The sequence below is a fragment of the Nicotiana tomentosiformis genome, chromosome 4 (assembly GCF_000390325.3).
Source record: "Nicotiana tomentosiformis chromosome 4, ASM39032v3, whole genome shotgun sequence".
Taxonomy (NCBI): Eukaryota; Viridiplantae; Streptophyta; class Magnoliopsida; order Solanales; family Solanaceae; genus Nicotiana; species Nicotiana tomentosiformis.
The window spans coordinates 20,576,927-20,649,015 of record NC_090815.1 but is presented as its reverse complement, the minus strand read 5'-3'; the positions used below and the strand labels follow the sequence as shown (position 1 = coordinate 20,649,015).

General features: G+C 38.8%; 4 protein-coding genes and 1 long non-coding RNA gene across 15 annotated transcripts; 3 read left to right on the top strand and 2 right to left on the bottom strand.

Moving 5' to 3' along the window:
* Nucleotides 1-17,682: 17,682 nt before the first annotated feature.
* Nucleotides 17,683-18,462, top strand: LOC104094297 (uncharacterized). Its single transcript, XM_009600210.2, has one exon. It carries the CDS (start codon nucleotides 17,683-17,685, stop codon nucleotides 18,460-18,462), a length of 780 nt encoding a protein of 259 aa, XP_009598505.2.
* An 8,943-nt stretch (nucleotides 18,463-27,405) lies between these two features.
* Nucleotides 27,406-42,557, top strand: LOC104094295 (protein SHORT ROOT IN SALT MEDIUM 1). Its single transcript, XM_009600208.4, has 21 exons — nucleotides 27,406-27,664; nucleotides 29,057-29,257; nucleotides 30,131-30,460; nucleotides 31,061-31,161; nucleotides 31,411-32,115; nucleotides 32,218-32,257; nucleotides 32,820-32,912; nucleotides 32,985-33,040; nucleotides 33,347-33,464; nucleotides 34,338-34,549; nucleotides 34,624-34,687; nucleotides 37,131-37,304; nucleotides 38,890-38,917; nucleotides 39,024-40,117; nucleotides 40,219-40,293; nucleotides 40,457-40,531; nucleotides 40,623-40,970; nucleotides 41,754-41,918; nucleotides 42,006-42,047; nucleotides 42,147-42,209; nucleotides 42,288-42,557. The coding sequence occupies exons 1-21, from the start codon at nucleotides 27,593-27,595 to the stop codon at nucleotides 42,372-42,374; spliced, it is 4,143 nt and encodes a 1,380-aa protein (XP_009598503.1). The 5' UTR covers nucleotides 27,406-27,592; the 3' UTR covers nucleotides 42,375-42,557.
* Nucleotides 42,558-45,451: 2,894 nt separating this feature from the next.
* Nucleotides 45,452-58,408, bottom strand: LOC104094294 (uncharacterized). 11 transcript variants are annotated; one of them, XM_070199635.1, is made up of 9 exons: nucleotides 58,059-58,293; nucleotides 57,519-57,952; nucleotides 57,304-57,403; nucleotides 57,126-57,182; nucleotides 55,252-55,354; nucleotides 48,376-48,455; nucleotides 47,423-47,484; nucleotides 47,235-47,331; nucleotides 45,452-46,793 (listed from the first exon to the last, which is right to left on the bottom strand). In XM_070199635.1, exons 2-9 carry the CDS (start codon nucleotides 57,872-57,874, stop codon nucleotides 46,737-46,739), a joined length of 912 nt encoding a protein of 303 aa, XP_070055736.1. In that variant the 5' UTR covers nucleotides 57,875-57,952; nucleotides 58,059-58,293; the 3' UTR covers nucleotides 45,452-46,736. The 11 variants fall into 11 exon arrangements, 8 of the variants coding, with proteins under 8 accessions (XP_070055736.1, XP_070055733.1, XP_070055734.1 ...); XM_070199629.1 differs by lacking the exon at nucleotides 45,452-46,793 and adding exons at nucleotides 46,916-47,055; nucleotides 58,300-58,408 and having other exon boundaries at nucleotides 48,376-48,458; nucleotides 57,519-58,219; XM_070199630.1 differs by lacking the exon at nucleotides 45,452-46,793 and adding an exon at nucleotides 46,916-47,055 and having other exon boundaries at nucleotides 48,376-48,458.
* Nucleotides 45,588-45,905, bottom strand: LOC104094292 (protein PELPK2-like). Its single transcript, XM_009600202.4, has one exon. It carries the CDS (start codon nucleotides 45,903-45,905, stop codon nucleotides 45,588-45,590), a length of 318 nt encoding a protein of 105 aa, XP_009598497.1.
* Nucleotides 46,512-47,437, top strand: LOC117276286 (uncharacterized). The gene is made up of 2 exons (XR_004506539.2): nucleotides 46,512-46,647; nucleotides 47,141-47,437. It is a non-coding gene; the product is annotated as an uncharacterized lncRNA (long non-coding RNA).
* Nucleotides 58,409-72,089: the final 13,681 nt, after the last annotated feature.

Genomic DNA, 72,089 nt, shown 5'->3' with positions numbered 1-72,089 from the left:
GGACGAGGACGTCCCAGGACTGTTCCAGTTATGCTGCCAGTGGGTCCAGCAGAGAATTCCATTATTGAGGAACAAGGTGAGGTGCCTGTGGCAAAGCCAGCTCCGGTGAATTTCACATTTGCACCGGGATTCCAGAATGTCATGGGTCATATATTGCGGTTCATGGACACTATGACTCAGGCCGATTTATTTTCAGTAGACCCAGCCACATCTCAGGCGAGCGGGGGAGCACAAACTCCGACCGCACAAGCTCATGGACAGACATTTGTTATATATCAAACCCAGGGTGCACTACCCATGGGGTGGAGCCCAGCCAGTGACAGCAGCTACATCTGAGCTCAGGCCAGTTGCAGCCGCTGATCCGCAGAAACTATTGGACAAATGGACTAGACTACATCCTCCTGTCTTTGGGGGTGAGTGACATGAGGATCCCCAATACTTCATTGATCGGTGCAGGGACAGACTGCATAACATAAGGATATTAGAGTCTCACGGGATTGACTTTGCTACTTTTTAGCTAAAGGGCAGGGCCCGTAAAGTCTTATATTCTAGGCAGACCAGCAGATTCTTCCCCCATGACTTGGGATAGGTTCACCCGTATCTTCCTGGACATGTATATTCCACCCTCCCAGAGGGAAGAGTTACGGTTTCAGTTTGAGTAGCTTCAGCAAGGTCAAATGTCATTGACCGATTATGAGGCGAGGTTCTCTGAGTTATCTCGCCATGCACTTATGATACTCCCTACTGAGGCAGAGAGAGTACGGAGGTTTGTTGCAGGTTTACATACTGGCAATCGGTTCACTATGGCTCGAGAGGTTGAGATAGGTACTTCTTATGAGCTAGTCGTGGAGATATCCCGGAGGATTGAGGGTGTGCGTCAGTGTAGCCAAGAGAAGGTTACTAGAGATAAACAGTTTAGGTATTCTGGAGAGTTCAGAGGTGCTCCATCTAGAGGCAGAGGTCAGTTCGTGAGAGGGCAGTCCAGCAGGCCCCCATATCCAGCACCACCGCCTCCTCGGGGTCCTCCAGTGTGACCTTATTTCATTGCTATACCAGAGAGTTCTTATCGCTCACCAGCTATTCAGGGTTCTTCCAGTGGGTATTCAGGTCACCAGGGCCAGATTTTTAGTCAGTAGCCCATTGTACCAAAGAGTTGTTACGAGTGCAGGGATCCCAGTCACATACGGAGATTCTGCCCCAGGTTTTGGGGTAGGCCAGTGCAGCAGGGTCAACAGCCTATGATTACTGCACCAGTTGCTCCCCCAGTAGTCCGACCACCAAGAGGTGGAGGACAGGTGGGTAGGGGCCGTCCTAGAGGTAGAGGTCAACCAGTTGGCGCTCCAGCTCGGTTCTATGCTTTTCCGGCCAGACCGGATGCAGAGGTCTCAGATGCCGTGATTACAGGTATTATTTCTGTTTGCAGCAAAGATGCCTCTGTATTATTTGATCCAGGATCTACATATTCATACGTGTCCTCTATATTTTCTCAATTTTTGGGTGCTTCTCGTGAGTCCTTGAGTACTCCCATTTATGTGTCCACTCCTGTGGGTGATTCTGTTGTTGTGAATCGGATCTACCGGTCCTGTATTATTACATTCTGTGGTTATGAAACTAGAGCAGATCTCCTATTGCTTGAGATGACCGGTTTTGAAATTATTCTAGGCATGGACTGGTTATCTCCATATCATGCTATTCTAGATTGTCATGCTAAGATTGTTACCTTGGCTATTCTAGCATTGCCTAGGCTGGAGTGGAAGGGTTCGTCTGTTAGTGCATTTAATCGGGTTATTTCTTTAATGAAGGCTCAACACATGGTTGAGAAAGGTTGTTTAGCTTATCTAGCCTATGTGCGGGATACTACTGCAGAGACTCCGACTATTGATTCAGTGCCTGTAGCTCGGGAGTTCTCCGATGTATTTCCTTCAGATATTCCAGTTATGCCACCTGATCGTGATATTGATTTTTTTATTGATTTGGCTCCAGATACCCATCCTATATCTATCCCACCATATCGCATGGCTCCAAAAGAATTGAAAGAATTGAAAGAATAGCTTGAGGAGTTACTAACCAAAGGGTTCGTCAGACCAAGTGTATCGCCTTGGGGTGCACCGATATTATTTGTGAAGAAGAAGGATGGTATTATGCGGATGTGTATCGATTATCGACAATTGAACAAAGTCACTATTAAGAACAAGTACCCGTTATCGCGTATTGATGATCTATTTGACCAGTTGCAAGGTGCTAGGGTGTTCTCTAAGATTAACTTGAGGTCGGGGTATCATTAGTTGAAGATTCGGGATTCGGATGTTCCGAAGACTGCTTTTCGGACTAGATATGGTCATTATGAACTTCTGGTGATGTCCTTCGGTTTAACTAATATCCCGGCAGCGTTTATGGATTTGATGAACATGATATTCAGGACATATATTGATTCATTTGTCATTGTCTTCATTGATGACATCTTGATTTACTCGCGCAACAAGGAGGAGCACGAGCAGTATAGGAGAGTGGTGCTTCAGATGCTGCGGGAACAGAAGCTATAAGCTAAGTTCTCTAAATGTGAGTTTTGACTATAGTCTATAGCATTTTTAGGGCATATTGTATCGGGCGAGGGAATTAAGGTTGATCCCAAAAAGATTGAGGCAGTTCATAATTGGCATCGTCCCACTTCGGCGACTGAGATCAGGAGTTTCCTAGGTTTAGCAGGTTATTATCATCGGTTCATGGAAGATTTTTCATCTATTGCAGCACCTTTGACCAAATTAACCCAGAAGGGTGCTCCGTTCCGATGGTCCGATGATTGTGAGGTGAGCTTTCAGAAGCTCAAAACAACAATGACTACAACACCAGTGTTAGTGTTACCTTCCGGTTCGGGGATGTATACAGTGTGTTGTGACGCTTCACGCGTTGGCTTGGGTTGTGTATTAATGCAGGAAGGGCGAGTTATTGCATATGCTTCACGACAGCTGAAGCCCCACGAGAAGAATTATCTGGTGCATAATTTGGAGTTAGCTGCGATTGTTCACGTTCTTAAGATTTGGAGGCATTATCTTTATGGGGTGTCTTGTGAAGTTTATACTAATCATCGCATTTTGCAGCATTTGTTCAAGCAAAGGGACCTAAATTTGAGGCAGTGCGGATGGCTGGAGTTACTGAAAGATTATGATATTACTATCCTATATCATCCGGGCAAAGCAAATGTGGTTGCAGATGCCTTGAGTAGAAAGGCGGAGAGTATGGGTAGTTTGGCTTTCATTTCAGCAGAGGAGAGGCCATTAGCTTTGGATATCCAGTCCTTGGCCAACAGACTTGTGCGGCTGGATATTTCAGAGCCCAACCGAGTTCTTGCATGTGTTGTAGCTTAGTCTTCACTATTTGAACAGATCAAGACTCGCCAGTATAATGATCCACACTTAATGGTTCTTCGAGAAACGATACTACGGAGTGGTGCCAAGGAAGTTACTATTGGAGCGGATGGTGTTTAGCGACTCCAGGATCGTCTATGTGTTCCTAATGTGGATGGACTGAGGGAAAAAATCCTAGAGGACGCACACAGTTCTCGGTATTCTATTTATCCAGGTGCTACGAAGATGTATCGCGACTTGAGGCAGCATTATTGGTGGAGACGAATGAAAAAGAACATAGTTGAGTACGTAGCTAGGTGTCTAAATTGCTAGCAAGTTAAATATGAGCACCAGAGGCCTGGTGGCCTACTTCAACAGATGACTATACCGGAGTGGAAATGGGAACGCATCACTATGGACTTTGTAGTTGGGTTACCACGGACCTTGCGGAAGTTTGATGCAGTTTGGGTCATTGTTGACAGGTTGACCAAGTCGGCACACTTTATTCCGGTTGTGACTACATATACTTCAAAGAGGTTGGCCCAAATTTATATTCAGGAGATAGTTCGGTTGCACGGTATGCCAATTTCAATCATATCAGATAGAGGCCCTAAGTCTACTTCACATTTATGGAGAGCAGTACATAGTGAATTAGGGACCCGTGTAGAGCTCAGCACAACCTTCCATCCGCAGACCGACGGGCAGTCAGAGCGGAAAATTCAGATTTTGGAGGACATGCTCAGGGCATGTGTGATTGACTTTGGAGGCTAGTGGGATCGTTTCTTGACTTTGGCCAAGTTTACTTATATTAACAGTTACCAATCCAGCATCGAGATAGCTCCATTTGAGGCTTTATATGGTCGGTGATGTCGTTCGCCCATCGGATGGTTTGAGCCCGGTGAGGCTAAGTTATATGGTACTGATTTGGTGAAGGATGCTTTGGAAAAGGTAAAGTTGATTCATGAGCAACTTCGTACAGCACAATCCAAACAGAAGAGTTACACGGATTAGAAAGCGCGTGACTTATCTTTTATGGTAGGTGAAAAAGTTCTCTTGAAAGTTTCGCCGATGAAATGAATCATGAGATTTTGGAAAAGGGCAAGTTGAGCCCAAGGTTTATAAGCCATTTGAAGTGTTGAGACGAGTAAGGGAGGTTGCTTATGAGCTTGTCTTGCCTCCCATTTTATCAGGAGTTCATCCGGTTTTCCATGTATCTATGCTCCAGAAGTATCATGCCGACCTATCACATGTGTTAGACTTCAGCACAATTCAACTAGATAATAGTTTGGGCTACGAAGAAGAATCAAATGCCATTGTTGATAAGCAGGTTCGCCAATTGAGGTCCAAGAGGATTTCTGCAGTAAAAGTCCAGTTGAGGAGCCAACCAGTTGAGGAAGCGACTTGGGAGGCCGAGGAAAATATGCGGAGCAGATATCCACACTTATTCAGCACTCCAGGTACAATTATAAACCCGTTCGAGGACGAACGTTTGTTTAAGAGGTGGAGAATGTAATGACCCAATCGGTCATTTTGACTTTTAGAACCTCGTCCCCCTAAATAAAACTCCTCGTATATGCTTTTATTAATTTATGACTTGCGTGGATGGTTGGTTCGGGATTTGGAAGTGTTCGGGTCAAAATCGGAACACTTGGTTCCTTAAGTTGGCCTTAAAATGCTAAGTTTGACTTCGGTCAATATTTTGAGAAAACGACCCCGGAATCGGGATTTGACGGTTCCAATAACTATGTATGATGATTTTGGACTTAGTAGTGTGTTCAGAATTTTATTTGGAAGTTCGTAGTTAAATTAGGCTTGAAATGGCTAAAACAATAATTTAAATTTGGAAGATTAACCAGTGAGTTGACTTTTTGATATCGGGGTCGGAATCCAGTTTTGAAAATTTTCATAGCTCTGTTATGTCATTTATGACTTGTGTGCAAAATTTGAGGTCAATCGGACTTGATTTGATGGGTTTCGGTATCGAATGTAGAAGTTAGAAATCTTAAGTTTCATTAAGCTTGAATTGGAGGATGATTCGTGGTTTTAGCATTGTTTGGTGTGATTTGAGGGTTCGACTAAGTTCGTATGATATTTTGGGACTTGTTAGTATATTTGGTTGAGGTGCCGAGGGGCTCGGGTGAGTTTCGGACGGCTAGCAGATTATTTTTGGTCTTTGAGAGATAATTGATAGCTGCTGGTATTTTCTTCTGATTTTCCTTGTACGTGATCGCGTAAGTTCGTCTGCGATCGCGTAGAGTAATTTGGGCAGTGGCGACTTTGTTCTACGAGATCGCGTGAATGGGGTTGCGATCGCGTAGGCTTAATTGGGCAACATAAAAATTTATTCTATGCGATCGCGTGGGCAAGTCCGCGATCACGTAGGCTGGGCCAGTCTGTGCATCGTGATCACGTGGCATTGTTTGCGATCGCGTAGGGGAAACTGGAGAGGAAGTTGGGTCACGCATTTACTCTATGCGATCGTGTGAAGAGGGATGCAATCGCGTAGAGTTGGAACCTTGTGCATCGCGATCGCATGGCATTGTTTGCGATCGCGTAGGGTTATTTTTTGGGAAGTAAAAATTTGTGCTACGCGATCGCGTGAGGAAGTTCGCGATTGCGTAGGAGAAATTACTGGGCAGAGAGTTTAAGTTCTAAAAATTCCATTTTCCATTTTTACCGATTTGGAGCTCGAATTGAGGCGATTTTTGGGAGATTTTTAAAGAAAATAATGGGGTAAGTGTTTTTAACTCAATATTGGTTAAATTACTCGAATTCATCACTGTTTTTATCATGTAATTAGTGAATTAAGTTGGAAAAATTTGAAAACCCTTTTGGTTAGATTTGAGGATTTGAGGGCTGAATTATTATCGGAATTTAGTAATTTTGGTATGGGTAGACTCGTGGTTGAGTGGGCGTTCATATTTCATAACTTTCGCCGGATTCTGAGACGTGTGTCCCACAGACGATTTTTGAATTAATTTCGGATTTTTATTGAAAAATATAGTATTTTCTTATGAAATTGATTCATATAATTTTTATTGATTGTATCGAATTCTTTTGGCTAGATTCGAGCCAGACATAATTGGATAATCGTGAAAAGGCCTTCTATTGGATTAAATTGGAGCAAATTGAGGTAAGTCTCTTGTCTAATCTTGTGAGGGGGAAAATTATCCCATAGGTAATTTAATTAATAATTGTTGCTAATTGTGGGGGGCTACGTACGCACGAGGTGGCGAGAGTCCGTGCGTAGCAACTATTAATTCTAAAGTCCGGGTAATTTATGACTCAAAGCATGAATTACTTGTGTAAATTATATTCGTTATTTAATTAAATTATTTGGTAGATATATTGTGAATTGTTAGGGAAAGATAGTAAGATATGGAAATCTCATATGCTTAATTTTCTATTTAAATTAATTAATTTCATCCTCTCGAATTTATCTTATAATAAATATACTCTCATTCCAGATATACATAAGAAAATGTCCTCATTTCTTGTGGAGCGGGCCGAATGCCTCGGCAGTATATATGCATCTATGGATCGTGCCGCACGTCCCTCGGCAGTGTACACGACACTCTGGATCGGGCCGTACGACCTCGGCAGAAATCGTGCATAATAATAATAATGATATGATACTGCAGTTTGTGAATTTAATTAATAGTTTGAAAATTATTGCATTTGAAGGAATTTAATTATTTATGCTGATTAAATAAATTATTATTAATCTGTGAATCATGTTGATTTAGATATTTTAGTTTTATTTCAATTATTATTATTGACCCGTAGTGAGTGTCAAAGTCGGCCATCTCGTCTTTACCTCTTCGAGATTAGGCTTGATACTTACTGGGTACACGTTGTTTACGTACTCATGCTACACTTGCTGCACTTTTTGTGCAGGATCTGAGGCAGGCACTAGTGGAAGCCCTATCATCGCACACCCGCGTTATCCTGAGGCCTAGTGGCGAGCTTCCTTTCTGAGTCGTTCTGTAGCTACCAGTGCTTCTTCTTGTATTTGCATTCTGTCTATTTTATTTCAGACAATATTTAGAGTTTTGTATAATCTTCTAGATGCTCATACACTTGTGACATCATATCTTGATACACACATTGGTAGAATTGGGAGTTGATTTTTTTTCTTGGATTTAAATTAATTGGTATCTTTTCTATTTTCTTTAATATTGCTAGTAAAATAATAAAATTACTTAAAAATTTATTCTGAAAATAATTGATGTATGTTTAAATTACTAGTTGGCTTGCCTAGCTGTAGTGTCGGACGTCATCACGACTTATATGTGAAATTGGGTCGTGACATATGCCATTTTGTGAATTGAAACTCTTCGTTCTCCTTCCTCTACTGGAACGGTTTTTAAGCAAGTCTATTAACTTACCTTTTGTGTAAATGTTTGATTTCTTTTCATCTGGGCTTCATCTTAGAGATTGGTATATATGAGTTATACATGTATTTTTTTTCTTCCGTTGAAACCTTTCTAAATAATAAACTCAAACTCTAAAATTGTGATTTTCTCGACGGGGTGAAGAATTCTGTGAGATTTGTAGCTAAAAACCTACTTAATATCAGTCCATAAATGAAAAATAGCGCCGTTGGGATATCGTTGCCTCAAATATTCTACATTTCCTAGAAATTTGAAATTAACTTCAAGTAAAAGTTCTCCATATAGACACTAGTGCCACACCTCTTATGATCTCTATCAATCAAATACATTATATATGTTAGATTCTTGAAACAAATATGGTTATACATATACACATATATGTTAGTGAATTTGTTGATGTCTTGAAGAATAAAAAGAGTGAGCCCTTCGCTGGTAGAGATAGGGACTTGGGGGAGAAAGAGGTGAAGGCATTCTTAGGCGTGTGCTCAATCTGATCACTAAACTTGTTATCTGCCATATGGCTTTAATCCGATAAACCATTGAGAAATATTGGAGATTCCTTTACTGGAGCGGGTCCGCCCGTGATTTCAGTGGCAGGAAAAACTAAAATCGGGATCTAGGTGAAATGTCAAGGTAGTGAACTTTCTTTCGTGTTAGCTCTTTTATCTATTAATTTAGGTGTTAATTTAAAATGTTAATAATACGTGTCATAATTTCATTGGTGCATTTATACCATGTTCGGAATAAGTGATCAAGTGCGAAAGTAGTGTATTATTAGATACACTTGGATAAGCATTTGACGCGTGAAAGGTTTTTCGAAAAGAAATTGTCACGACCCAAAATTCGATAAAGGTCGTGATGGCGCCGGACACCGCTGTCACGCAATCCAACAACACATACTTAGCTTAATTACCCATTTTAATGGATTTAAAATCAAAATTTCTTCAATAAAATAATAAAAATAAAACTCATAGAGTAAATGATAAATATTTTTAGCAACTAAATTTCTTAACAACTCACAACCATTTCCAAAACTCGGTGTCACAAGTGCATGAACATTTACTAGGTAATTAAAATATAAAATACAGCATCTGTCCAAAATATAAATTAGACAGGAAAATATAATATCTCTGAAGGAGACTCTGTTGGCTGCGGATCTTAATACAGAATATAGCTCACCTATGTACCCACAATTATTAACTACACATGTGCGCCCACAAGGCCGCTAGACATATATGTACATGCACAATAAAATGTGCAGCAACTGCAGCATGAGTACGAAAAATAACGTGTACCCAGTAAGTATCAAGCCTAATCTCGAAGTGGTAGAGACGAGATGACCGACTTTGACACTCACTATGGGTCAATAATAATAATTGAAATAAAACTAGAATATCTATATCAGCATGATTCACAGAATATATCAATAATTTATTTAACCAGCAGAAATAATTAAATTTCTTTCAATTTCAATAAATTTCCAAATTTATCAATTAGTCTCATTTACAGGAATAACAATAATTCCTTAACAAGGAGGAATAATAAATTATTAAATTCCAAAGATTTTCAATTTATCAATTAGCTTTATAAGCTGCAATAAACTATTAAAATATAGTATAATAATTATTATTAAGCATGATTTCTGTCGAGGTCGTACGGCCCGATCCAGAGTTTCGTGTACACTGCCGAGGGACGTGCGGCATGATCCATAGATGCATCTATCCTGCTGAGGCGTTCAGCCAGCTCCACAAGAAAGGAGGACATCTTTTTATGTACCTCCGGAATGAGGGTATATTTATTATAAGATAAATTCACGAGGAAGAACAAGTTCTCTTAATAATTAATTAATTTAAACAGAAAATCAAGTATATGAGATTTCCATCCTTTTAATATTTTTAGCTAACAATTCACAATATATATATATATATATATATATATATATATATATATATATATATATATTAAGTAATATTAATTAAACAAGGAATACAATTTACATAAGTAATTCATGCTTTGAGTCATAAACTACCCGGACTTTAGCATTAATAGTAGCTACGCACGGACTCTCGTCACCTCGTGCGTACGTAGCCCCCACAATTAGTAACAATTATTTAATGGTAATCAATTATGAGGTAATTTCCCCCTCACAAGATTAGACAAGAGACTTACTTCGTCTTGCTCCAATTTAATCCGCTAGAAGGCCCTCTCCACGATTATCCAACTCTGTCTCGCTCGAATCTAGCCAAAATAATTCGACTTATTCCCAAACATGGTCAACTCCAAGGCCCTACTAGCACATGGACACTTTCTCAAGGAAACACCCCACTATCTCACTTTCCATGTGCATTACATCTACACAAAGCATAAACTCTGAGTCTTCCAAAAACCTGAATATGAATTGATAAGACCAAATATGGCACACATTCCCCAAATCCTTTGCTCAGATTACCACTGATGTTTTCTTTCCTTAGTTGAAATGACCCACTAATACATCGATAACCAGAAACCTCACAAATAGACAACTATGCAATCCAACTGTAGACGGTAAGGCTCTCCCACTTAGCTTTAAGCTACAATTACAAAATTTTGGAATCCATCGAGATTCTTTCTTCATTGTTAACGTGATCCTGCGCACGCAACTCGCCAAAATTTCTCAAAATCCTTCTATTAACCTTTAATAAACACTCCGAATCACTAGCCACATTTACATATTAAATCTCTTACCGGGTAGCCAGAAAAAAAATTCTTCCCAGAAACTTCGTCAACATCACACGACCGCTAACATGCTCACAGGAGATAACCCACCTGTGGAAATTACATGCCGACATATTCCAACGTCGCTGCACTGGGTGCAATTACTACAAAATCAGTAGATCATCCTGAGTCCAAACTCATTCACCAACTGCACTAGTCCGTTCACTCCTCATAGACGTCAACTAAAGGTGCAACAATACATTCCAATCCAAAGTCATGTTGTATCCTTCTTCATATCGAGCAACTCCCTCCTTTTTGTATCCAATCCTCCTCAGTATAGCAGCTAATATTACAACTTAAGTCTATAGACCTAGTCACTGTCCATCCTAAATCCCAAATCACTTCAAACTTTTCTCAAGTCATGTAGTTATCCTACCACGTAACTCATATTCTACCTTGTCACTTTTTTAAGCAACTACTAGATTTATGTTTCTCACACTTGGCCTCCTAGGAACTTAACCACCACCAGACACCTTCCACATGTCCTTCCTCATCCGTAGCTGCCCAGTTGTTGCCTTAATTAAAACCCATCTCGGTAGCACTTGAACCAATAGCTTGTTACCAGCTTTAAACCTTTCTGACGATCATCCTTCTCGAGACATCTATACTAGGAACGATGCTTCAATCCTGAATCACTGCACACCGCTATCTGTAACGACTGCTTTCCCTATACCAATTCCTGACACCCCGTCGTGAAGGCTAGTTGAAAAAGACTATAACACCGGCAAACCTTAACACATTTAACAAGGTGATGACACCACATCAAAATTAAGAACTCTACCACGCTCGAAAATATCAGGCTTCGTTACTCTATCAACCCCAAACCTGAACATTCATAGCCCGATTGCCTTTTTCTCTGCTGGAAATAAAACATGAAACCTCTGAATTATGTATTGAGAAAAACCTTCTTTCAAGTCGTTTAATGCCCTGACACATAGACGGGCATTTTACCATTTCATAAACACTGTGTGATAACAACGCATGCATCATCATAACAATCAATGCCAAATCTCAAAACCTTAGGTAGTACTGATACTTAATTTGAAATAACAGGGGCAGCCTTTCGCAAGGCGATGACAATAGCCCAATTAATTACACAGGGAGAAGTATCTTATACTACATATGTAGTACCATTAAAAATTTCCTCGATGCCCAATTTATAACAAGCACTTCACGTCGCATAAGATTTAGTAGGAAGGAAATGAAGGCATAAGCCTAAAAGGAATGAAATCGCATGATGAGGAATCAAATCGCATGATGAAGAATCAAAAAGGAAAATATTCCTAACAGTCTTGTAGCCTCTCGAAGATAAGCACAGACGTCTCCGTACCGATCCGCATAACTCTACTAGACTTGCTCATGACTCGTGAGACCTATGTGAACCTAGTGCTCTGATACCATGTTGTCACGACCCAAAATCCATTAAAGGTCGTGATGGCGCCGGACACCGCTGTCAGGCAAGCCAACAACGCATACTGAGCTTAATTACCCATTTTAATGGATTTAAAATCAAAATTTCTTTAATGAAATAATAAAAATAAAACTCATAGAGTAAATGATAAATATTTTTAGCAACTAAATTTCTAAATAACTCACAACCATTACCAACCCCCAGTGTCACAAGTGCATGAGCATTTACTAGGGAATTAAAATATAAAATACAGCATCTGTCCAGAATATAAATTAGACAAAAAAATATAACATCTCTGAAGGAGACTCTGTTGGATGCGGATCATAAATCACACCTGTGCGCCCACAAGGCCGCTAGACATATATGTACCTGCACAATAAAATGTGCAGCAAGTGCAGCATGACTACGAAAAATAACGTGTACTCAGTAAGTATCAAGCCTAATCTCGAAGTGGTAGAGGCGAGATGGCCGACTTTGACACTCACTATGAGTCAATAATAATAATTGAAATAAAATTAGAATATCTATATCATCATGATTCACAGAATATATCAATAATTTATTTAACCAGCAGAAATAATTAAATTTCTTTCAATTTTAATAAATTTCCAAATTTATCAATTAGTCTCATTTACACGAATAACAATAATTCCTTAACAAGCATGAATAATAATTCATTAAATTTCAAAGATTTTTAATTTATCAATTAGCTTTAGAAGCTGCAATAAACTATCAAAGTATCGTGTAATTATTATTATTAAGCACGATTTCTGCCGAGGTCGTACGGCCCGATCCAGAGTTTCGTGTATACTGCCGAGGAACGTGTGGCACGATCCATAGATGCATCTATCCTGTCGAGGCGTTCGGCCCGCTCCACAAGAAAGGAGGACATTTTTTTTATGTTCCTCCGGAATGAGAGTATATTTATTATAAGATAAATTCACGAGGAAGAACAATTTCTCTTAACAATCAATTAATTTAAACAGAAATCAAATATATGAGATTTCCATCCTTTAATATTTTTAGCTAACAATTCACTATATATATATATATATATATATATATATATATATATATATATATATATATATATATATATATCAAGTAATATTAATTAAACAAGGAATATAATTTACACAAGTAATTCATGCTTTGAGTCCTAAACTACCCGGACTTTAGCATTAATAGTAGCTACGCACGGACTCTCGTCACCTCGTGCGTACGTAGCCCCCACAATTAGCAATAATTATTTAATTTTAATCAACTATGAGGTAATTTTCCCCTCACAAGATTAGACAAGAGACTTACTTCGTCTTGCTCCAATTTAATCTGCTAGAAGGCTCTTTCCACGATTATCCAACTCTGTTTGGCTCGAATCTAGCCAAAATAATTTGATACAATCATTAAAAATTGTAGGAATAAGTTCTATAAAAAAATACTACATTTTAAATAAAAAATTGTCCGTGGGGCCCACATCTCGAAATCCGGTGAAAGTTATGAAATCCGACAACCCATTCAATTACGAGTCTAACCATACCAGTTTCACTCAAATCCGACTCTGAATCGATGCTGAAATCTCAAAAATTCATTTCTATGAGATTTTTAAAAATTTCCAAATTTCAATCTCAAAACACTAATTAAATGGTGAGAACAATGATATATTTGTGTTTATAGACCAAATTAGAGTTAGAATCACTTACCCCAATGTCTTTCCTTGAAAATCTATCCAAAATCGCCTCTACTCAAGCTCCAATTTGTTAAAAATGACGAATGGGACGAATGCCCTCTTTTTATAAAACTGCCCCAGACAGCCTTCGGAACTGGGCCTCGAACAGGGCCTCGATCGTGGCTTCGATCATGGCCCTCGAGCCTAGGCCTCGATCGTGGCTTCGATCACAGGCTCGAGCCTGGACCTCAGTCATGGCCTCGATTATGGCATCAAGCCTGGTCCTTCGATCATAGCCCCAATCATGGCATCGAGCTTGAGCCTTCGATTGTGACCCTCGATCTTGGGTGTCTCGATCCTGGCCCTCGAGCCTTGCCTTCGATCATGGCCCTCGAGCTGGACCTTCGATCATGGTCCTCGAGTTGGACCTTCGATCATGGCTTCGATACACAAGCTCGAGCCTGAGCCTCATCAACCCTGGGCTCGATACCTGGGATCGATACCTGGGATCGATACCTGGGCTCTATCACAACCCAAAATGTCCAACATAAGAGGAAAAATTGCAGCAACTTTTTAAATCCAACTTTTGATCCGTTAACCATCCGCAACTCACCTGAGACCCTCGGGACCTCAACCAAATATACCAATAAGTCCTAAAACATCATACGAACTTATTTGAAACCTCAAATCACATAAAACGACGCTAAAATCACGAATCATGCTCCAATTCAAGCTTAATGAAACTTAGAATTTCCAACTTCTACATTCGATGTCGAAACCTATCAAATCAGGTCCGATTGATCTCAAATTTTGCACACAAGTCTTAAATGACATAACGGAGCTATAAAAATTTTCAGAATTGGATTCCGACTCCGGTATCAAAAAGTCAACTCCTCGGTCAAACTTCCAAACTTTAAATTCCTATTTTAGCCATTTCAAGCCTAATTTCATTACGGATTTACAAATAAAATTTCGATTATGCTCCTAAGTTCAAAATCACCATACGGAGCTGTTGGAATCATCAAAATTCTATTCCGGAGTCGTTTGCACATAATGTTGATCGAAGTCAAACTTGGCCTTTTAAGGCTAACTTAAGGAACCAAGTGTTCCGATTTCAACCCAAACACTTCCAAATCTAGAAACAACCATCCCCGCAAGCCATAATTTATTATAAGCACATTTAGGAAGTTTTATTTAGGGGAATGGTGTTCTAAAAGTCAAAACGACCGGTTGGGTCGTTACAGAAATAATATGTAATAAGGATATGATTACATGATCGAGATGCAATCTATTTTTTAAGGGGTCGTTTGGTAGAGTGTATAAGAATAATGTTGAATATGGTGTATTAGTTATACTTGCATTAGTTATACTGATATTAGTTATGCTGGCATATTTCTTATCTATTATTTTGTTTGAAGTATTAAAGCATTACACAATTTCTAAAAAAATTATTTATTTATAAAAATACCCTCATAACCAGTCTATCACTTTATCTCTTTAAAATAAACATATATTGATGAATGTTTGTATATGAAAAAGGTTTAAAAAATTATTTGATTTGTCTACTTATATCGTAGTATAAAACTTAATATTTATTTATAAAAAAGAAAGGCCAAATAGGTGTACGGCCCCTTAAACTTGGCTCCAGTTTTTATTTTGACACCTTAACTTAGCTTTTTTCCTATTGAACACTTTAATTGTACTTTGGACTATACCATTTAAACACAATGCATGACCGGGCTGTAGAAACTTAAGCACATGTTTTTAAACGCTTCCCACGTGGAATAGCATACCAATAATAGTCTGACACGTGTTTATTTATCCAGGTCGAATAAAAAATCTCGTTTTTACCTTACCCACACACCTCGCCTCACTTAATCGATCTTCCACCCAAAATCCCCTTTCTTTAGCCTAATAAACCCTAATAAACTACATTGAGACCGATTCCCGGTGGAATCTTCATCGATTTTGAGTTAGATTCAACTGTCCGTCAACTATTTGGCCATTATATTATAATATGGGTAATCGTTTGCTTCTTTTGACTGTGGTGGTGAGTGGAGTTGGTCGTAACTGGAGCTGGTCATGACTGGAGTTAGTTGTGACTAAAGTTTAGAGGATCTAGACATGTCTGCAGACGAATATATTCTTGTCAATTTTTACCACGGTGAACATATTGTCAAGGATCCTGTCCCGAGATATGTAGGAGAGAGGGGTGAGGATGGTCACATAATAGACAAGGACCACTTTTCTCTTTTTGAGCTTTTGTCCTACACAAAGGATATGGGTTATGCTGAGGTAGAGGTTTTTTATTTAATTAATCCTAAATCTAATGACTTTGTCTTGATTGAAAATGATGAACAACTATATAATATAGTTTGTCACCTTAATCATCTTGATCATTTAGATTTGTATATTAAGCATGTAGTTAATGAGCATGTGTTGCTTGATGAGACTGTCCCATGTGGCCTTTTATGTAGGCTAGAAGTTGTTGAACCAAGTGAAAATACATTAAATAAAGAGGCTAGGGCAACATCTACTGTTCCAGAGGATATAAATGTCCAAGAAAGTGCTGCAGATAGCACATCTGTGCCTGAGAAAAATCTAGCTGATGTTGGTGTTGCAGGTGAGAATTTACAAGGGGCTGAAGAAATAACATAGATGCTAGTTTGGCATCAGATCTGTCAAGTAATGAGTCTGAATTAGATAACATTCTTGATGAAGATGATAGTGATGTGAATGAAGAGCTCACTTCATTAAGGCATGAAAGAAGAAAGAAGAAAAAATAGAAGAAACAAAGAAAGAAACCTACTCCAACTAAAGAGATTATTCTGGGAGAAGCTGGAATAGATAAAGGCTTTGAGAATATTGGCAGACCATCTAAGGAGGACAGGTTTGCTGGAAAATTAGGAGGGGATGAAGACTACTACACGAGTTCCGATATTGGAAGTGATGATAGCACAGATGAGTTAGATGTTTTAGCTGAAAGGGGTATTGACATACCTCCTAGAAGGAGAAGTAAAAAGGTAAGGTTTGACCCTGACTATTACCTTGCTATTTTTGAGCTTGGTATGGCATTTGAAAATATTGTAGAGTTTATAAAAGTAGTAGCCTCATATGCTGTGGAGAACAAAGTGCAACTAACAATTAGGCCTAATGAAAAGGATAGGGTTAGAGTTAAGTGTAAAGGAGCCAAGTGTAACTCGGAATTGTATGCAAGCAATTATGGAGATTCATATGACTTTACTGTGAAGAAGTACCATCCAACTCATAATTGCAACACCAAAAATAAGAACAAATTATGTACTTCTAAGTATATTGCCAATAAATATAAATATAGGATTATTTCCCAGCCAAATATTAAGTTGTGGAGATTCAAGATTTGGTCATGGATAAGTTAGGTTTATATGTTGGAAGGACTGTTTGTTACAGGACTAAGTGTAGGGTGATAAGTCAATTCATGGGTGACTGGAGGATGGAATTTAACAGACTTGCTGATTATACCGATATTATTAAGCAAACAAATCCTGGGAGTTCATGCTGGATCAGAACATATAGTGAGACTATTCCTGGCAAGAATCTATTTGTCTATTTCTATCTATGTTTAGATGCTTTGAAAAGAGGATAGTTAGAAGGGTGCAGAAGGATTATAGGATTTGATGGTTGTTTTCTAAAGGGAATCTGAAAGGGTGAGTTACTTGTTGCAGTTAGTAGAAATGGTAACAATCAAATATTTCCTATTGCATGGGTTGTAGTTGATGAAGAGATAAAACACTCCTCGAGTTGGTTCATCTCATATTTGATTGCAGATTTACAGTTGGGATATGGTGTTGGCTTAACTGTTATGTCAGATATGCAAAAGGTAAAGTTACAATCAACTTTTAATTTTTCTTTTTCCTGCTTTATATATACTGTCCACTAACAATTATTACTATTTTTTGTAGGGACTAGTACCAACTATAAAGGGAATTACTACCAATGGCACAACACAGAATGTGTGCTAAACACATTTGGTCTAACTGGTCCAAGAACTGGAGAGGTGAAGAAAGGGGAAAACAATTATGGAGATGTTCCAAAGCATCTTATGAAGTAAAATTCAAGGAAGAACTGGAAGCAATGAATAAGCTTGGTTATAAGATATATGAAGACTTGTTGAAGTATGATAAAAAGTATTGGTGTAGGGCATACTTTAGAGAAGATTCAAAGTGTGATGTCATTGAGAATAACATGTGTGAAACATTCAATTCTTGGATAGTAGGTCCTAGACACAAGTCTGTTATAACTATGTTGGAAGAAATTAGACATAAAATCATGAATAGGACCATTGAAATGAGGAGGTTTGCTGAGACTTGGGTTACTGACATTGCACCAATGGTTATAGTGATACTGGAAGAGAACAAAGCCCTTTCTAGGAGGTGTAAGGTTATGTGGAATACAGAACATGGGTTTGAAGTTGATGAAGGTGTGTACAGATTCATTGTTGATTTTAGGACCATGACATGTACTTGTAGATCATGGATGTTGAGGGGCATTCCATGTCAACATGCAGTATGTGCATTATGTGATAGAGAAATGGACCCACATGATTATGTTGCCCACTGGTATAGGAAGGAAACTTTCCTTAAAGCTTACCAGCATTTCATTCAACCAATTCCCAACATGAAGATGTGGTCGGATTCAACAAATCCATCTATAGAGCCTCCGGAACCTAAACCTATGCCAGGTAGACCAAAGAGATATAGGAGAAAAGCCAAGGATGAACCAAGAAAAAAACATGGTAAACTATCAAAGAAAGGGGTAAAGATGACTTGTTCAAACTATGGGTGTTTAACGGGCGGGCTGGGATGGGTTGGACACAAAAAATCAGCTCGTCCGTTTAACATTGCGGGCTGTTAGCGGGCTGTACTTTTTTGGGTTTTTTTTGTCCTTCCGGGTTCGGTCTTAGCGGGTTGTTAGCGGGCTGTGGATTTTTTTTTAAAGGTAAATTTTATTTTTCTTATTCAATATTATTGATACTTAAGTGTTTGCAAACTTTTAAGGCTTAGAATTAAACTTTGAAGTTTAAAATTTGAAAGTAAGTGGCTACAAAAAATTATTTAGTAAGACCTATATGTAAGGATCGGCCGTCGCCGTTAGTTTCGAAAATAAGCACCGTTGTGACGAGGAACCGGAAACATATGACACCGGTTCGAAAATTCAGGAGTGGAACACGAGAAATAAAATATAGGACCCAATTGGGGCGCTATATACTGGCATATGACCCATCTCTTTTGGTTTCTCTATATGTTCTTCCCGGCGAGGACAAACTATTTCCCGGTGTGTTCAGATTGCCGGCAAGTTTCGTAAATTCCGGCGACTTCCGAACATCTTTCAGGCGGGACACAGCAGGACTTGCCAGTGCTCTTGAGCAGATCCGACACGCTTCAGGAAACCTTGCTCCAGGTTCTTTCATTTTATATCTGGTACTCGTGGTATCAGTATTTTTATTGTATTTTTTCTGCTCGCGGGAGTTGGTACCTCCCGTTTTCCAATTTTCCTTTGTTGTGTGAGTTAAATTGCTGACATCTTACCTCGTACTAGTTTATTTACCATATTAGTGTGCCTGTTGTTACAACTTGTATTCTTATGGTTTAGTCTGTTGCCTTGTGTGATAGTGATTCCCCTTACTCTGCCGTAGGTAGAGTGGCTGTGGTCTACGATGGTCGAGTGAGGTCATGTCCTTGGGGGGAATGGGGGCCGGGAGGTAGGGTAGGGTTTAGGGGGTGGGGCGGGAGGCAAGGGAGGTAAAGGGAACAAGGGTTTCTGTAGGTTGAGAATTGGGTCATGGAATGTAGGTACATTGACGGGTAAATCTATAGAGTTGGTGAAGATCCTCCAGAAGAGGAGGGTCAATATAGCGTGTGTCCAAGAGACAAGGTGGGTAGGGTCGAGGGCGAGGGAGACGAGTATAAACTTTGGTACTCAGGAGTCCAGAAAGGTAAGAATGGAGTGGGCATCTTGGTGGATAGGGAACTTAGAGAGTCAGTGGTTGAGGTTAGACGAGTGAATGATAGATTGATGACTATTAAGTTGGTGGTTGGAGAGTGCACCCTAAACATCGTTAGCGCCTATGCGCCACATGTGGGCCTAGATGAGGAGGTTAAACGACGCTTCTGGGAAGGGTTAGATGAGATTGTGCGTCAGGTTCCGCCTGCTGAGAAGCTATTCATAGGAGGGGATTTCAATGGGCATATTGGGTCGACCGCAGGTGGTTATAGCGAGGTGCATAGAGGCTTTGGTTTTGGGGAGAAGAACGAAGGAGGTACATCATTGTTGGACTTCGCTAAGGCTTTTGGGTTGGTGATTGCGAACTCTAGCTTTCAGAAGAGGGAGGGGCATTTGGTTACTTTTCAAAATACGGTGGCGAAGACCCAGATTGACTATCTCCTCCTCAGGAGGTGTGACAGAGGGTTGTGTAAGGATTGCAAGGTGATTCCGGGTGAGATACTCGCGATGCAGCATAGGCTTTTGGTGATGGACGTTGGTATTATGTTAAAGAGGAGGAAAAGGTCTACTCGAGGAAGACCGAGAATCAGGTGGGGAGCCTTAACTAAGGATAAAGCCCAAGCGTTGGAGGGGCGGTTGTCGGCTATGAGAGCTTGGAGGAGCAGTAGTGACACGAGCACTATGTGGTCAACGACAACATACTATATTAGGGAGGTTGCGAGAGAGGTGTTAGGGGTCTCGATGGGCGTCTCTGGTGGGCACAAAGGAGACTGGTGGTGGAATGAAGTGGTCCAAGGAAAAATGGAAGCAAAGAAGGCGGCGTATCTGAAGTTAGTGGGGAGCATAGGTGAGGAGGAGAGGCGAGTGTGCATGGATAGGTATAAGGCAGCTAGAAAGGAGGCTAAGCTGGCGGTCACAGAGGCTAAGACTGCGGTTTATGGTCGTATGTACTAGGAATTGGGGGAAAAGGTAGGGAGAAGAAGTTATTCCGGCTGGCCAAGTTGAGAGAGAGGAAGGCTCAGGATTTGGACCAAGTGAGATGCATCAAGGACGAAGATGGTAGAGTATTGATGGAAGATGCCCAGATTAAGAGGAGATGGCAGACTTACTTTTGTAAACTTCTGAATGAAGAATGGGATCGGATATTGTGCTAGGCGAATTGGAGCATTCCGAGAGTCATCGTGACTTTAGGTACTGCAAGCGTATCGAGGTTGAGGAGGTCGTGGGAGCTATGCGTAAGATGAGTAGGGGCAGAGCGACCAGGCCAGATGAGATTCCGGTGGAATTTTGGAAGTGTGTGGGGAGAGCAGGTTTGGAGTGGTTGACTAGGTTGTTTAATATTATTTTTAAGGGGAAAAGAATGTCGCATGAGTGGAGGTGGAGTATGGTGGTTCCATTATATAAGAACAAAGGTGATATCCAGAGCTGTAACAATTATAGGGGTATCAAATTACTAAGTCATACTATGAAAGTGTAGGAGAGGGTGGTTGAAGCGAGGGTGAGGATGACAGTGTCTGTATCCGACAACCACTTCGGATTCATGCCGGGTCGTTCAACTACAGAAGCTATACACCTTGTTAGAAGGTTGGTGGAACTATACAGAGAGAGGCAGAAGGATCTGCATATGGTATTTATTGACCTAGAGAAAGCATATGACAAAGTTCCTAGAGAAATTCTCTGGAGATGCCTGGAGGCAAAAAGGTGTGTCGGTTCCCTATATTATGGCGATTAAGGACATGTATGATGGGGCTAAGACTCGGGTTAGGACAGTAGGAGGTGACTCTGAGCATTTTCCTGTTGTAATAGGGCTACACCAAGGTTTTGCGCTCAGTTCGTTCTTATTCGCTCTAGTGATGGACGCGTTAACACACCATATTCAAAGGGATGTGCCATGGTGCATGCTATTCGCCGATGACATAGTTCTGATTGATGAGTCGCGAGCCGGTGTTAACGAGAGGCTGGAGGTTTAGAGACAAGCTCTTGAGTCTAAGGGTTTCAAGCTGAGCAGGACGAAGACGAAATACCTGGAGTGTAAGTTCAGCGCTGAGCCAGGGGAAGTGGGCATGGATGTAAGGCTTGATTCGTAGGTCATCCCGAGTAGAGGCAGCTTCAAGTACCTTGGTTCGGTTATCCAGGGGGAGGGGAGATCGACGAGGATGTCACACACCGTATTGGGGTAGGATGGATGAAGTGGAGGTTAGCATCTAGAGTCCTGTGTGATAAGAGAGTGCCACCGATACTCAAATGTAAGTTTTATAAAGCGGTGGTTAGACCGGCCATGATGTATGGGGCTGAGTGTTAGCATGTTAAGAACTCACATATCCAGAAGATGAAAATAGCAGAAATGAGGATGTTGCGGTGGATATGCGTGCACCCTAAGATAGATAAGATTAGGAATGATGATATTCGGGAGAAGGTGCATGTGGCTCCCAGTGATGACAAGATGCGGGAAGCGAGGCTTAGATGGTTCGGACATGTTCAGAGGAGAAGCCCAGGTGCTCTGGTACGGAGGTGTGGGCAGCTGGTTACGGAGGACACGAGAAGAGGTAGAGGGCGGCCTAAGAAGTATTGGGGAGAGGTGATCAGGCAGGATATGGCGAGGCTCCAGATTTTCGAGGACATGACACTTGATAGGAAGATGTGGAGGTCGAGTATTAGGGTTGTAGGTTAAGAGGTAGTTGAGTCGTGCCTTACTTCGTAACATGGTGGGACTAGCCATGTAGTTTTTTTTTTCCCTAAGATAACTAGTAGGAATATTGTGGCTTACTATTTCTCTTTTCAGTGCAGGTCCTATTTACTAGCTATCGCTTTTGCTTTACATCTTTCTTCTAGATTTCATGAAGTTCCTATTTTTCTTATGACTGTTGTGGTGATACTAATATTTACTAATATTGTCTCCCTTTACTTTGCATCTTTCTTCTGGATTTTATGGTGTTCCTATTTATCCTTTGATTGTTGTTGTGATACTAATATTGTCTCCTTTTTTGTCCCTTTTGCCTTTTTGTTTTTTTGAGCCGAGGGTCTTTCGGAAATAACCTCTCTACTCCTTCGGGGTAGGGGTAAGGTCTGCGTACACACTACCCTCCCCAGACCCATTAGTGAGATTTTACTGGGTTGTTGTTATTATTGTATATATAAGGATCAAGCTCCGAAGACTTTCATTTGATATTTTTATTGAATAATATATAATACTTCAAATTAAGTTGCATGTTCTTTTTTGATTTTGTTATTTTTGAACTTGCAAATTAAAAGTTTACAACAATTATAAAAAAAATAAATAGTACATCACATGCTTTGCATCATTTTTGTAAGTTCATCCATGTCAATATGAGGTTCTTGGTTTCCGGCATTGGTTTAATTAAAACTATAAACCATTATATCTCCAATTTCTTGGTCATCCGCTTCATCTACCTCGTCACGCCCTTGATTTCGTCGTTCTGATCTTATCCAATCTCTGAAGCACACTAGAATTTCCAAAGCGTTGCTACCTAATGAATGACGAGTATCTCCTAGTTGCTCCCTTAATTGGCTAAGTGCGCTCTCTGATGCGACTGTGGAAATCGGTACATTTAGCACGTCTCTAACCATGGCCGAAAGAACAAAAAATTGATTTGAGTTGCTCCTCCTCCAACCCAGTGGTAGAAATTCCTTTGTGCGGGGCTCTGCTGACTTTCGCAAGTAGAATTGAAGTTCATCAATATTTCTGCTACTGGTTTGTTAATGCTCCCCTATTATAGACCAAATCAAATAATCTTCAACACCATCATTATCATCCAAAGCACTGGTCCCAGATGTTGAAACAGAACTTGAAGGAATATTTGCATCTACAACGGAAGAAGCATCAACAATGTTAGCATAATAATTATATAATATTTCTAAATGTTTGTGTAGATCAAAAATACATGTTTATAAATATCCTTACAAATTCTACATCTTACATAATTTTTATCTTCTTCTAGTCTGTCAAAAAAATTCCAACACTTACTTCTTAATCTTCGATTATTCTTAATAGGGAGGGGAGGCCTACTTGTATTACCACGACTTCCACCCCTAATATTTTGAGTTTGACTAGTATTACCAGGTGTAGCTGGTGGTGTTTCAAGATTATCAGGTGATGAAAATGGAATATCATCTAAATTATCATCTAAATCATCATCTATACCATAATTTTCTTAAAGTCCCTCATAATCTACATTTAAATTTTCACGTGAACTTTTAGAACTATGTGTAAAGCTACTAGAAGAACAAGCACCACCTCTTGATCTTTTGAAAGTTTTTTTACTATCACCTCTACTAGTGCATGCTTTTTTGGCTGCTCTAAATATATCCATTATATAAATTAAATTAATAATTATAAATAATAAAATAAATATACACCAAAGAATAGAAAGATATAGAACGAGTGTACCGGGATTCCGGATGCCGCACTAAATTTGATATAAAAAACCAAACTTTAATTGATAGATCGATACTTGATAATTGATACCACACTTCACTTGAATACTTGATATTTGATAATAATAACTTTGTAATGGCTAAACTAAATATTTGATGAAACTTGAAATAATAAGTAATTGAGAATTTAAGAACAATAATCAATAATATCAAGAGAGAATTAGAGTAGTAAGAGAGTGAATTGTGAGGAAAAATAAAGAAGAAGGGGGGATATTTATAGTTTTTAAAAGGTTAAAATTATAATTTATCAAATACTAGGAGTGTGGGGGCTATTTTCTTAAGAGGGTAGGCCGAAATGGCCATTTATGCAAAAAAAGACCGTTGGCCAACAGTCATATTTGAATTTGACCGTTGGCAACGGTCAAATTTTTTTTTTAATAATAATAATAATAATAATAAATTTTTTTTTTATAAAAAAAAAACGTTAAAAATCGGGCTGAACCGGGCTGTAGCCCGTTAACGGATTAACGTGCTTAGCGGGTTCCGGTGCACCGGTATCAAAAAACTGTTCGTTTGAAACCCGCTCCCCGCCCAACCCGTCCCAGCCCGCCCCCCACGCTACAGTACCGGGCTGAACCGGGTTGTAAACGGGTCAGCCCGACCCGATTAACAGGTATAGTTCAAACTGCCAACAAACAGGACATAACAAATCTGGATGCAGGAAAGGGGTAAGTTCTGATATTTGTAATTCTGTCTTTTACATTATTTTTTTGCAATTCTGATATTCTTTTCTTTTACTTCTGTCAGCATGTTCCAAGAAGTGCTACTCAACAAAGTCAAAATATGCCACCACCTCCACCAAGATCATCTCAGGAAATAACATCTCAACAAAGCAATCTATCATCTATATGTGAGGATACAAGTGTTGTCAAAAGACAAAGCAACAACCAATCAACTGGATTGGTAGAGGAAGAGGAAGAGGAAGAGGCCATGGACTATGTAGGGGAAAAGGAAGAGGAACTACACTAGGAGGAGGCTCAGCTAATGCAGCAACCATTGGACATAAAAGGCCAAGGCATAATGGTTTTGGGATTTTTACTGACACTATGACTGTAACTAATATCCTGAATTTAAGGGTGTATAGTTTATTATAATGCAGTTTTGTGGGTTGGAATTGTTCTTTTTTTTTTACTAATTCATTGTATTTTACAACCTGATATATCATCTGAGAGAGTCATATCAGCCGAGACATTCAAGGATACATCTGCAACTAACATAGACATTGGATTTAAGCCCCCTGGATTGAAGTTTAAAGGAAGAAATACAGTGACAAGGTCACAACTTCAGCAAATGAGTTCAGCAAGGAAAAAAGGTTCTTCAAGTCAAACAAGTTCAACTGCATCTACACTGAGAAGCATACCAGTTTTTATTTATGTTATCTAAGATGTCACTACCAGTTTTTTGTTTGGGCGGTTATGCTCTATTAGAGTTTACTAGTTTGGGCAGTTATATGTTTGGAAAAACAATGCTCTATTTTTTGTAATTTGTAGACCAAAACAATGCTCTATTTTTTAGCTTGGATGTAATGCTAGTCCATCACATTATGCAATGGATTGTTTAGGCATCTATGTTTTCAATTCATGAATATGAATTTGCATTTCATTCATAACACATTATGGAAGTGCAGCTGAACTTAAATTTGCATTAAAAATTGGTCATTTCCATTTCATTTATAACAAGATAGTGTACATTAACAAAAGGCCAAATTCCTAGTACCTACTTCCAACATACTACATTTTTCTTGAACTAATAACAGCAACTACAACACTATTAGCACCAGCATATCATAAAAATACTACATTATTCTTCAAACCACCAGCATCACCAAAGCCAAATCCATAGAAACAGCACCACCACCACAACAAATAACCACTTCAACCGCACAACTATTTTCTCAGTTCTTTCGACTCTCTTCAACAGACCCTGTATAACCCCCTTAGCTTGGTCAGGCATTTCATCATCATGCCATCTGAAATATTTGCAGCTACCTCGACCCTACAAAATTCAAAAAAAAATACGGCCAAAAAAATTAAAAACATATTTTTTTATTAAGAAATTCAAGAGTCTAACAAAAACAATACGATCGACTTACCAATTTACAACCATAAAATCGGCGACCTGGGTTTGCAGATGACCATGATATAGTCAGTGGCGCATTAAATCCACAGTGACAAATTTCCATTCCATTGCGAGAAGTTGTTGATTTTTGTGACATGGAACTGATAAACGAGAAAGATGAGGAAGAAATCAGATCAAGATTCAAGCTTGGGCACCTAAGCTTCAGTAGAAAGGGAAAATGACAAATTTGCAAGGGAAGAAGACGAAAGAGGAATTAGGGCATTCTTGAGAGAAAAAATGAGAAAATCGGGTGTTTTAAAATGGGTCTAATGGGTGTGTTTTATTTTTACCGTTGGAATATCTACCTAAGCAAATATTAATAACATTCACCCGCTTATCATGTGTGAACATAACGCTCCTTTGGCCGGACATGCGTTGTATTTAAATGGTATACACCAAAAAATAATTAAAGTGTTCAATAGGAAAAGCGCTAAATTAAGGTGTCAAAATGGAAACTGGAGCCAAGTTTAAGGGGTCGTCTATATATTTGCCCAAAAAGAAAATATGCTAAGTATTTATTTGTTTATTAGGGATATAATTTTATTTCTCGCTTTCTTGGGTTATTTCAAACTTGCAGTATATAGTAGCATATTTTAACCAAATATAGATTTTGAAGGATATTTTTGTCTTTAACTAAGTTAATGCATGCATTAAAACCCATTGCATTGTTAATACTATGATTTCTTATGCATTAGTTATGCATGGAGACATGTCTAGTCAAATAGGCTTCTAATAAGATGTTTCCCTTCAAGAGCTCCGATATGATAATACCAAATAAGGTGTATAACTAATACTTGCATAATTAATGCATATGTTCAAAAAGTGTACCAATAAAATATTACTAATACACAACGCTAATGCATCCTACCAAACAACCCATAAGTATTTTTCTCGGTATAATCAACTGATATTCGAAACACATTACTCCGACTAAATTAAATTCGCATTCTAAGAATAAGTGTTACCTATTAGGTATTTCTACATTATCCTAGACTTTTGATTAAGGTCCCGTCTTATTTTAGATATTAATAAAATAATTTTTATTAGTCTGTCCCTTCGGGACATCCGATAAAAAAAATAATATTTATTAGACTACCGATTCTAAGATTAAAAAAACCGTTGGATCATGTAAGGGCATGTGAGGTCAACATCATCTACGGTCAAAATCATGCTGATACAAGTTTTTCCCGAACACAGCCGAGCAGCAAATTGCAAAATATTATCTCTTCTAAATTTTCATCCCAAAAATAAATAGCATTAGGGCTTTGCTTGCCGTGGCCCCTCTAATTCTCTTTTCCCCAAACTTTTCACAGTAAAGAAATCTTCAAATTCCACCACTCTCCGCCGCAACGCCGCGGCGTTCTCTTTTCAAGAATAGCTCAGTTATATAATGTTTGGAGTCGTTCGATAGTTGTTTTAGTTTGTTTCATTTTGTTGTTAGGGTTTTGGTGTGTGTATTAGTCCAAAGATGTATCCTTCTCGAGGAACTAATGCCTATGGCCAACAAACGTACTCTTCGCAATCAAGCTACGGCCAAAGTGTGAGTATTTGCCTTTCTCTTTGTTTTGTTATTTTGGTACCTTCTTTTTATATAATTGAAATTTATTCAATCAATCAGTTATGCAACTTATTCCAACTGTACTTTAATTTAAAAGGCCAATTGGAGTTTGTCTAAATTAAAATATAAGTTTAATCTTATGTAGGTAAATACTTACCCGCGCATGGTGTTTACACCAAACCAAATTAAAGATATCTACTGCTAACCCTCCATAAAAAGTGATATATGTAATCTTGAATATGAGGCAAGTTACCTGTTACAAAAGGTAAAGGTGACCTGACATATTTGTTAAACTCTTAGGATATACTATGTTATCTAAATGAACCATTCTTGATATATTACCAATCAAAAAAAGAAGAAGATAGTATATGTTGTCTAAATGTCACACTTGTCCATACCATACAAGTCCCTAACTAAACTAAAAGGACTTGTCGCATAATCTTAATGTGAGTGTAACAACAATAATTATACCTTAATCCCAGCTAGTTGCCGTCGCCAATATGGATCCTTTCATTTTGTTGTGCTATGACTTAGCTATATCAACATTGAGATTGTACTTGTGAAACACGAATGCTGGAGCGGTGTTGTTAAAGGCTCGCCTAAACTGCTTAAGCCCGGAAGCTTGGTGAAGTCCAAGTCATGTGCTTTGCCTCTAGTGTAGGTGTCAAGGTGCTAAGGCGTGTGCGCCTTCACCAATAGGTTATGTCTTTAAGGGCGCAACAGTATACATATAGCTTAATTATAGTTTTATTGTTGTGTCCAAAAAAATATTTTTTTGTGTTATAGTTACATTTTCTTGCATTACATTTCTATTTGTTTCCCTTTATTGGCGCTCTTCTTTGCTAAGCCTAATTTTTAATTGCGCTTAAACTTCCAACTGATTTTGGCACTTTTTATACGCTTTTCGCTTTTGACTACTCTGTAATGGAGCAATTGTTCACCGCATTGGACAAACTCTGTAGCACCAACGCAAAAGAAGTAAAAAGGGCTGCTCCGTGATTGTGTTTTTGATGAGATTTTAACAGTAAAAACTCTTTAACTCTTAAATAATAATAGTGTCTTATAAAATGAGAAAAATGAGTTAGACGAAGTAGTATTAAGCATGCAAATACTGAACGTGAGTCACATTGTAGTTAGGCAATGTAACGACTTGCAAACGCAGGTCGCAGGCAATTATAAAGATTCTCAGCTGTAGTATATTGTGTCATGAACCAGCTTATATTCACGGGCAGCTTTTTCCATAAACCAATGGTGCATAAATTTATTGTAAAGTAGCTCTTACTAAACATTTATGATTGTCAAAACTATTCAATTCTATAGTTTTCTGTACTACATTCATGCTTATAAAATTGTTCATTTTCTCTGTTCATCTAGTTGGGACATGGTTACTCCGGAAGTTCTGCTGGAGGGCCTGAGAGGCCCTCTCAACTACCCACAGGTTCACGACATTCGTCAATGTTAGGAACCCCTCAAGATGCAGAAATGAGTGCTTACAGAGATCACAGTCATCATCCATCAACAGTGCCTAATTATGGTGGGCAATATAGCTCTGTGTATGGTTCCACTGCTCAGCAGGTCAGCAGATCTCTCACTGTATATATTCTATTTGCATGTCAATTGTATGTTATCTATTGCCTGAGACGTCTGGGGAATGAAATATTTCCATTAGCGGCGCAAATACTAAATAATGCTCCAGGTGTTATATATAAATGCTGGTGACATTTTGTTTCCTGTGATGTGGACTTGGTGTGAGACTAATTCTTCTATCATCACGAGAGAAGAAAAACCTGTTCTTGTGTATTGTATTTATACAACTCTAACCTGCCTTCAAGTGTAAATTTTATCTAGTTTCTTGTTAAATTGTTTGAACAGGCATAATATGTCGGTTGCTCCTTTTTTAACTTCCGATAATGTAATTGCATAGATGGTAAATTGGCACAGACATACAGTAGTGGTAAAGTAGCTTAATTTTCTGCCCTTTTCACAAAATTGGATTTTGTTGTATAGATATATCAGTTAGTTATCATGCCAAAAAATGAGATATTTTGTTCTACATTATTGCCCTGTTGCAAATAATGTCACCTTTGAACACGTAGCTGCTTTCCTTGCATGATTGTTGCCAAACAAATTGGTGCATGTGCATATTGATTTTGGGATAGCCTTAGCTGCAAAGTCCATAGACTTGACTGTCTCACAGACTTATTTCACAAGTGGGATAATATTGACAAGATTTTCTAGAGCTAGCTTTCTTCCTTTTCCACCAATTTTAAGGATTGTGGGTTTATAATGCTTCCACCGCCGTCTGATTTGTCATTTGTTATGGCTTTGCGTTCTATGTTTTTGTGTGCGTCTTTTTTGAGTGTTTCAATTAGCGTTTTATATTGTCAATCGTATAATTTTCTGACATGGGTATAAAAACTTAACTATCTCCAAATCTTTCATGTGCAGATGTCCACAGTTGGTGGAAAAGTTTCTGGATCATCAGCTTTGGAAAGTCGCAGCGGTTTTAGTGTGGATTCACCTAAGTTCACGGCAAGTGACTACGTTTCATTATCCAGCCATGGATATGGTCATAAGGCTGAACAACAATATGGTCATAAAGCTGAACAACAATATGGTCATAAAGCTGAACAACAATATTCCGATAGAGTTTCTGATTATCCAACCCTTGATAGACACCAATATGCTGAACGACATAGCTCTTATGCTGGGAGAGATCTGACAAGCGAGCAAGCCAGTCGATATCCTGATTCAATTTCTTTTGCTCATAAGCATCAGGTGCTGTATTTGGACTATGCCCCTAGTATATGTTTTAGGAATTCTTTGGACCATTACCACCACCCTGGACACACCATGCGCACCTGCACATGAGAGCTCAATGCTCATGATGGTAGTAATTATGATTGTGAAACTTTTGAATGGGAGTTGGAAAGTTTGAGTTACCCAAACTCTTATTACTGCATTTCCTTAGAGATTGACTAAAACAGAATACGAAGGAGCTGGATCAGATAGAAGTTTATAGTCAATCCTGCACAAGATAATCCCCTTTAGCATAGAATAAAAAAGGGTTTGAGGGTAGAAATATGTGTAGTAATTGGAATGTATAAAAGTGGGTAGTTTAGTTTAAGGATGGTAAATGTAGGAGAAGTAGTAGAATGTAATAAAATTTGGGTTGGTTTGAATCTTTCAGTAAAACTTCCCTTTTTTGTAAACTAGGTTGATTTTTTGGGGAGGTCAAAAGGAAAACTTGTGAGTAATATTGCTTGTTGTCATTGTTTAGGCATAATGCACTTGCCAATATCCCAGTTACATAATTTACTACTTTTTGTAACCTTCTTTACTTTCTTTTATGTCTTCTATTTTTCTCCCTACCGTTAGGCTGAAAGATACGAGCACGTGGATCAAGCATCTATAATAAGACAAGAGCAAATACTGAAGTCTCAGGCATTGCAATCCGCTTCAATTGATGGAGGATCTAGGTATGTACTCTAGTTCTTATCTCAAAATTGTGTGACGTAGTTGCAAAATGCTCTTTTGAACCATCTGATGCTTTTGTTTAGTTGCACTTGCATTTCCCCTTACATTATCTGTGTCTATTCCTTGCTCTAACATGTATATAGGAGTGTGATACATCTTGTGAGTGATGGCATATATCTGTGCACATCCTGTTAGCTTCTTTCATGGAGCTATATGTTCTATTGAACTGAGTAGCAACAAATTTCTGGCAGACAAATCGAATATCTTGCAGCAAGGAGTGCTGCTGTTCGTCATGCAGCCCAAGATCCTATATCTTATAGTGGCAGAATGGACTCAGATCCTCACACTTTTTCAACGTTACCTGGATCATTACTTCCTGGGCAACATGCTCCTTCAATCCTAGGGGCGGCACCACAAAGAGCTGTTGAGGATGTCATGTATGTTCAGAGTTCTACAAATCCAGGTTATGGAGTGAGCTTGCCTCCAGGTAGAGACTATGGGATAGGGAAGGGGCTGCATGCAACTTCCATCGAGTCTGACTATCCTGGCAGCACGTTGGCACGTTCTGGCCTCTCAAGGTTAGATGATTATAAGGATGACAGGATTGTCTACTCTCGGGAGCTTGAGCGAAGGGAGAAAGATCGGCACTCTTCGCGTGAGAGAGAGAAAGATAGAGAAAGGGCGAAAGATCGAGAAAGAGAACACGAACGAGATCGAGAGAGGGAACGAGATCGAGAGCGGGAAAGGGAACGAGAACGACAACGACAAAGAGAGCGTGATCGTGAACGTGCTTTGGAACGTAAGGAGAAGGAAAAAGATCATGAGCGCAAACGTGGAGCTGAAATAAAGCATGACCGAACTCCTCCCAGGACTTCTAGGGATCGACGAGGACCCTCTTTGGCCAAGGAAAGTAGATCTTCACGACGAGAATCTCCACGTCCTGAAGCTTTGCATAGGTGGAATTTTTATTTGGTTTTGTCCATCTATGGTTGTGTGTGTTTAGCAGCTGCTATATATTGTAGCATTCATAACTAACTTGGTGTTCTATCATGCTGAAGGCGTCATTCACCGATTAAAAGGAGAGAGTATTTCTGCAAGGTAAAACAAGAGCTTAGTGCTTGAATCATTTTTATCCTCCTTAAGTGGTTCTGCTTTCCATTTGGGAATGAAGTGTAATGAGGACCTCTAAGTACTTTAAACTTCTTGATCACCTTATTTCATGGACAGAGACTTATCAAGCTACTCATTTCTAAACTCATCCTTATTCCCTGCCTAACACTATTGGCTTTCTCAATTATCTTGTCTTGCAATATGCTTTTATTTTGAACCATTGCCAGTGTCAGATAAATTTGTCCCTCCTTTTCCTTTGTCTTATTGCCAGTCCCCTATACTCTCTTTCATCTTTCCCTCTGGATGTTACTGTTCGTGATGCTCAAGACATGTAGTTTCTACAAGGAATGTGGCACTCTTTCTGTTCCTTCGTTTGTTTGCTCTTCCTTTTCTGTATCATCAGAACTTTTGATGGGTATCCTTTTCGGGAGGATAGTGGTCTCGCCTTCATTTGAATTCTTGATGTTTGTAGACTTGAAAGAGTGCTTCAATTATTTAGCAAGCGTATCTAATGATTTCAATTCTTATGCATTTATTGTTGTTTTTGCAGGTTTATTCAACCAATTTGGTTGAAATTGAGAGGGATTATCTGTCACTGGATAGGCGATATCCAAGGCTTTTCATATCTCCAGAATGCTCGAAGGTTTGCCTTTTCTTTCATTCGGCTAATTTACGTGAGATATCTTATGTAACATTGCATTTTCTTTTGTTGTAGGTGGTTGTGAATTGGCCAAAAGGGAATCTTAAGCTTTCTCTGCATACTCCTGTCAGGTGATTAGTCATGATACCCTTCCTTTTTGATGTTCATTTTTTATATTTTATTTCTATTATTTTGCACGATAGACTTCCATTCGGCAGTGGAATACCCGGTTTGCAAACATTTACAAAGTCTCTCAATTGTTTTTGAAATGATCTTTCCTTATGAGCCGCAGCTCTAACAGATGTTTTCTCTACACCCAAATCCCCGCGCGCTCAATCTAGTGTAGTTAATTTTTAGGTTGATGTGTAGTTTTTATTCTTTGAAATCTGTAAGTTGATGGCTGGTATGACACTATCATCCTTTTCATGATGGAACAGTTTTGAGCATGATTTTGTTGAAGGAGATGCTGCAACTGCGCTGAAGCGGCTGTCATCGAAACCGTTTGCTGGTGAACCTGAAAAATCAGAACATGGGAGGACTATATGGAATGCAAAGGTTTCTTTGAAGGAATATAAATTGTTTTAGAACCTTTCCTGTCTAACTGTGCTCTGAGAATTCTTAAGTTAGCATTTGCTCGAGATGTTATCATGATATTTTAAGTGGTAGTCAGATATAAGAACGAGGAGAATAATGGTGCGGAATTCTTTTGGTGTTTCAAAAGTTTGTCGTCAAAGCAGATGTGCCTTCTTTTTCTTGCATTCATTTTAGAACTTTGCTGATGAGAATCATGATGAAGTGGTGATCATTTCTAGTTCATGATGGTTATATATCAATCTGTCTGTACTCCTTAGTTTTGTGGCATCTTTGAGTGTAAATTGGAGGCTTAATGATGGATTTTAATTGGGGGAAAATGTGATAATTGCTTAAGGTCCTTATAATTTTTTTATATAGGTGATGATTGCACTAGTTACATACTTGCTCCTTTTTGTTGCTAGTATTGATGCATTTGTACCAGCTTTGTTCAACTTGACTAGATTGAAAAGCAATAGACCTCACAAAGAGAAACCTCTGCCCTGATTTTCTACTCTACTGCTGCCTTCTATGTTCTATATGCTATATGTTCAAAGATGACAAGCTAGCTAGTTATATAATTTTCAGTGTTATAGAGGAAGCACAGTATTTGGATTTATCGGAAACAACATCTTCCTTCATGGTAGGGGTAAGGCTGCGTACGCACTACCCTCTCCGAGCCCCACTTGTGAGATTATACTTGGCCGTTGTTGTTGTTGTAGAGGAAACACAGTATTTATGCATCGGTATCATTTGTCCTGTTAATGACATGTACCTTGTTATCCCAATTCACTCTCTCTACACTGTGTTGTGCTAATATATTTCTGAAAGTTGTCATTTTTGTTTTCTGATATATAGATGATTTTGATGAGTGGGCTCAGCAAAAATTCTCTGGAAGAGTTGTCATCCGATCGAAACTATGATGACCGGATACCTCATATTTGCAACATGCTTAGGTTTGCCATTCTTAAACTGGAAAACTCCTTAATGGCTATAGGGGGCCAGTGGGATAGTGTTGATGGTGGGGATCCATCACTTGATGACTCCTCTTTGATTCAGACAGCTCTTAGGTTTGTCAATTACATTCCTCTAATATTGTTTTACAGTTTATTTTGAACCCTACTGATATAGCTCTTGCTATTAGACATGCAAAGGACATAACTCATCTTGATTTGAAAAACTGCCAGCAGTGGAACCGTTTCCTTGAGGTAATATCCGCCTATGTGGGTCTCTCTGTCCTCTGTTTATTCTACTTTAAATGTCTCTTTAAATGTCTAAAGTAGATTCTCCTTTTGTTTTTGTTAGATAGTTATGTGTAAATAGTCCTAGTCCCATATGTAGTAGGAGTGGAATATGTCCTAGTCCCATATGTAGTAGGAGTAGAATATGTCCCACTCCAATATGTAGTAGGAGTAGAATATGTATTATATATAGGGCTTATTGTATCATTGTTAATAAATAGATTTTTCTACCGTGCATTCTCATATGGTATCAGAGCTTCAGTGAGAAAATTATCGTTGTGCATCATTCCAGCGACTTTCCGGGAAGAAAGATCTATCGCCGTGCAATTTTCTGACAACTTCGTCTTGTTCCGAGAGTTCATCACTGCTATAGTGGTACTGTGCATATACTAGTACCACCATCAGATCCGAAACCCTTGTGCGACCAAACCCCACAAATCCCAGTCCCATCAGAACAGAAAAGTCAGTCACTGTGCGTCTTTCCGGTTGACGACTCAAGATTGATTTGCGTTATCTCCTTATCGGTAAGTGTTGTGCGGAAACCAACACTACCATCTTGTTCGGAAAAGTCAGGCGACAAAACCCCAATCAATCGCTCCCGCAGAAAGTCCCTCACGCGCCTCCAGAACTAGGGTTCCGGGCGAGCGCGTCTGACACGCGCCGGTGCGTGGAGCACTTTCCAGCCAGAATTTTCAAAAATTTCTTTAGGACAGTTGTTTCATGTGGTGATTCTGAGTCCACCAGTACAGTTTCTTACAGATTTCGAGAATTTTGGAATTTTCCGGTGAGCTACAGTAACTTTGACGGCGCGTGTGAGCCATTCATGCCGCTTTTTGACCACTTTTTGATAAAACTTCTTCAGGACAACTTACTCGTCCAGTGATTCCGAGCCTACCCAATACCCATATAAATTACATAAAGTTTTGACAACTTTTATTTTTTCCGGTGATTTCCAGAAATGTTTCTGATTTCTAGTGGTGTTTTAGAACCTATTTTGTAGTGTGAAATTCGGCTTAGTCTCACTATTTTCAAATTTTTCCGGCGACTTTTTGGCCAACTTCTATTTATCAGCAACCACTTGATTTTGTTGCTCGGGGGAGTCTAGTGGCCTTGTATGATCTGCTTGCAGATATTTTCACCAAGTCCCTCATTGGTCCTCGTATTAGTTACATATCTAACAAGCTCGGTACATATGATTTGTATGCAACGGCTTGAGGGGGAGTGCTAGATAGTTATGTGTAAATAATCCTAGTCCCACATGTAGTAGGAGTAGAATATGTATTATATATAGGGCTCATTGTATCATTGTTAATAAATAGATTTTTCTCCCGTGCATTCTCACAATTTTCTCTTAAATGTTAACTTTATTAATGTCTATCACATGAACTCTGAATAGTGAAAGAGTAAATAAATCATCCGCTTAATGCTTTAAGCGTTATGGACAGATGGTTGGCATATTGCTCCTCCTTTCCTTCATGTGTCACCATCTTGCTGAGCCCTTTTGTTTTATTTGGAAATTGTCTTGGTCCTCTTGGATGAGGGGGCTTCAAGAACTCCTTCCTAGCAAAATTCTTGTAGAAATGCCTTGCTAATAACCTCCAGGAGATTCTAGGATACTTGGCTTCCAGATAGTCAAAAAAGACAACTGAAAATAACCAATTGTTTCATGTCCAGTTTGTCCATAACAGTCACCCCCTATCCCTATCCTTTCAATGACACTTACAAAATTGGCCTGCGGGACTGAATCTAATCTGGATCTCATTACTTTAACTCCTTGAAAGTCTGTTAGCCCACGTGGTCACGTTCCTAAGTAGATTTACATTTTTGGGACCTCAAATCAATCATGTTGAAGATGTATCCCTCGAGGACGGTAATACAATGAATGGCTCACATTGGCAGCATTCATGTTAACTTGTCAGGAGCTTTTTAGCTAGTTGAAGTGGTTTTGTTTGCAGAATAATAATGAGAGTGAGGGTTGTCATTTTCCTTGAAGTTGAATGAAGCACAGGTCCTCAAACATGTATATATTTACTTAAAGATATTTGCTCACCATCTTACCTACGTGCTGACAAGGAAATGCTGTTTTCTAATGAAAGCTACAGTAATTCTGGGTATTTTTTCCAAGGATGTCCAATGCCTGAAAGTCTTTTTCAGCTGCTTGTCAACTTTAAGTTTTGTTGTATTTTTTGTTAATCAGCATCCCTTTTCCCCTTCTGCAGTCCATATACTGAGATGGACCATATTATAAAAAATGTTTAAAAGGCTCCTTAGCTTCTTTGCCAAAAAATCATAGTCAGTGAACTCAATCCAATAAATAGTTTTATGATCTGGACCATCACAGAATCTTAGAAACTGTTCAGAATAATATTTACATGATTTTGAAGATAATTTATTTTATGATGTTTGGCAGATACACTATGAAAGAGTTGGAAAGGATGGGTTGTTCAGTCATAAAGAAGTCACTGTTTACTTCGTTCCGGACTTATCTGAATGCCTCCCTTCATTAGAATCATGGCGTGAGCTCTGGTTTACTCAAAAAAAGGCTATTGCTGAGAGAGAGAAGGAACTTGCTTTGAGGAAAGAGGTCTGCTTTCTTAGACTAGAACATCTCTTGTATCTTCTACAAAATTTGTCTTTTTTATGTTTGACAAATCTCTTCTATCTTTTTTCTCTTATTAAGAAGGTAAGTTATTGCTTTATAAACTGACGCCAAGCTGGTGCAGTCGTGTTTGCCTTACAAAAAGGAAGAAGTTAGTTATTTTACTGCACATGTAACGAATTGAGAAGATCTATCAGTTATCTCTGTCATTTGCATCCAATAACTTACACCATAAACTAGACATTAAATAACTTGATCCTCATTACACTCCTTCCTTCCTTCAAAGATCTTTTGCTGCAGAATGGTATACCGGAGTGCTCTTTGTTGAGTCCTCTGTGCCAGTGGAAGAGTAAATTTTTTGTAGTTTCTGGCATGCACTGCCCATCTCCCATAGGTTTAAGTACGCGCGCAATAACTGGAAGGGGACTTTGCAGTGGATGAAGAGATGTCTAGCATATTCCTTATAAATTTAGAAAAAACAAAGTAGAGAGAGATGGCTATTTATGGCATCTGTGTGTAGTGGTACACTTTTTGTGCCATTGACCAAACATTGCACTTATTGAGATGCTTTATGCTCTCAAATCCGCTTCCAATGCAACATTCTTCAATCTGCTGCTCCCAGCTAAAGCCGTATAAGACCTCACAGTAAACAGTAAACACACACTTGCTCTGAGCTTTCTCTATTATAGTGTTTTGTTGTGGTTGTAGCCTTTGGTTATGTATATAGCAGCTGTAGGAAATTACTAATATTTCCAACTACCAGTCATTGTGGCTTCTTAATAGGGGATTGCAGCCTTGTGATTCCAGCAATCACTGTATAGATGATTGGGTTGCTTTCATAGAGAACCATATTTTGGTGTAGGGTCTCTTAACTTTTTGGTATACTGCTCTACATGTTTTCCCCAACGTTAATAAAATGTTTACCTTATAAAAAAAAATGATTCCAGCTATCAGTCACAGCTACATTTTGATTGCTAGAAGAAATATATAATCTGGGGAACTTATCTCTCAGAGGTTTATGTCCCAGCCAAGTGTCCTGCCAAAAAGTGTTGTTCTGCCTCTCCGAATGCCGATGCTGATATAATTAGAGTACATGCTCCATGGGGTTCTTATATGCTTCTTCCAGTTTCCCACACTATAAGAGCATGCTGGAGGTTTATATTCCAGAATGCCAATCGCTTTTTGTTACCTGTCTCCACATAGCCTTCAAAACTTGGGATGATGGGCCCGCCACTCTACCCTTCTCCACTTAAATACCAGAGTTAGTTCGCTTGTTCCTGGGCTCGAACTTGTGACCTAAGACACAAGTCCCTCTACCTTTGCCAATTGAGCTAGCCCTTGGGGGCAAAAAAAATTTAAAAAAACAAAACACGCACACATATATATCAATCATAATGTAAGGAAATATTGTTTGATTCCTAATATAGCAATAACCATTTCTTTTGGGACAGAGAGTAGCATTTTAGTTTCTAGTTTACTTTTATCTTTTTGTTCCTTTTCATTTACTTTAGACACGGGTGGTACATTTATAGTTTTGCTTGCTGACGGTTAAATTATTTGTTTGATCTAGAAATCTGGAGAGAAGGAAAGTCAGAAAGGTAAGATATCTGAACTTTTGGTGCATCAATTTTTTTTACCTGAGAATCTATTCTGGCTCATTTATCCTTTTTGGAACTCAACAACTGATGTCTCAGCATTTTGCAGATGCTAAGCGGGGTCCCAAGTCGGGAAAAAACTCTGCATCTGGACAGTCTGCAGAAGCAAGCAAGAAGGAGAATGATGGCAAACTAAAAGAGAATACAGCTGATAAAGATGGGTCTAAGAAAAAAGGTGGAGAGAGTAAACAAGCTCTTGAAAAGGAGGGGAATGATATTCCTGAACTTACAGCAGTAAGTGCCGCTACTGAGACTGATGGTAGTGCAAAGTCAGTTAAGAAGAAAGTTATAAAAAGAATTGTTAAACAGAAGACCTCCAATAAGAAAGATGACTTGGAGACCACACAGAAAGTGAACGATAAGGTGGATGGTAAAGAAACTGGGGATGGAAGTTCGAGCGTAGAGATTGCTTCTACCCAGGTTGGAGCATCTGCTAATCCTTCAGTTAAAACTTTTATAAGGAAGAGAATTATTAAGAAGGTTCCCGTGGGGAAAACTCCAAAAGATGATGGATCAAACCCTCCCGATGTGAAAACTGTCAAGGAGGCAGAATCTTCCGAAGATAAGGGGAATAGTAAAACTGATGGTGATAGTAGTGCTGTCAAGCAGGATGCTGTTGTGAAGAAAACAGTTAAGAGGAAAATAATTAAGAGGGTTCCCAAACGAAAAGCAGCATCTACAGAGTCCAACAATGGGGTCAGTGGTGTTGATAGTATCAAAGATGATGTGAAAGAGAAGAAGTCAGTTCAAGCTGAAAGTGAGGTGCAAAATGTGGGTGATAATAATGTAGAAAATACAGAGAATGTGAATGTGGTCAAACAAGAACAGAAGGTTAGCCCTAAAACTAAATCAAAAGTAGCTGAGGTGAAGCAAGAAACAAAAGAAGAAAAAAGGACTGAGGAGTTAAATCTTGCTGGGTCCAAGAAAGAATCGGAAGCAGACAAGAATAAAAGTTCTCTGAATGATGACCATCCAAAGCTAAAAGGAAAGGTGGACTCCAAAGAACGAACAGAAAAGAAGGATCAGGATGGAAAAAACCTTTCGAAGAGCAAATCGACAAAAGAGATCAAAGAAAAGAGAAGTGAAGATCCTCCTCGGCACCCTGGATTTTTTCTTCAAACAAAAGGGAGCAAGGATATGAAGGTAGGTTGAATCAGAATCACTTAACTCTTCCTGTTAGAAGAAATGCTTTATCCTATTGTTTGTATGGAAATAACTATATTGTTGTGCATCATTGGCTACAGTTGCGATCGCTGTCTCTTTCGTTGGATTCTTTGTTGGATTATAGTGATAAGGATATTGCAGAGTCAAGATTTGAGGTATACCCTTAGCGTATAAAGCGACCATGTCTGTACTTTTTGCTGGATATCACAAACTTGTCATATGATTTGGTGAATACTAAATTATCATCCATGAATTGATTACTGTACTTTTGGTTCAATTGGATGTTATCGCGTTCACCTTTGCTGATTCCTTTTGCAGCTTTCACTCGTCGCGGAATCCCTCTATGAAATGTTTTATTATGAAATGGCTTCTCGTCTCTTACCCTTTCTTCAGGTTTGTGCCAGTCATATAATTCAGTTAGTGCCGTGAGATCTATTGCTAGGTTGTTATCTAACCCTTATCCTTTATGTTATTTTTATGATAGAAATTGCGCTCTAAGTTTTTGATCAAGCGAAACCAGCAGAAAAGACGGAGAGAAGAATCATCCAAGAAGAAAAGTGAGGAAAAATCAGCCAAGCGTGCAAAGATAGATGAGTCCATGGAGGATGCCAAGTCTACTAAAAGTGAATCACATGGCAAACATGATCAAGAGGATGAGAAATCACTTGTCAAGGAAGAGGCGACCTCCCTAAGCAATCCTGAAGAGGCGATGATTTCAGGTGAAGAAGCGAATGATGGCTCTGAGATGGATGAAGATCCAGAGGAAGATCCAGAGGAAGAATCAGAAATGCCAGACACAAGCCCTCAGGATGGCCAGGCTGAGGAGGCAAAGGTTCTGTCTTAGCTTGCTACCACTTTCACAATTTCTTTTATGTTTTGTTCTCTGTGTACTTGATATGTGTAGAATCTGCTGTCTGTTGATCTCATTTAGCGGGAACATTGTCAGTGAATAACGGTTGCAGTAGGTGTTTTAGTTTCTCATATATTTCAATCAAAATCTCATATCATTGACTACATTGGATATACCAAGAAACACTGCCCTGCATCTATTTTCAACTAAATTTGGATCTTCTGGTACGACTAAGACTTAACAGAGGATTGGGGTAGTGTAATTTATGTAGAAGTTTTTTTGCCAACATAAGATATGTATTTTGTTTAAGCAAGTTATCTTGGGCATAATTATGTCTTCTAATAGAAAACTTATGTTAGGTATAATACCTTAATGCTCCATTTGGAGTGACATTTGAAATCAATGCTTGGACAAGCAAATAGATTCCAAGTTCTCACGGCGATCATTCTCACATAAGTGTTAAATATCCACTTATTGAGACAGAGTGTAACTGTTTGGACATGGAATACTGTTGATCTTTGGTGAATGTTAACTTTTTTTAGTAAGCTTATTGGTGAACATCGATTATGTTATTTGAAATTGTAGTGCCAAATTTGTGAGTAGGCAACAATATGTTTGTTCACTTGGGGATTGTTTCGAGGTGGATGACAATAATTTGAAATTTTGAACTGATGGATTGGGTAGTTGGGTTTGCAGCACAGGTGTGCAGATGAGGAAACTAAATGTCATGTACATTACTGTAATCTTGGATGTTTCTGATTGTAGGAAAATGCTGAGGAAATGCAAAGTGATGCTGATACCGGAGATGAACTGCCTGGAAGTGGCAAGGATGAAGGAGCTTCTGAGAAAAAGCCAAATCTTAAATCAGGCAGCAAAGAAGAGAAAAATACTAGAACTACTCAGGGTGAGGTTAACAAAGAACTGTTGCAAGTAAGTTACTGGTTACTTTCTCGTAATTTCTTTTCACTGTTTTTATGTTCTCTGTATGATTTCTTGCATCTTCTTGCTCTGGAACAGGCTTTCAGGTTTTTTGACCGTAACCGGGCAGGATATGTTAGGGTAAGCCAACTAGCTTGTCCTTGCTGCCCCCCCCCCCCCCACCCCCCAACTCTCTCTCTCTCGTTGCCTAGGAAACTCAATCAAGTATGCCTTTCTCAGGTTGAAGATTTGAGATTAATCATCCACAACTTGGGGAAATTCCTTTCTCACAGGGATGTCAAGGTTGGTTTATTTTGTATATTCATAGTACCTTTACGTGGTTACTTTGCACATTTGCTGACAGTAACACATGTTGCCCAGGAACTCGTGCAAAGTGCACTTTTGGAGAGCAACACTGGGAGAGATGACCGAATTCTGTACCCCAAGTTGATCAACATGGACTTGTGAAGTTTATCGCAGGATTAGCTAGTGGGTTATTATCCTTCATTTATGAAATTCAGTGCTGCCTTTTAAATGATTTCTTTAATGGTGAACAAACTCTGCCTTAATATAGACTTGCATTAAGCGCATTGGATGGTGAATTAAATTTTTGGAACCAGACCAGTTATAAAATATTTAAAACTTGTGGGAGTATTTTTCTTAGGGGCCTATGGTCCTCAATTAGTGTAACAATTTGACTCTCCGATATGACAACTACGTATGTAGTGTTGTACGCCAGACAATGTGCTATGTTAGTATCAAGGGTAAAGTATTTACAGGTAACTGGTTCTTGGCTAAACGGGTGCAGCCATCAGTTGCTGCACAAGGCACATAGTAGCAGTAGAATCTGTATGTGATAGTATTCCTCCACGAGGACATCACTCTTCTTTCCCTATTCCGAAGGGACATTCTCTTGGTCTTCAAAATGATTTTTTGGTTCTACGAGGGTGTTGGTGAAAGTGTAGAACTCTTCCGTTTCATGATCGAAGTTTAGGACAAGTGGAAACACCTAAAATGTGAATGAGGCATTCAAATCCCAAAAAGGTCCAGGTTTCAATCGTACAATAGGGGAGCCTAACCGCCGGAATAGTGTACGAGTATGACTTCAAAGTTATTGCTTCTAAATCAAGGAGTAAATGCCCTCTAAGTCGTACAGAGTTAAAACTGGTGCTACTATGCTTGTTTGGCCCTAATCCTTACTATGTTGAGATAGATTATACTTCTGGTTGACACCTCGGGGTCGCAAATGGGCAGGTGAGGTCGAATTTGGGCGGGTTGAAAATGACCCAAGTTATATTTAAATATGAATAGAAAATGGGTTAACCGGAGATAATATAGATATTCATGGCTTCTTGAAATTAGGGGTGTTCATAAAAATTTGAAAAATCGAACTAAACCAAAAATCGAACGAAACCGATCAAAAAAATTGATACTTTTTAGGTTTGGTTTGGTTTTGAATTTTAAAACCGATCAAATTTGATTTGTTTTTGGTTTTAAAAAAAAATAACCGGAAAAAATCGAACCAAACTGACTATAGAAATAGCTATTTAAATTTATTATTTCACCTATATGTATATTTTTATATAAAGTTTCTAAAATTTTAGGGTGAATTCAAAAATATCAGATTTACACGTGGTAATTGAAAAATAGTCACACTCAAAAGTAATCGAAATTTAGTCATTTTTTATGTAAAGATAAATCTGAACGAAAATATTGTTCAAAATCCGAAAAATATTCCAGCATAATATAATGTAGTTCGAATTTTTTACATGTGAACTTTCACTTTCAGCATAATATACTGGAAGTTCATACACAGGTGCTCCAATCTCTAGTATATTATGCTGGAACTTTCCGTGTGCTGGAGTTCCAGCATAATATGCTAGAAGTTCATACACAGGTGCACCAATCTCCAGTACATTATGATGAAACTTTCCGTGTGCTGGAGTTCCAGCATAATATGCTAGAAGTTCATACACACGTGCACCAATCTCCAGTATATTATGATGGAACTTTCTCTGTTGCTGCAAAATAGTAGCTATTTTTTAATGACTTTGCAAATGCTGGCTATTTTTCAATTACCAGTCCGAAAACTGGCTAGCCCGTGCTATTTTCACAAAATTTTATGGTACATATTAGTCATTTGTATTTTTAGTCTAGTTCTTTGATATTATAATAATCTAATTCTTTGTCTTTACATTCTAGTTTGATTGGTAGTTTTCTTTTGCTAAGTATAAGAATTTATTTCATGTTAAAAATAATCGAATTTTAATTGAGTACTTAAATTATTCATTGAATATATCTTGATAAATGATAAAAGGGCAGTCCGGTGCACTAAGCTCCTATTATGCGCGGGGTCCGGGGAAGGGCCGGACCACAAGGGTTTATCGTACGCAGCCTTACCCTGTATTTCTGCAAGAGGCTGTTTCCACAGCTCGAAGCCGTGACCTCCTGGTCACATGGCAGGAACTTTACTAGTTACGCCAAGGCTTCCCTTGGTAAATGATGGATTTCTCAAATAGCAATTAGTTTGATAGTGTTACATTGAAAATGTAGTCGCCGGAATATGTGTTTGGTAGTGTATGTCTCATATTTAAGAAAAAACCCGATAAATAACCGAAAAAACCGACAAAAATCGAATCGATAGTAGACTGACTTAATTGGTTTGGTTTGGTTTCAATATTTGAAAACCGACTTACTTGGTTTGGTTTCTTTTTAGGGAAAACCGATCCAAACCGAACCATGAACACCCAGTTGAATATGATCACTCTCAAATTTAAGGAACCCTCAATATGAGTTTTTGTAAATGTGAAAGTTAAATCCATTGATTATTCTTTTATTAAGGGGATAATATGGATCTTATCCATATTTGATTCATTTTAAAACAAATAAATTATCCAACCCATATTTAGTGAATAACCGTTTTTTTAAATACATTTTGCCACTACTAGTTGATGGGATAGGTGCTGATAGTAGCAGTAACTTTGAAGTCATGCTTTAATCGTATCTATAGATAAAGAAGTTGGAGTTTGTATCATGGTGAAAATAAGGTAGTCTGTGGCTTGAGATTCAGTTCACCGGAGGGGGAAAAAAGGAAGAAGCAGAAGGGCAATCGATGTTAGAAAACAACCATGCTTCAAGTCCAGACTAGTTAGGAGCAACTATATAAATCACTTATATACTGAGTTTCTAATAAATTTGTCACGTTACAGGGAATTCCCTTGTCGTTGGTAAAAAACCTTCTCTTACTTTTAACTTTAGGGAAAATGACGTTGTATAGACGCCCTCAAAACAATAGCCGAAATAATGTATATTTTTTTTGTATATACATACAGAAACATTCTGTATGTTATATACAAAAATTATAAGTACAAATTTTATACACTCAGTAGCCGAATGTAAATAGTTTCTGGCGCGGGTTAAAAGTGAAAAATTACAGATAGCCAACAATCGGCAGGCGCCATGCCAATGGTTGCCCACCAAAAAGAAATAATAGTATGGAGTTGAGGAATCTATAAGGGAAGGAATTTAGAATGACTGCCACCAACTGGAGAATTGCAAACACAAGTTTAGACGACATTGAAATAACAAGAAGTTAACAAATACAAGCAATATCAGTCAATACAAACGAGTCATTCTGGATAAGCATGCAGCATAAATTCTTGCACTGAGGGAACTTAGCCCTTAAGGGCTAGGCAGAGGTGGCAAAGGCACTGGCAACTCTGGGAGTGGCAGCTTTGGCACAGGTACTGGCAAATCTGGCTTTGGCAAAGGTGGCAGTTGAGGCATTGGAAGTTGTGGCAGTGGCAGCTTTGGTATAGGTAATGTAGGCAATCCAGGCAATCCAGGCTGTGGCAATGTTGGTAGCTCGGGTTTCGGGAGGCCAATGGGGAGATCAGGCAAAGGTACATCCAAAAGACGGCGAGCCTCTGCTTGAACTGCAAGGCTGCTGATTGATGCTAAGGCGACGAGGAAGAGAAGGTAAAGGGAGTGATGAGCCATTGTTGATTTAGAACAGTTCCAAGTAGTATTGAGTTTTGGTGGATGAAGACTGAGAGTTGATGAAAGTTTATATAGACAGCAGCTTTTGGAGAATGGTAACTACAAATGATTTGTGTGGTGAGGAAAAGAATTGTGCTGGTTTACCTTCTACACCACAAGTACTTATTTTACTATGAAATAGAATTATCAACAAGAATATTTTTATGGTCTTTGTTTTTCATCTATGGACAGCTCATGCCCTGTATAATTGAAGGGGCAAGGGAAAAGGATAAACACAGCTCACAATTTAACAGACAAAGACAAAGCCAACCAAAAAGACAGAAACTAGAGGATAAGTTGTACAAAAAACGAAAGGCAGGGAGTTTTGCTGTACAAGTTGAGGAATTTATGAACACAACTTTGCTATCTATTGGAAGAGTCTTGTGGCTACATTCTGCTATACTTGAGTTCATTTCATTCCAATACTCAATAATTTGTCTTTTACAACAAATTAGAAGAAACAAGGCAAGAGACAGTTAACACATTACAAAACTAAAGGATGATTCCAAAAATTATATTTGTCCATTGAATTTACACGCGGAAAGTTGAAACATGATCTTACGCTTCTAAGTGCATTATCTGTTACAGACTTTGCCTTGATATGGAATCAGAGCGAGGCTGTTATTTCCCGGTGCTTTTTGCTCAGATATTCAGCTTCCGAAAAAAGGGTTTTGATGAACATTCTTTTCATCAGCCTGGTCATGTAAGTACAGCCAGCCTTTTATAAATTTACACTAAAATTCTGTTCTTTACACAAGCCAATAACCCAAACTGAGCACCGAGTATTCTCTATCAACACGCTGGCTCCTGTTTCAACTTGATTCCACTTCTGCAGCCAAACATCATGGGCTGGGAAAACAGAGGAATCTGTTAGAATCATGACAAGTTGGAATAAATCCTGTTTCAGGAGTAACGTAAATGAACAGAGGCGGAGCCAGGAATGGAAGCTTATGGGTGGAGGATTCGAACCCTTTTAAGTTACTGGTTTCTAAATTAATAATTTTTACATTTTAAATGAATTTCTTAAGGAAAATACAGAGCTTGGATCAAAGTTAGAGGTCTCAGCCGAACCCGCACCTTGCTCTCTAGCTCCCCCACTGTAGATGAACGCCTAACAAATATGAGATGATCGTAGAGAAGTTCTTTTTAGTGATATTTATAACGGGGTAATTCTAATAATATGGTGGAATTTGCAGAAGAAGCGATTCAATCAAGCTCTAGAGGTAACCATAGTTATATGGCATAAGAATGGAACCTTACGCCTAAAGAACGTGCAAGAAGTGAGATTACCTGAGCTGGACTGGGCAAAAGACTACTAGCAAGCTCCTCATTCAAGAAGACAGGAAGTGGTGGCATGTGGCTCATAATCCCTGGCATATTTCCCATGCTGAAATGACATAAACAATGGTAATATTATATGAATTGCAGGACAACTAAAATTCAGCATGGTGATAAATAAAAAAGGATAGTTGGATTACTCATTTAAAATCGCACTTAAATTGTTCTTCGTCTGGAAAAAGAGATCAACATTGTCCTGCAACTGCTCATTTACATATTGAAATCAGATGTCGATATAGAAAATTGTAAGATAAGGAACATCTACCTCACACCCTCCCCAAAGACACAACAGAAACAAAAACAAAACTAAAACCATGAAAAAATAATAAATGATTCCATTTTCTTTATTTTTACTTTCTACAGGATTGTAGACACCTCACCCAATTCCCACATTAGTTTCCTACTTAGGTCTATTATTTCAATGGTATCACCATTCTATTTGAACTAAAACTAGGACTGTCAAAGCTAACACAGGAAAGGTCTAAAGATGACAATGCATCCGTTCTTTTTAGGACCTACGCTACACGCACTCTCCAGTCGTGGTAATCACGATTGCTGTTTGAGGACCAGATTCATTATTTCAGAACATGTGGATACTGACAAACATAGGATATGGTAATAAGATTCAGCCAATAAATGTGTCATTCAGTGCCTGTCCGAGCTCTTTTCTTGCCAGTATTAAGGAGCCCAATTTTACTTTTTTCCTTGTTGGACTATCACTATTAATATCACTTCTAGTAAAATATCAGAAAGTGACTGTCATTCCGAGAAACCTATCCGAAGTCCTTCAGCCGCAAATTCGCATCTGGTTTTTCTGTTTCTCCTCCAATTATCTGATAGGTTTAACTCTCTTTTTAGATAAAATAATAAATTTCACCAAAAGAAGGGCAAAAGTGTGGCCATATACAGGAAGTATAACAAAAGTAGAAAACTTCACAAAAGGATGGTTTTCTATGAAAGATACCCAATCTTCTATACAAATAGGAACCTTGTGGGTGCATCAAAAGGAAATAAGGGAAAAGAGGCTATTTCTTAAGTGTATAAAATCTTTCTGATAAGTTTAACTCTATAAACAAGAGGTTGAGATTAATACCTTGAATGTTGAGAGATTAGCTGAAATTTTATTAAGCGCCTGATTGTTTTCTTCTAATAGACACCTCGTTCCAAGTAGTGCTGCTAAAACCCAAAAACCATTTATACAATTAGAGCTGATGCCGCACTAAACAATGTAAGATGCAAGACCAAAAGCCCAGAAGGAAATAGAGAATAGCAAAGCAGATAATTTTTGTTTTTGATAAATTAGCAGAGAAAAAGATTAATTGGTAATTTTAGCAAGAATTTTACCAAATTACAATAAATGACATCTTGTAGCGCTTGCATGCATAACTTGGTCAAGCAACATGCGCTGGTAATCTGGGAAGAACTTTAAGGCATTACACTACTCAACATCTTTAGGTGCTTATGTACATAAATTTGTCAAATAGCTCTGGATTATTTGTGAAATCCTGTCAATTAAAACCTTATGAAACTTATAAATTTAGGGTTCCTTTCTCCAAAACAAGTAAAATATGTCCTGCCTCTATTTATCCTTTTATAAAGCCATGTTTCGCTGAGTTAGGTTACAAGGGAAGTTGTGCAGCCCACACTAAACACTTGTTAAGTCAAGGCGTGAGATCCCAATTGTTCTTATTTTAAACCTTCCTTTTCAAACAAAAACGGCAAGAAAACCTTTTGCCATCTCCTTCACTCTATCAGGAAAGTGATGTATGAATTATGCAAGAAAATTAAGCAATAGCGAACAACGTATTTGAGGAGTGTAACAACCCATGGACCACTGGCGGTTGAACACAAAAGTGAGTTAGTTGTGACACTTGCTTTAGGCAAACCACATTGGAGTGAGAGGGAAAAGTTGGGGGCCATATAAGGGCGAGTTCAGGATTTAATTGCTGATGTTTAACCCAAAAAGACAACCGTGAGATGGCCTAGAGTCGGCCAAAGCAGACAATACCTTGATAGTTGGGTCTGGGTCATGACAAGTATCAGAGTTGATAGCATCCTGAGTACGGTGACGGGGCGAACTCACAAGGACGTTAAGTACCTAAAGGGATGGGGTCAGTGTAACAGCCAATGGACCACTGGCGGTTGAAATTCCTGTTAGTTATGTGTAGTCCCACATTGGAATGGGAGTAATATGTACTTTGCAGACTATAGCTATAAATAGGACCTCTTGTATTATATTGAGTATCTAATATCAATAATATATTTTCTCCAATGCTTTCTCACATGGTATCAGAGCATTAGTGAGAAAAGATCGATGTGCGTCATTCCAGCGTTAACCGGGAAGAAAGAACTTAGTCATCGTGCAATTTTTCCAGTGACCTAAGGCATGTCTACGTGAAAATCACTTTCTGTCGGTGTTGTGCTAAAACCAACACCACCACAAGGTAGATCACCCTCCGACGGCCAACCCCTGAAAATTTATCCGGCAGAAAAGTTGCCACGCGCCGGCAACAACAACTTTTCAAGCGAGGGTTCCGGCCATTTTTTCGTAAAGCTTCTTCAGGACAGCCTGCTCTTCTCACAATTCCGAGCCTACCCATCTAATTCAAATCAAATTCTGACCACTTTTATATTTTTCCAGCGTGAACCACCTTTCGGGCCATTTTTTTGAAAACATTTCTTCAAGACAGCTTGCTCGCAAGGGAATTCCGAGTCTATCCATCCTGGTTACGACAAATTCCGACAACTTTACAATTTTCCGGCGAGCTACAGTGTTTCCCGGTGTGAACAGTGTTTCCGGAGTAAAATAGATTTCTGATTTCTGTTGTAAACAGTGTTTTCCCAGCTATTTCTTCAGTTTTCCCACAGGAGTTACTTATTTTCACTATTTCAAGTTAACCCTACTACTACAAATTGTAGCGACATGGGAATCGATACTTTGAATAGTCGGATGGTTTCTTTAGCAGATTATATTGAGTTCCTTCAGTACAAAACATGTAAGCAGACATCTTCTGAGATAGCTTCTTTTGTTCAAACAGCAGGTGCATCATATCATATTTCTTGTAACAAATCTCTTTTCACTACTATTTCGTATTCTCAATCTCTTCCCAAAGTCACAACGGCCAATGGGTCTCAAACCATGGCAACTGCAATAGGTCAAGCAAGCCCACTTCCTTCCTTACCTTTAGATTGGGTCCTTTATGTTCCCAATAGTCCTTTTAATCTCATAGTTGTTAGTCGCTTAGCCAAATCACTTAAATGCACTGTTTTATTTCTTGATGACTATGTTTTTATACAGGAACGCAGTACAGGGCGAATCATTGGTACCGAGCGTGAATCAAACAGACTTTATTACCTTATCCTTGCTAAATCACATGGACTCACATCTTGTCTTCCTTCAACAACTTGTCATGTTACTGATTCACCAGATTTATTACATAAACGGTTGGGACATCCTAGTTTGTCAAAACTTTAGAAAATGGTATCTGGTTTATCTCACTTGTCTGCTCTAGAGTGTGAGTCATGTCAGCTCGGCAAGCATATTCGCTCCCATTTCTCTCGGCGTCTTGATAATCGAGCAGTCACATTTTACTTTAGTCCATTCAGATGTTTGGGGTCCTAGTCGGGTCAGTTCCACCTTGGGATTCCGCTACTTTGTCAGTTTCATTGATGATTATTCCAGTTGCACTTGGATATTTTTAATAAAAAATCGATCTGAGTTGTTTTCTATTTTCCCGACCTTCCACGCTGAAATTCAAAATCAATTTGGGGTTTCTATTCGCACATTTCGTAGTGATAATGCCCGAGAGTATTTGTCTTCCTCATTTCAGCAGTTTATGAAATCTCATGGGATTATTCATCAAACATCTTGTCCGTACACATCTCAACAAAATGGGGTAGCTGAAAGAAAGAATAGACATCTTATTGAAACTGCTCGTACCCTACTCATACAATCTCATGCTCCGTTGTGTTTTTGGGGGGTTGCAGTTCTTACATGTTGCTATCTTATTAATCGTATGTCATCTTCAGCTATCCAGAACCAAGTTCCATTCTCTGTCATGTTTCCCCACTTACTTTTGTTCTCTCTTCCACCCCGTATCTTTGGAAGCACTTGTTTTGTCCATAACCTTACTCCATGAACAGATAAGTTAGCTCCTCATGCTCTTAAGTGCGTATTTCTGGGTTACTCGAGAACACAAAAGGGGTATCGATGCTACTCTCCTGACCTCCAGCGGTACCTTATGTCCGCTGATGTTACCTTCTTTAAAACCCAATCATACTTCACAGGTTCAGGTCATCACTTAGATACTTCTGAGGTACTAGGAGAAAATATATTATTGATATTAGATACTCAATATAATACAAGAGGTCCTATTTATAGCTATAGTCTACAAAGTACATATTACTCCCATTCCAATGTGGAACTACACATAACTAACACTCCCCCTCAAGCCGGTGCATACACATCATATGTACCGAGCTTGTTACACATGTAACTAATACGAGAACCAGTAAGAAACTTAGTGAAAATATTTTCTAGTTGATCATTCGACTTTAAAAACTTTGTAACAATATCTCCTGAAAGTATTTTTTCTCTGACAAAGTGACAATCGATCTCAATGTGTTTAGTCCTCTTATGGAACACCGGATTTGACGCAATATGAAGAGCAGCTTGGTTATCACACACCAGTTCCATCTTGCTGATTTCTCCGAACTTTAACTCCTTGAGCAACTGCTTGACCCAAACTAACTCACACGTTGCCATAGCCATGGCCCAATCTTCGGCTTCGGCGCTAGATCGAGCAACTACATTCTGTTTCTTGCTCTTCCACGAGACCAAATTACCTCCTACTAGAACACAATATCCAGACGTAGAACGTCTATCAAAAGGTGATCCTGCCCAATCAACATCTGTGTACCCAACAATCTGCTCGTGGCCTCGATCCCTGAATAGTAATTCTTTGCCTGGAGCTAACTTTATATACCAAAGAATGCGAACTGCATTCCAGTGACTATCACATGGAGAATCCATAAACTGACTTACAACACTCAACGGAAAAGAAATGTCAGGTCTAGTCACTGTGAGGTAATTCAATTTGTCAACCAACCTCCTATATCTCGTAGGGTCTCTAAGAGGCTCCCCCTGTCCAGGTAGAAGCTTAGCATTCTGATCCACATAAGAGTCAATAGGTCTGCAATCCATCATTCCAGTCTCCTCAAGAATGTCTAAGGCATACTTCCGTTGTGAAATAACAATACCTGAGCTAGACTGAGCGACCTCAATACCTAGAAAATACTTCAATTTGCCCAGATACTTAGTCTGGAAGTGCTGAAAGAGATGCTGCTTCAGATTAGTAATACCATCCTGATCATTGCCAGTAATAACAATATCATCAACATAAACCACTAGATAAATACACAGATTAGGAGCAGAATGCCGATAAAACACATAGTGATCAGCCTCACTACGAGTCATGCCGAACTACTGAATAATTGTGCTGACTTAGCAAACCAAGCTCGAGGGGACTGTTTCAAACCATATAGTGACCTGCGCAATCTGCACACACAACCATTAAACTCCTCCTGAGCAACAAAACCAGGTGGTTGCTCCATATAAACTTCTTCCTCAAGATCACCGTGGAGAAAAACATTCTTAATGTCTAACTGATAAAGAGGCCAATGACGTATAACAACCATGGACAAAAAGAGACGAACAAATGCTACTTTAGCCACGGGAGAGAAAGTATCACTATAATCAAGCCCAAAAATCTGAGTATATCCTTTTGCAACAAGACGAGCCTTAAGCCGATCAACCTGGCCATCCGGGCCGACTTTGACTGCATAAACCCAACGACAACCAACAGTAGACTTACCTGCAGGAAGAGGAACAAGCTCCCAAGTGTCACTCGCATGTAAAGCAGACATCTCGTCAATCATAGCATGTCGCCATCCTGGATGAGATCGTGCCTCACCTGTAGACTTAGGATAGAAACAATGGACAAAGAAGATATAAAAGCATAATGAGGTGACAACAGACGATGATAACTTAAACCGACATAATGGGGATTAGGATTTAGTGTGGATCGTACACCTTTGCGGAGTGCAATTGGTTGACTAAGAGGAGACAACTCCGCAGTAGGTGCAGAATCTGATGCAGGGCGTGAATCACCCGGGCCTGATGTTGGATGTGGACGACGATGATAAGTCAAGAGTGGTGGAGCTGCAGAAGGTTGAACTGGATTATGTGGAGGAACTGGAGCTATAGGCAGTGGAGCTACAACTGTAGGTGGTAGAGCTACAACTGGAGGAGCTGGAGATGTAGAGGAAGATAAATGGGAGATAATGACTGAATCTCCAAAAGATGAACCCGTGCTTTCTCACAATTACTATGTAATTACCTTAGCAAATCCGACATCAGAATGGGAGAGAAAGTTACGCGTCATATAAGAGCGAGTTCGGGATTCAACTGCCGAGGTGTCTTTTGTTAAAGCCCAAGATGACAAAATAGGGAGTCCCAAAAGCCTTGAGGTGCCCTAGAGCAGTCGGGCCAAAGCGGACAATACCTTGCCAATTGGGCCTTGATCGTGACAAGGACCTTATAGTAACTAAGCAAATTTCAGCATCCCATACTATTTTTCCAAAAAAAAAAAAAAAAAGGTAAAAAGGATTTTTCTAGAAGCTCCAAAAGTTGAAAAGGACCTTTGAAAAAAGCTATGCATGCAACTTTCATAAAGAACCTTCAAAAGTGCAAAGCTCATGGCATTTCTTCTCATAGAAGACATCAAAGAAAGTGCACAAGGGAAAAGAAATCGTGAAAAAAAACTCCCTTAAGAGAACTTATTAAGTTCTCACATATACACTAACGTGATTAAGAAAGATATGATAACAATTAACTAGAAACAAGGGATGTATGCAATAAACCAGCCTGACGTACTGAAGATTTGTGGAACAACTGAGTCCACAAAAGATGATCTCAACCGCAAAAGCTTTAAGATACAGTGAATAAGGGACACAGAGTAAGATTGCAAAAAGGCACCAGAGGCAATAAACCAGCCGGAAGAACTCAAGATTTGTTGGACAGCTGGACACGAAATGACACAATTGATAGTGGACACAAGAGGAGATCACAGCATCAAAGCATAAAGAAAGCAAAGCAGGAAATTGAGCAGTCGCGTAATCTTGAAGATTTGAGCATGGTATTTAACATTATTCCAGTGTTAAATTGATGTATATGGTTCATCAAAAAATGTTGATTTATATGGTTGCATGATGGGGTACGGGTGGGACTTTTGAGTTGATATATGGGCTGTCTGGAGTATAAAAATCTGAGAATTCTGGGAAGTACATCACTGGGTAATATATTAATATTATTTTTAACAAAAGGCAGCAAAGGGGTTCATAGCCATGTGCTTACGGTACTTGGGCGCTTCTCGTATTCAAATAAAGGGGCCAAATAAACACAATGGAATTTTTTTATTAATCTGTAATTACACATAAAAGTGATGTTTATCAAGTAAGCAACAAGCATATTGTATTAAGAGTTAGTATTTTTCTCTTGTTGCCGATCTCCAACATATTAACAAAAAAGAAAGTCCTAATCACTTTCCTACAAGGTACAATTGTTATTACTTTGATTGTCTTTCCCTAGTTAAAGCTAAGCAACTAACTAAATAAACTGTTCTCGGATTTCATCACACAATAGAAAAGAAGCCTATTAAAATGATACTCAAAATCTCTCACGGTTGCAGAATGCTGTTCATCCAATACCAGAATGAATAAGACATATACCGTCAACCAGAAACATTACTTACTTGCATTAGGTAAGAAATCATCTGTTATGAGATAATGGATGCAAGTTCATTTACTTAAGACATAATCAGAAAATGAGTATCATATTACAACTTTGTTCTTTTGGCAAAAAAGAAAAAGGAGAAGAATATGTTCCTATTGATGAACATACGAGACTAACCTCCAGCAGCATGGTTATGATGATTTATGGGGAGAGAATATGGCGTCAAGCTCAAAAGTGAAGCAGATGCACTACTCTTTGAGGACATTTCCGCTGATTTATCCTGAAGAAGCATTAAATGTGTAATGTGTTTTCTCTCAATCAATGTGATAAAAAAATGCGTAAAGAAACACGCATGCAGATAGAAACATACCAATAGACATGCACAAAGAGATGATCAATGATTAAATATCATGACATACTAAAACTAGGGAAGATTACATGAACCTTCAGAAAGTGTTTTTTAAAGTTAGAGTTCATTAGTGATCTGAAATATCGCTATTCAGAAATTTTCCTGCAGCAGATGCAACATTTCGAAAAGATACATATCTAGCGGATTACATCTTAAACAAAATTATTCATCAAAAGCCAGCAGAGAGTAGATCCTGAAACTGTATAGTTGCAAATAATTGCTCCCCATTAATATCCAAAGGGGATGAAAAACCTATAAGAATACTCAATTCATGTGCATTTAACAAGTTACACCAAAAGGCCAAAAAATTACAAGAATTTGTAAACTAATTCAGCTTCATCTTCAAACACCTCTGGTTTCTATACTGGGAAATCACCCAAAAAAGGGCAAGCTGGAACAACTCCATAGCTGCCTTGCCACTACACTGTGTAGCAACAGATGGCTTGAATCTTCACCATAAAACTCATATATAACACCTATTACACATTAAAATCTCCTCTTCTGCAGATTTGATTGTCAAACAAGCATCAAACTTGACAATCCAACAAACCTAACCACCTTAAGAGGTGCTTTTTCTCCTCCTGATAATCCTCCAAGGTCAACAATCAAGGAGATGTTTGATGAACAAAAAACTTTATGCCTTGTCTTGCAGTGAGCGTTCGGCAGAGGCGGAGCCAAGATTTGAAGTTTGTGGGTTCTGAATTTGCCACAAATCCCGTAGCTCGTCTTAGTTACTGGGTTCGCAATTATATTTACAAGGTCAATATTTTTTATGTATATATAGTAGAGATTGAATCCCCTTGCCTTTTCCGAAAGTTAACTTCTTTATATTTTGAATCCCCTTGGCGAAATCCTGGCTCCGCCATTGCGCCAGCCACCATTTGTTTTGTATTGTGCAATGGCAGCATTAGTATTCCTGGAGAAACTGAACAATTGTGGTAATTCAACTTTAAGATGAAAGTGTTATATTCATGTATAACGCCACAACTTTAGCTCCTTCCAAAACTTACTGTAACACAAGTGCTTGAAAAGAATGTGCTTCTTTCCCCAGCTTTACAATCTTTCACAATACAATTCCATGTTTATATTACTGGTTAGTGCACAGAGGATCAGCTTTCGCATATTCAACTGGGATTACCTGTTTCTAAAGGTCATCGGAACCTGGCAATATCTCCACAACCAGTAATATAACAAACCCTTGTACGGAATATCAAACTTTTATCCATAAACCCCCTCCTTCTTTATCTTAGTTACTTTGCTCCATTTCGTTGCATGAAAAGTCTTATCCTCTTTATCTCCTTCATAGAAAAATTCTCTCCTAATGTTGTCAAGCTTTCTTTCTGTCTTAGCTGGAAATGTAGATGGCATGTAGGTAATAAGCTGTAGTACTTGGTCAGAATAGTAAAATTAAATTTTACAGCATGCACATTTCTTCAAACTAACATGACTAAAAAAAACTGCAAACATAAAAGTTACAATCAACCGTTTCCAGACCTCCCAGATTCAAGAAACTGGATAAACAAAATACTCCACTCACTATGTCTGATCATAAGAAAATCAAAGTAATTCGTAATACCATACAAGATAAAGGGAACGGAAGGGAAGAAAAGGATAAAAGTAAGTAAAGTAGATGACGGCACACCTTCCTATCTTTCAATTTCTTTCCCAAACTATAGTTTTCCTGTTTCCTTCGTTTTCTCTGACAAACAACCACAAAAAACGTAAGTCTTCTCAACTAGCATAAATCTATCATAAGAAATGTTTAAGGCAAATGAAAAGATAAGACTTCATCAATAATAATAACAGCCTCGGGAGCTCACCATTATCCACCTACATCTCATTGCAACATCACGTACAGTTTTATCCCGGAGTGTGGCTGCAATCTTAATATATTTTAGTATACGGGGTTCATTAGCAAACCTATCATCAAAAAAACTTGTAAGGTTAATATATATAATTTTGTCACAAACATCGGATAGACACAAAAACATCACAGCATATATATTCATTCAGAGACCAAGAATAAACTACCTACTTGATAAGTCCTTTATCCAGCTTGTACTGTTCCTCCACCGTCCACTCAGCTGCTAGCCCCGAGTCGTGCTTGAGCCCCGGCACTGAATCTATAAGAAAAGAACCTGAACAACTTCCGTACGGACTAATTCTTGGACTATTGATACTAGTGTTATTGTTGCTGGTTACCATTGTTGGATTCCCTGAAAATAACATCCCTCCACCTGCGTGTCCTACACCACTATAATTTACACTAAAATTATTCATCCCAAGCTGACTATAGTAATCACTCATCAAAATCATTTGGGATGATGTGCTGTCAATTGCCCCTGATTGAAATGATAAAGCTTGCCGCTGGTGATAATCATCTGCAGCCATTTCTTGAATAAAGCATTTAACTTTATTCAAGATATTTCCAAGATATTTATCTAAACTCCTTGAATCCACACAAAGCTACTAAAGAAAAGCAAAACTAAAATCAGAGCTTCAAAATCCCAAATAAAAATCCAAACTTTATTCCAATACAGTAAAAGGGGTTGCAATAAACAAGATTATACAGTACCAAGATGAATCATTTCACCAAGATTCCTTGACTAAGGTGAAAAATCAACTTCAAGAATTGGAACCCACTTGGGAATTTGCATCTTTGTTGATTAAATTACATTGCTTCACAAGTTTACCCATTACTGAGCTCAGCCACTTGCTGAAGCATAAAACCCCAACCTCAAAGAATCAAGAAATGGTATATATGTATTAGTGGAGGTACAGAGTAAGAGAACAGACGGAAAGGAAAAAGAAAATACCTTGTTGAAGTTTTTCTTTATCTAGTCTAGCTTTTCTTTTTTTTTTTAAAAAAAACAAAAATGAAGACCAGGACCACTGGTTTTACTCATACTCGATTTTAAGTCTTTTTGGGGGGTTATCACATGATCTACACCGTTAAGTAACACTTTGAGGGTAAAGCAGTTCTTACTAAATATGATTCCACGCGGTTTAAAGCTAAAACCTGTAGTTAAGGAATAGTTACCACTTTATTAAACTATAAGAGACTTTTAAACTCTGAGACAGGTTATTTATCATTTTTATTTATTACTACTTATTTGTAATTATGATCTGAGTGTAAGTTGAAACAATTTGGTATAAAAATTATATGGGAATAAACTTTTACTAATGGAAACTAATGTCAACATGAGAGGTAAAATCTAATAAACTATATTCTATCCCTCAATAATCTCCATAATTTTGAAACATTGCTTTTTTACCTTAGCTTTTTATTTAATATGAACCACCTAGTAAAATATGCGAAGTGGTATCGACATAAACCTCGGTTGCTTACTAGTTGTAGTTACAATGCCACTTTTTAGCATTGTGGGGTTTGAAACCTTTTCTTGCTTCTACTGTTTGTAGCTGGCTCTCCACCAATAGGATATAAGAAGAAAATGAGCAATGGGAAGTGTGCAAAATAAATAATTGGATGATACTATTTTGGTTTTGTTCTATTGTGGGCACAGATCTTGAATAGCAGCAGCACAAAGTGCGAGTCCCAATAAGCAGGTGATGCAATAATTCTTGACAATTCCTCTTTTGTGACTTTTCCCTATTTCAATTTCCTGTTGTGGGAGGAATAAATAGTATTTATTTGAGTTTTTGGCCTTTTTTGAATTCGTATTTTAGCATTAATTAATAATAAAATTAATTATATTAATTATAATTTATTCATTAAAAATATAACAAATGATCTTAAACTCTTTACTTCACGGGAAAGTTTAGAAAAAAGAAATTAATTTCTTCTAAATATCTGAAAAAATTAAATATTATGAACCATTAAAAAATAATTAAAAAATCAACTAAAATGGACAAAAAAGAGTGTGAGTAAATTTTGTACTGTAGAATAATAGGACTGACATGTTTAGTGGGAAAATGACTTAGATTAGCACTTAACTTCTTTAGGCCAGTGAAATAAGTACTACTATAAATTTGTACCTCAAATAAAAATGAATCATCATGCGATGAAATAGTTAAAATCCCTTCGCCCTCAATTAGATATTGGAATTTTTCCTAGTCATGTAAAAATAGCGGTAGAACTAGTATTTCAATAACTAGTATAATAGCTTTTTAACAAAACATGCACAATCACGGTAAAAATTGCTTATCAGCGTCAAATTATCTTAAATACACGTGGCGCGATTAACATATATTATTAAGGATTTCAGTTTCAGTTGTATAAATTCAACTATTGCTATACGAATCATTCTCTCCAAAAATATCTTTTGTTTCACTCTCAGACTGTCCAAGTACAAAATACATAACTTGTATGTTTCTTACACAATTTCAAAAAATATAAATTGAAACTCAATAGGAAATTAACTTCACAGTTTATATGCAGTTGCAATGCAATTAAATCATTATCAATAAATCTAATTCAGTGATACAAGAAGAAAGAGAATTGCATATTCAATGGCGACGATGGCAATTATGCTTCAACACAATGGACTTATGGGCAGAGGCGGAGCTAAGATTTGAAGTGTGTGGGTTCTAAATTTTAAAACAAAACACTACTTTCAGCGGGAATCAAACTTCCATCTTTCCCAGCGAACCCACAACCCTTACCGTTGAACCAAGACCCCTTTTATTAATGAATTCGGCAGTATATATTTATATAAATTTAGTAAATATTTCAATACAAATACATAGTTTCAGAAAAAATCACTGGGTTCGCCCGAACCCACACCCACTATTGTAACTCCGCCCCTGCTTATGGGATAGTAGGGTAGATATGTTGATTTCCTATTGATGGGTTGATAATCAACACTGAATCAAACTATGATTCATTAGTTTCAAACACTGCAGGTCGACTAGCAGTAGACACCTATGCTAAAATAATCAAAATCAAGTATAGAGTTAATAGGTGTCCTCTAATGGAAATTCACAATGACATAGGAGTTCGAGTGCATGTGAAAATAATGAACGACAACAAGGATTTTTAATGCATTTCGTTATGAGTAATAATGACGGTAATGACATTAGATGGGAGTTGTTCCGAATGAGTTCAATTGTAGGTTCAGTTGATCGTCTGAATAGCAGAAACATACAAAGGACATACAATTTTGATACATATATCGTCGAGCATTTACAATTTTGTTAAATTTGAAAAATACTAATTTCATACGTGAATATACTTTTTGCTCTTTAAATTTTAAAATTATCGTTGCTTGCCTCAACAACAGATGAACGCCGATTCCACCACAAAATATCGCAACGATTGAAAATATAGATAATTTAGATAATCTACTAATGATTGAGCCATAAATCAAGGTTTCAGTCGGTGCTTGCGCAAGACCAACAATGCCTCATATCCTAGCAAAGTTTGGAGGACAATCCGAAAATTTGGGATATGGCATTGCTGTGTGTAATTCTGGGTCTTAAGAGGAGGGCCCACGTTTACATATTTTCGTCTTTCTCGATCAAAAACTAAGCGTGACAAACCATCTAAGCAAAGTCCTATTTGTCAAATAAGAGAGCCAAGACAAGCTCAAGTCACCTCGGATAAGAGAATGTCCTATCCTAATAAGTCAGGGTAGGACCTGCCGAATAAGCATTAATTTTAACAAGAGTAAGGCAAGGTTTGGAATCCTACTGCGAGAGGGATGCCTCGCCCTATAACCATCCAACCTTCTTTTTGCTCTTCCTTCAGTTTACCTCTACGAATGTGCCACTTAGTACAACAACCTAGTAAAATCTCACTAATGAGGTCTGTGGAGGGTAGTGTGTACGCAGACCTTACCCCTATCCCCGAAGGAGTAGAGAAGCTGTTTGCGAAAGACCCTCGGCTAAAAAAAAAGACAAAAGGACAAAAATGAGACAATATTAGTATCACAACAACAATCATAGGATAAATAGGAACACCATGAAATCCAGAGGAAATATGCAAAGCAAAGGGAGACAATATTAGTATCACCACAACAATCATAAGAAAAATAGAAACACCATGAAATCTAAAAGAAAGATGCAAAGCAAAAACGATAGCTAGTAAATATGACATGCACTGAAAAGCGAAATAGTAAGCCACAACATTGCCACTAACTATCTTAGACAAATCCTACATGGTTAGTCCCATAATGGTACGAATTAAGACACGACTCAACTACCTCATAACCTACAACCCTAATACTCGACCTCCACATCTTTCTATCATATTCCATTTTTCAAACGCATGCGACCTAGCACTTCATAATCTTTTTTGCTTGGTGTTTTCTTTTTTCTTTTAGATTTTTTTTCCTTAACGGCCAATTTTCTTTTAGATCGGTGGCTCTGCTAAGGCCCCATCATCTGATGTTCATTTATTTGCCAAGATTGTTGGGGATTATTGTAGCACTAATTAAGTATAGGATGAAGTATCTTAGAAATACAACTGAAAGATTAGAGGCGACAAAAGATAATGGACCCATTTTTGAAGTTAACCTCAAAAAATACTTGAACGATTCCGGAAAATAAAATCTTCGATAATGTATCTTGAGAAATAATTTGGAACTGTGAGCTTTAAAGAAAAGTCTTTACATAAATAATTAAGGAATGAATACCTACAATACTTTTGACTTTTGAAAAGAAAAGAAAAAAACAGTCTAACGCCGTAAGTTGAGTTCTTTTCTCCAATAAAGAAAATAATTTTTACTTTAAGAGGACATCTTCAAGGGATATAGACCTAATAATCAGTAATGTATGTTTCTTTTGTTACCCATGCGTTTGCAATACATTATATTGGATCTTATTGTGAAAAGATTTATTATATATGAGTAGTTCAATTCAAATTTCTTAAAACTTTTCTACTGCTAAAAGATGAGACATTAAAATAAAAAAATTACAAACTTGGAAAATAATTTCCGTTGGTACTGAGGGGATTGAAATATGAGAGAAAGTTACATGTGCGACTTCTCTAAAGATATACTTGAGAGCGTGGACTTCTCTAAAAATAATTTGCTTGGCTTGTATCAATAGTTAGTGTAGGATATTTATTTTATTAAAATTTCATTCTCCTACCAAGGGGAACATATTTATGCCTATAAGAATTTTTTCTTACTATTAAGAATATAATAATTTTTATTTAAAACTAATTATTATGATCCCCGAATGGAGACGACAAATAAAGACATTAATTAGACTTCATCATTTGAGAAAAAAAGCTTAATTTTAATGTTGCTCAATACAGTTTGCTTATTTGTAGGTTGAAAGCTAGCATTAAGCAAATGTTCAGTGAAGAAGTTTATAAAATCCTAAATAATCATTCAGAGAAGAAGGCTGAGGCGCTATCATTCAGAGCAAGGAATATTTGGGGAGCACACTCATGCAACACAGAAAACTCACCTACAACGTCAGATAAATAAAATCGGTGGCAAAGCTAAAATTTAATAAGATATCATAAACTTTCTAATAAAATATATGTATATTTTTTATTTAAAGTTCACTCTTCTTACTCTTTAAGATGCAAGGCTACAAATTAATATTTTTAAGAATTAATTCATTCACATATTTATTATAATGAGAAGTAAAAACAGTTCATTCGGAAAATAACATTAAAAAATAAAATTGTCATAATCAGGAAAAAAATAGAACTAATGTACACTGATTAGAAAAAACCAAAACACACGATGTAGATATATTGATTTGATAAACTAACGTAACGACCCGACCGGTCGTTTTAAGTGTTGTAGCCATGTTCCCCTATTTACTGCTTATTTCATGCTTAATTGTTGCTATGTGATTTACCAGGGTAGCTGGTTCGGATCCGGGGAAGTTTCGCAAGGAGTTGAGACACTTAGTCTCAAGGTTGGAAGCTTAAGTTATAAAGGTTGACCGGATGTGAACTTATGTGTAAACGACTCCGGAATGGAGTTTTGATGATTCTGATAGCTCCATTGGGTGATTTCGGACTTAGGAGTATGTCCGGATAGTGATTTGGAGGTTCGTAGTTGAATTAGGTTTGAAATGACGAAAGTTGGAAAATTAGAAGTTTTGGAAATTTAGAAGTTTGACCGAGAGTTGACTTTATGGTTACCGAGCTCGAATTTGGATTACGGGAGTTGGAGTAGGTCTGTTGTGTCATTTATGACTTGTGTGCAAAATTTGAGGTCAATCGAACTTGATTTGATAGGTTTCGGCATCGATTATAGAAGTTGGAATTTCTTAGTTTCCGTTAGGCTTGAATTGAGGTGTGATTCGTATTTTTGATGTTATTTGATGTGATTTGAGGCCTCGACTAAGTTCGTATCGTGATTTAGGACTTGTTGGTATATTTAGTTGAGGTCTCGGGGGCTTCGGGTGGGTTTTAAATGGTTAACAGATCAAATTTTGGACTTGGAAGATTGTTGAAGATTGCTGGTGTTCAGGTCTGGTTTCCTTATACGCGATTGTGTGGGAAGGTCCGTGATTCCGCAGGCTAATTTGGGAAGCTGAGGTTTCTATTCTATGCGATCGCGAGTTCTGGTATGCGATTGCGTAAGCTGGGGAATTAGTGCATCGCGAATGCGTGGGTTAAGCTGTGTTCATAAAAAGGAAAAGAGGCAAGAGTTGGTCACGCGCGTTGTTCTATGCGAACGTGTGTATCTATCCGCTATCGTGTAGGCCTGGGAAACCTATGCTTCGCGTGAGTTTGTATGCAATTGCATAAAGGAAGTTCTGGGGGCAGTGGAATTTGTGCTTCGCGATCGCGAAGATTTTTCCGTGATCCCGAAGAAGGGACATCTGGATAGAACTTAAATATTTCAAAAATGAGGGTTTGAGTCATTTTGCATAATTTGATTTTGGGAGCGCGGTTGGAGGCGATTCTTGAAGAGATTTTCAAGGTAGTGATTGGGGTAAGTGATCCTCACTTAGTTTTGATAATATTCTATGATTATATCTTTGATTTCATCATTTAATTAGTGATTTGGGTTGAAAAATTGGAGGAAACTTCTTAGGCCGAATTTTGGGGATTTGAGCGAGATTTTGGTCTCGAATTTGAGTAATTTTTATATGGTTAGACTCGTGGTCGAATGAGTGTTCGGATTTTGTAACTTTTATCGGATTTCGAGTTGGCCCCGAGGGTTGACTTTTGAGTTGACTTTTTGACTTTTGATTAAGAACTTAGAATTTTTACATGGAATTGATTCCCTTAGCTCGGGTTGATTGTATCGAATTGTTTGTGGCTAGATTCGAGGCATTTGAAGGCCGATTCGCAAGGCAAGGCTTGTTGGAGTAGAGTTTTGCACGTCTTGAGCTAAGTAACACTTCTAAACTTGATTCTGAGGGTATGAAACCCCAAATTTTGTGTAATGTGATTGGTGTTGGGGTGATACACATGCTAGGTGATGGGCGTGTAGGCGTGCACCGTAGAAATTATGATTTTGTCGATTACATGAAACCGTGTAGCTATCTTATCTAAACATTATTATTGTACTATAAGTGTTAGAGCACTTGAGCTCTAATTCATGCTAAAAAACATGTTTAGGCTATATGTTGATACTATTGGGACCTACAGTGGCCGATCTTTGCTGTTAAGTTATTTGCTTAATTGTTGTTATGTACTCAGCCGCATTAATCATTGCATATCATATCTTAGTCTCCATTACCGTATATTGTCACATCTTGTATCATTAATTTGGGTTGCTTAGCATGAGTATTATGAGCCCGAGGGACTGAAGAGATTGAAGAGTGAGTGAGGCCGATGGCCTGTTTGTGAGTGACATTTATAGGATCGGACTGCACGCCGTAGTAGATTTTATTGATTCATGCAAGGATTTGGCTTATTGTAGCGTTTGGACTGGATCTCCCCCTCCGGAGTCTGCATACCCACAGTGAGCGCAGTTGCTATTGATTTATTTGTATTTGGGCTAGATCTGCCCTGGACTTATTTTCATGTCGGCTGGATCTACCCTGGGTTGGATTTGCCATGTACAGTGATGAGTGATTGAGTGTGATGAGTGAGAATTGAGACAGTCAGGTTGAGTACTCCGAGAGTGTGAGTACGCGAGGCTTTTATTGTGTTGCATCACATACGATATGCATATTGGCATGTAGATATAGAGATGTTACATTTCTTATATCATTCAGACTTGACATATCTTATCTGTTCTGAGTTAAATTGTTAAACCTGGAAGCATGCCTAAATTCTTGTATCGTTACCTGTAGATTATGAATTTCTGAGACATTACTATCATACGTTCCGTAAATTTCCGTACTGTTAATTCTGTATGTGGGCTGTAATGTTCGAGCCCGTTACTACTTTCAGTCCAAAGGTTAGATTTGTTACTTTTTGAGTTAGTTTTACTCATGCTACACCCTGCATTTCGTGTGCAGATCCAGGTGTTTCCGGTCACGGCGGTTTGCTGATTCATAGAGTTCAGTCATTCGGAGATTATCGAGGTACTGCCCTGGCACCCACATGCCTTGACTCTCCTCCCCTACCCCTCAGTTTACTTATTTAGTTTCTGCATTTCTTAGACATTTTATCTGACTTAGTATTGTATGGATGCTCATGTACTCAATGACACCCTGATTTTAGGATACTACTATTGGGTTGTGACAGTTTTATCCAGTATTTATGCGATATTTACATATTTAAACCTGGTTTTTTTAGTATACTTTAAATTTGAAAGTGTTGGTAATGTGTGAGTTGTCGGCTCGCCTAGTACCATGATAGGCGCCATCACGACATGTTGAGTTTTGGATCGTGACAAGTTGGTATCAGAGCCTAGGTTACATAGGTCTCATGAGTCATGAGCAGGTTTAGTAGAGTCTTGTGGATCGGTACAGAGATGTCTGTACCTATCTTCGAGAGGCTACCGAACCTTTAAGAAAACTTCACATTCTTGTATTCTTGTCATGTGAATTTGTTGATTCCGGGAACTAAACTTGACTATTTGCACTAGCTTTGCTCAGGCGGTATCTATTCAGATCGCGCCAGCCACTTCTGAGGCCAGGGGAGGTACTCAGACTCCTGCCGCCCGTACCCCAGAGCAGGTGATGCAGGGACTTCAGACACCGGGGTACTACCAGCTCAGTCAGTTGCAGTTGTTCAGGCTCAGGTGGGTTCCGTTATGAGTGATGATGAGCATATGAGACTAGAGATATTCGGGAGACTCCAGCCTCCATCATTCAGTGGGGTTGAGTCAGAGGATGCCCAGAACTTCTTGGATAGGTGCCAGCGAATTCTTCGTACGACCGGTATTCTGGAGACCAGTAGGGTCTCATTTACTACCTTTTAGTTTACTGGGACTGCCTTCAGATGGTGGGAGGCCTATGAGAGGCGCATGCCAGTCGGTGCAACACCATTTTCATGGCATGAGTTCTCCGTTCTCTTCTTGGAGAAGTTTGTGCCACAGACCCGCAGAGAGGAGCTGTGGAGGTAGTTCGAGCAGCTGCGTCAGGAGGGCATGTCTGTGACCCAGTATGAGATGAGATTTTCAGAGTTGGCTTGTCACACAGTTTGGTTGGTTCTCACTGAGAGGGAGAGGATTAGGAGGTTTATTGATGGCCTCCACTATCAGTTGCATTTTGTTATGACTCGGGAGAGTGTATCGGGTGCTACGTTCAATGAGGTAGTCGATATTGCTCGGCGGCTAGAGATGATCCACAGTCAGGAGCGCGAGGAGAGGGAGGCCAAAAGGCCTCGTGGTTCGAGTGGTTTCAGTGGTGTCCCTTCTGGGGGGGGGGGGGGGGGTTAATTCCACCACAACAAGGGTCGTTCTTTTAGGCTCGCTCATATGGCTTGTTTAGTTCATCGTGGTGCATCAGCTAGCCATGGATCATACAGTTCTCGATCGGGCCAGTTATCTCTCAATGCACTCCCATCTCAAAGTTCATCTCGTGCATCTTCAGTTCAGGGTCCATCTGCACCAGGTAAGGCTAGCTAAGTGTGCTTTGTGGGCTGGTCCTAAGTGGGCTTCGTGGGCCCGATCCCAACTTAAACATGCCTATGTCGGCCCGGGCTTCGCGGTCTTTTTGTTGGAATCGGCCCGGGATCGGGCCCACGAACTAATGGTCCCGGGCTAAGTGGGCCGGTCCCGGGCCTAAGTGGGCCCAACAAATACTTTCTATTTTTTAAAAACTTTTTATAGAAGTTAGAGAAAAAAAATGATAATAAAATATCTAAGGCAATTCCTTGTAAATTATATTATAGAATTGTGACCTAAATTTTTTAATTCAAATTTAAAGACAAAAATATTATAAAGAGATATTCAAAGCAATGCGTTATAATTTTATTATAACATTAAAAAAATATGGCAATATCTTTCTTAGTCTTCCTCTCCCCTATGGAATGAGCACAACAATGTGCTAATACCACCATTGAAAAGAAAAAGAAACTAATCAAGATGTGCCAAAATACAAGTTACATATTATTTTTTGTTCATACAAGTTACATGGTATCTCTTACAAAATTCATAAATCCTTCATGGTTTAATTGTTCACCGGGTACAATATTATGGCAAAATTGACTCTTGGTAAATTGTAATAAACTATTATTGCTATCAAGAATACTAGATGTAGGATGGGTAACAGGTTTGGGTCGGGGAGCCAGGGGAAGTGGAGGAGGAACAGATTGGCCACTAGATTCACCACTCTTGGATTTTTCCTTATTTTTCTTAAATATTTTTTAAGGAATAAGCCATCTTAATTAATCAAGCAATACAAAGTAAATAAAACAAACAAAACTATAATATTAAAACTTAAGAGTTGGAACGAGTTTACCGAATTGACGAACAACTTGTTGAAAATTAATTATCGTTGAATACTTGAAGACTTGAGGACTTAAATTCACCAACTTCACAATTTTTCACAAATTATAACAATAAAGTAAGCAATTCACGAAGAACATTAGAGAGAGATTGATGATTTTGTGAGAAAAATGAAAGAATGAGGGTGTATTTATAGTTGAAAATATGAAAAATATGTAATTATAAAACATTTGGAGTTAAAACAAAATTTGGGGGGGGGGGGGGGAAGGGAGGGAGGGGGGTTAAATGACTATTTTGTAAACAGCAGCGGCTATTTTGGCAGAGGAAACAACTACATTTTAAATTCCCCAACGGGCAGATTGTTTTTAAAAAAATTAAAGTCGTTGGGACTGTTTAGGACCGTTTAGGCCCCGCTAGGACCGGTCCGGTCTCGCGAGCCTCGCGCAAAGGACCGACCCACTTGCTAGGCCCACCTCCTCGGGTCCCGGTCTTAAACGGCTAGGATCGTTTAGGCCCACTACCCATATGGGCCGCGTTCCTGGGCCAGTCTTTGACCGGCCTACTTGCTAGGGTTAGCACTAGATTCTTCTGGTAGTTATTATGGTTCTCGGGGTCCGCCTCAGTATTTGCCACTATTTTTCGAGAGGGGATGTTTTGAGTGTGGAGAGTTGGATCATGTGAAGAAATTTTGTCCCCGCCTTACGGGAGGTCTAGTTCAGTAGAGGAGTCAGTCCACGACTTCAGAACCAGTTACTTCACCACCCGTCCTGCCAACTCGGGGTGGGGCTCAGGAAGCTTGGGGGCGCCCTAGAGGGGGGAGCCAATTAAATGGTGGTCAGACTCGATTCTATGTTATTCATGCCAGGACAGATGTCGTTACTTCAGGCACAGTGATCACATCTATTGTCTCAGTATGCCACAGGGATGCTTCTATATTATTTGATTCTGGTTCTACTTATTCCTATGTATCATCGTATTTTTCCTATTATCTAGACATGCCCCGTGAGTCCTTAGTTTCATCTGTTCATGTATCTACGCCAATAAGCGATACTATTATTGTGGATCGTGTATATCGGTCATGTGTAGTGACTATTGAGGGATTGGAGACTCGAGTTGATCTTTTATTGCTTAGTATGGTTGGTTTCGACGTAATCTTGGGAATGGATTGGTTGTCTTCATGTCATGCTATTCTGGATTGTCATGCTAAGACCGTGACGTTGGTGATGCCGGGGTTGCCAATGATCGAGTGGAGAGGTTCTCTAGATTATATTCCTAGCAGGGTGATTTCTTATTTGAAGGCCCAACAGATGGTTGGGAAGGGGTATTTGTCGTATTTGGACTTTGTGAGGAATGTTGGTGTTGATACCCCTATTATTGATTATGTTCTGGTGGTGCGAGATTTTTCGGATGTATTTCCTGTAGACCTGCCGGGCATGCCACCCGACAGGGATATTGACTTTGGTATCGACTTGGTGCCAGGCACTCAGCCTATTTCTATTCCTCTGTATCGTATGGCACCAACCGAGTTGAAGGAATTGAAATAGCAGCTTCAGAAACTTCTTAATAAGGGGTTTATTAGGCCTAGTGTGTCGCCTTGGGGTGCACCGGTTCTGTTTGTGAAGAAGAAGGATGGTACTATGCGGATGTACATCGACTATAGGTAGTAGAACAAATTTACAATCAAGAACAAGTATCCTTTGCCCCGTATTGATGATCTATTTGACCAGCTTCAGGGAGCGAGGGTGTTCTCTAAGATTGATTTGAGGTCTGAGTATCACCAGCTAAAGATTCAGGACTCGGATATTCTAAAGACGGCATTCAGGACCCGTTATGGTCACTATGAGATTTCCTTGTGATGTCTTTTGGGCTGACCAGTGCCCCATCAACATTCATGCATCTGATGAACAATGTATTTCAGCCATATCTCGACTCGTTTGTCATAGTATTCATTGATGATATCCTGGTGTACTCATGTAGCCAAGAGGAGCATATCCAACATTTGAGGATTGTACTACAACGACTGAGGGAGGATAAGCTTTATGCCAAGTTCTCCAAGTGTGAGTTTTGGCTTAGTTCGGTGGCGTTCTTGGGGCACGTGGTGTCCAGTGAGGGGGATTAAGGTGGATCCAAAGAAGATAGAGGCGGTTCATAGTTGGCCCAGACCGTCTTCAGCTACTGAGATTCAGATCTTTCTCGGCTTGGACGGTTATTATCATCGCTTCGTATATGGTTTCTCGTCTATTGCATCACCATTGACTAAATTGATCCAGATGGGTGCTCCTTTCAGGTGGTTGGATGAATGTGAAGAGAGATTCCAGAAGCTCAAGACTGCCTTGACCACAACTCCAGTTCTAGTTTTGGCTTCAGCGTGAGGCTCTTATATAGTGTATTGTGATGCTTCTCGAATTGGTATTGGATGTGTCTTGATACAGGAGGGTATAGTGATTGCTTATGCTTTACGTCAGTTGAAGCCTCATGAGAAGAACTATCATGTTCATGATTTGGAGTTGGTAGCCATCGTTCATGCATTGAAGATTTGGAGGCATTATCTCTATGGTGTGTCTTGCGAGGTGTTTACAGATCATCAGAGTCTCCAAAACTTGTTCAAACAAAAGGATCTAAATTTGAGACAACGGAGATGGTTGGAGTTGCTAAAGAACTATGATATTACCATTTTGTATCATCCTGAGAAGGCCAATATGGTGGCCGATGCTTTGAGTAGAAAGGCGGTGAGTATGGGTAGCCTTGTATTTATTCCTGTTGGTGAGAGACCGCTTGCAGTTGATTTTTAGGCCTTGGCCAACCAGTTCATAAGATTAGATGTTTCGGAGCCCAGTCGGGTTCTAGCTTGTATGGTTTCTTGGTCTTCCTTATATGATCACGTCAGAGAGCGCTAGTATGATGATCCCCATTTACTTGTCCTTAAGGACACAGTTCAGTACGGTGATGCCAAGGATGTTACTATTGGGGATGACGGGGTGTTGAGGATGCATGGTTGGATTTGTGTGCCTAATATAGATGGGCTACGCGAGTTGATTCTTGGCCCACAGTTCACAGTATTCTATTCATACGGGTGTCGCGAAGATGTACCAGGACTTGAGGCAACACTATTGATGGAGAAGAATGAAGAAGGATATATTGGGGTTTATAGCTCGGTGCCTAAATTGTCAACAGGTAAAGTATGAGCATTAGAGACTGGGCGGATTGCTTCAGAGGCTTGAGATTCCGGAGTGGAAATGGGAGAGTATCACCATGGATTTTGTAGTTGGGCTCCTACGGACTTCGAGGAAGTTTGATGCTATTTGGGTGATTATGGGTCGGTTGACCAAGTCAGCGCATTGCATTCCAGTTGGTATTACTTATTCTTCGGAGAGGCTGGCTGAGATCTATATCCGCGAGATGTTCGCCTTCACGGTGTGCCAGTGTCCATTAGTTCAGATCGAGGCATGCAGTTTACATCGTAGTTTTGGAGAGCAGTGCAGCGGGAGTTGGGCACACATGTTGAGTTGAGTACAACATTTCACCCTCAGATGGACGGGCAGTCCGAGTGCACTATTCAAATATTAGAGATTATGCTACGCACTTGTGTCATAGATTTCGGGGGTTCTTGGGATCAGTTTTTGCCGCTCGCAAAGTTTGCCTATAACAACAACTACCAATCGAGCATTCAGATGGCTCCGTATGAAGCTTTGTATGGGAGACAGTGTTGGTCTCCGGTAGGGTGGTTTGAGTCGGGCGAGGGTAGGCTATTGGGTACTGACTTGGTTTAGGATGCTTTGGACAAGGTTAAATTGATTCAGGATCAACTTCACACGGCACAGTCTAGACAAAAGATTTACGCCTATCGGAAGGTTCGTGATGTCGCTTACATGGTTGGGGTGAAG

Coding starts and splice junctions, on each gene's coding strand:
- LOC104094297 (XM_009600210.2), top strand. CDS start 17,683: ATGAATAAGCTTGGTTATAAGATATATGAAGACTTGTTGAAGTATGAT.
- LOC104094295 (XM_009600208.4), top strand. CDS start 27,593: ATGTATCCTTCTCGAGGAACTAATGCCTATGGCCAACAAACGTACTCT. Junction 27,665..29,056: donor AATCAAGCTACGGCCAAAGT/GTGAGTATTTGC, acceptor CTGTTCATCTAG/TTGGGACATGGTTACTCCGG. Junction 38,918..39,023: donor AGAGAAGGAAAGTCAGAAAG/GTAAGATATCTG, acceptor AGCATTTTGCAG/ATGCTAAGCGGGGTCCCAAG.
- LOC104094292 (XM_009600202.4), bottom strand. CDS start 45,905: ATGGCTCATCACTCCCTTTACCTTCTCTTCCTCGTCGCCTTAGCATCA.
- LOC104094294 (XM_070199629.1), bottom strand. CDS start 57,874: ATGGCTGCAGATGATTATCACCAGCGGCAAGCTTTATCATTTCAATCA. Junction 57,183..57,303: donor TGAGATGTAGGTGGATAATG/GTGAGCTCCCGA, acceptor GTTGTTTGTCAG/AGAAAACGAAGGAAACAGGA. Junction 48,459..55,251: donor TCATAACCATGCTGCTGGAG/GTTAGTCTCGTA, acceptor TTTGGGTTTTAG/CAGCACTACTTGGAACGAGG.